This window comes from Pelophylax lessonae (genome assembly GCF_965119305.1).
Source record: "Pelophylax lessonae genome assembly, chromosome: 5".
Taxonomy (NCBI): Eukaryota; Metazoa; Chordata; class Amphibia; order Anura; family Ranidae; genus Pelophylax; species Pelophylax lessonae.
In genome coordinates, this window is record NC_138772.1 from 59,857,419 (window position 1) to 59,929,507 (window position 72,089).

The window sequence follows — 72,089 nt, forward strand, 5'->3', positions numbered from 1 at the left end:
TCGACCATCAATCCAAAGTTAGTTCCCCTGCTGTCCTACTGTGTGTTCTGACAGGGGTACTGCCCCCTACCCCCCGCCAGGACATTCTGGACAGCGCTCTCAGCCAATTGCTGAAAGCACTGATTATGAGCCGGTTAGCAGACCTTTTTCGGTCATGAGCCATACACATGGGCCAAATGTTGGCCAGTTTCTATTAAACCGGCCAATGCCAGATGACACATTTGGTCCATGCGTACTAGGCTTTAATGAGTCCTTATACTCTGGGGGGACCACTTGGGAAGAGGAGACAAAGGAAACCTTAAATCAACCTGCAGCAAATTGAGGACCCTCTCCCAAGATCACCTCTCAGCTTAGACAAAGCCATTGGCCAAGAGTGCAAAGACTTTTTTTTAATGATAAAAGGTGGTGTATTGTGACATGTCAGGAATTTTGTTAATGCAAAAAAAGTTAAATTACTGATAAGTCCACTTTAAGAATGAAAATGGTAGTCTAGCCGGAGAACTGTAGACTTTTACATTGTTGTCTTTTCTAGCAGCTGCTGTGAGGGTAGGCTTAACTTGAAGCTACAGAATAATGTAAAGCCTTTCAAGAGAAGCCTACCTCACAAGCCCGATGCTGCTAATTACACCTACGTGAATGTCTGCCTGCCTCCCTTAGGAACTCAGGCAAGTTTCAAATACTGCAGAGACCAAAGTCACAAGTTTGTGTGCAAAATTACTTGTTTCAGATACGGATTCCTTGTTCTTCTCCAAAGTTCCCACATTTCTAAATACAGTCTAAAAGATCAGAGACAAAAATACAAAGAGAAAAGGGAATGGACAGCACAGTGGTACCTATACCAGCAGAACCAGAGCTCATCAAAATGAAGAGAAAATATTCATTACCCTGGTGCTTCTGCTATATATATATATATATATATATATATATATACATATATCATGTTTTGTACAATTTTCTTAATTTTCTGTGCTATCTTGCTTTGTATTTCTTCTCTTTTTACAACAAATATTGCAATGATTAATATCAAACAGAGTCTGAAATTTCCAAGGCGGCAGAAGGTGCCCAAATGTGGGAGGACTCATTGGCAAAGAGCCTATTTGCTTTGATCTCTGTTAGCCATGTGTAAAGTTTCCAGTCTCTGGCAGCAGAGAAACAATAAGATGCCACCAGAACTTCTTTGCAAATATGTACTTTTATTAGGGCAATGTCACCTCAATGGGGGTAAGTCAATGTTTCAGGGCCACCGCGGGTCCATTTCTCAAGGCCAAATAGTGACCAAACCCAGTCTCTCACTGTCTCCTGCAGCGAGTATGCAGTTTCTGACAGCCCCCTGTATTTCACTGTGAGTATTGTGTGAGGCCCTTTAATTACATAGTTAGGCAGGTTAAAAAAAGACCTAAGTTCATCTAGTTAAACCAATAGAATATCAGTGTCTACTAGGGCTGGGGAATATAATCGAAAGATCGATGCATCGCGATTCGACCCTTCGCGATTCTACATCGATGCGGGCTGCCGGCATAATCGATTATACGAAATGACGTCATCAGCCGCGGCCACGCCCTATAGCGCAAGGGGAAAAAAAAAATCACAAGATCGCAGGATTGGCAGCTGATTGGTGGGTTAGTGGCGGGAGCTTAATAAAAAGGCTCCGCCCCTCCCCTTCCGCCTCTTTGACCCGGGCCGAGGCGCAGCAAGACATCCCCCGCGTGTATCGGCGTCCCACCTGCGGCTTAGAAGCCAGCCAGCCAGCCATCCAAGCCAGAAGCCGCCAGTCCAGTGAGTCCACACACAGGAGCGAGGAGCTCCAAGTGCGTCCCCATCGCAGCCAGCCAGCGCCGCCAGCCTCACCTCACCGTAGCCGACAGGCCCTGGAGGCCCAGCCGCCACGCCACTGCCAGTGACGCCAGCCGCCCGCCACAGCACCTGTCCTCCTCTGCAATGCAGTGCACAACAACCCACACAGTCACACAGCAGGTATGTCCGAACAAATAATTGTGTAATCATTCATGGGGGTCTCTCGTCTGTATCTCTGGGGGATGTCTGTGATGGGGGGGGCCTGGGACAGGGGACGGTCGGTCGGGGCCCGGGGGTACTGTTCTGCTGTGGCAGTCTGGCAGCCAGGGGGGTCAGTCAGTGTCAGTGGGGGCCTGGGGGTCTCTGTCAGTGTCAGTCAGCTATGGGGGTCTGGGCAAGGGGGGGACTCACTCAGTGTTTGTCAGTGCTGTGGGGGATTGGGGAAGGTGTGGGGGACATCCAGGTCTCTGTCAGTGTGGGGGTCTGGGCAAGGGGGGGGACTCACTCTCACTCAAGTGTTTGTCAGTGCTGTGGGGGATTGGTGAAGGTGTGGGACTTCCAGGTCTCTGTCAGTGTGGGGGTCTGGGCAAGGGGGGGGACTCACTCACTCTCAGTGTTTGTCAGTGCTGTGGGGGATTGGGGAAGGTGTGGGACATCCACCCAGGTCTCTGTCAGTGTGTCAGGCTGTGGGGTAAGGGGGGGCCCCGGGGGTTTTGGCTCAGTGCATGCAAGGAAGGGAGTCTGACAGACAGACAGACAGTCAAATTTTATGAAAGATGTTGCTTGGTGGAAGTTATGCAGCAGTGCACTATTGTCAGGTTCACCCTTGATGTTTGCTACTAGTCAGGAAGTGCTCTGTTTTGTAGAGGACAGGTTATGGCACACCTGGAATTTATTGCAATGCATATTCACATAAAAGGATTTATATATAATGTTTTGTGGGAATTTATGATGACCATTTTCACAAGAATATTAGCTTGGCTGGCTGGCTGGCTGGCTGGTTTCTTCTATCTTGGCCTTAAAGTACAACTATAGGCCAAACTTTATCCAAAATCCAAAAAGTTTGGCCTTTAGTTGTACTTTAAATGGTGGTAGGCCTGGCTTATATTAATATTTTCTTTTATGAAGCAGTAAACTGCACTACTACAGTTTTTTACTAATTTTACTGTTACTTCTAGTAAAATACTAGTGTTGTTGTCTGTCTCTGCTATGCTGTTTGCATTTTCAGACCTTCCTATATGTTTGCAGTGCAAGTGCACTAAAGTATGCAGGGCTTGCAGGCCATGACAGGGTCCAGGAAAGTGTCCTTTGAAGCAAATGAAAATAAAAAGGATTCTTTTATTTGTGACTGCTTGATTGTTTGTTTTTTTTTTTTGATAAAGTTTTGAAAACCATTGGGCAGTGGGCTGGGCATGGGCATTGGGCAGTAATCGTGATGCATCGCGGAATCGAATCGTATCGAATCGCGACCCTAATAATCATAATCGCATCGAATCGTGAGGTAAGTGAAGATGCACAGCCCTAGTGTCTACATTTGAGGTAATGGTGTTTATTTAGTAAAGGCTTTGCATGGAAAAGTTGCAATTTGCAGGGAATTTGCCTTAGAGCTTAGTGAATGAGGTGAAGCTCTCCTGGCATTCATCGTCCAATCATGTGCAAGCAAAAATGCTCTTTTACTTTTTTTTTTTTTTCAATACATTTTATTGGGGTTTTTTGCGAATAACAGGAATACAATGAAGGCGACAGGAAAACACTCGATCCGCCTGTACAGGAAATCAGTGATATTGAGCAATAAATGTATAAACAAAAGAGCAGTGATATAGCAGTAAATCAAATCAGAAACAGATCAGAATGCTCTTTTCCATTTAACCACTTTACCTCTGCAAGATATACCCCCCCCCCCCCCCTCTTCCTGACCAGGCTATTTTTTGCGATACAGCACTGTGTTACTTTAACTGACAATTGCGCCGTCATGCAACACTGTACCAAAATAAAACGTATGTCTTTTTTCCCCCACATATAGAGATTTCTCTTGGTGGTATTTGATCACCTCTGCATTTTTTATTTTTTGCGCTATAAACAAATAAAGACCGACAGTTTTGAAAAAATTACAATATTTTTTACTTTCTGCTATGAAACATATCCAATAAAAAAATAAAAAAAAATCGAATTTCTTTATCAATTTAGAACAATATATATTCTGCTACATATTTTTGGTAAAAAAATCCCAATAAGGGTATATAGATTGGTTTGCGCAAATGTTACAGCTGCTAAAAACTATGGGATATTTATATTTATTTATTTTTTACTAGTACTAGTGGCGATTAGTGACTTATAGCAGAGCTGTGATATTGAGGTGGACAATTTGGACATTAACTGACACTTTTGACCCTTTTTGGGGACCAGTGACACCAATACAGCGATCAGTGCTAAAAAAACATATGCACGGGGGGCGTGACCGGAAGCGGACCGAGGCGGACGTCTTTGTGAGGAGCTCCGCCGCCTCATGTACAATCGACTGCAATCCTCCCTCCCTGCTCAGCCCACCGGCTCATCTGCACCCCCTCACGACTCCCCGGACCCTGGGGGACCTGCCGGACGAAAAATTTTTCGAATCGGACCAGGATTACCGCTCGCGGCCTACTAGGCCTGAAGCCGGGGACTTTCCTACGGACCGGACCCCGAGGCCTGCGCGGCTGCCGCGGCCCGCCATCCGGCGCTTCAGAGGGGAGGTAGGCACTGTTGGAATACCCACTCACCATCCTGCCCTACGGACCTACCCCCCTCTGCCCTAATCTGCCCCGCAGCGCCTCTGGGACCATCTCCACAGCCATTTAGTCAGCACCCGGCCGCCATCTTCCTGGCCCCCTCACGCTTGCTGGGCACCCCTGGGTCTCCATCCCCCGGCCAGGACTCCGGACCCCAGGCCTCACCTTCACCCTGGGAAGGTCCGAATGACCGTTGGCCCCTCTGAGCAGGACATGTCCGCCTAGTGCTCCGCATCTCTGGGGGCATTACAGCCTCTTCACAACGAGTCATCCCGCTGCTAACCTAACCACATACAGACCCACCGGCTGCCAGGGACCTCTGGGGTCAACCCACGATGGTCTACGGCGGACCGAAGAACAAATTTAAAAATAAATCCATCAGGGACGCTCTCCTCAAAACCGCTCCTAAGATGGCGGCGGGGCCATCTACCTGCTCGCCTCACGCAACTCCTCACACCAAGCCTGTGGCGCTGCACCCAGTCGGTGAGACAGACTATGATTTTGGCCTCACACCCCTAACTTTTAGGGGAGACACGCTGCAGCCAGACCTGCTCCAGCAATTTGAACGGATGCTCACTAGAGCCCTCAAAAACACCTCAGATGCCATTACTGACAAGCTCACCAGGGAAATCAGGGAGGTGGGCCACCGCACTACTCTCTTAGAGCAACGCACTAAGGAACTAGAACTCACAGCAGGCAATCATTCTGAGGACTTGGAAGCCCTTCGAGAGGAAAATTCATCCCTACACTCCCGCTTGGAGGACTTTGAAAACAGGGCCAGAAGATCCAATGTCAGGATCAGAGGTATCCCAGAGTCTGTGGAGGACCTCCAATCCACCATCACTGCCTTATTTCAGGAACTATCCCCATCAATTCCTATAGAGCGTTTGGAAATGGACAGGATCCATAGATCACTGGCCCCGCGCTCGGATGACGGTCCCCCTAGGGACATCATAGTGAAACTTCACTTTTTTCGCACTAAAGAACAACTCATGGTAGCTGCCCGTAATAGGGATTCCCTAATTTTCCAGGGCCACCGTTACCAACTCTTCCAGGATTTATCCCAAGCTACCCTGGCTAAACGTAAGGCTATGAAGCCGCATCTCCTTGTTCTTCAACACCACACGATTACCTACAGATGGATCTTCCCCTTTGCTGTCCGCTTCTCCTACAAAGGCTCCTCTTACCAATGTAAATCTCCTGAGGATCTCCATGGTACTATTCGTGAACTCCACCTGACACCCCCAGATAATTCTCCTGAAGGCTCCAAGCGCCGTGCTGCATCATCCTCTCCACAGAAGACCCAAGCTCACCAGGATCATATCTCCTAGCACGGGATCCACAAGAGAGGTCGCTATTCATCACCAGCTCCAGCCCCGGCTCCTGAGGACACCATGGACTGAGGACACCCCGCGGTGTTCACCTGCTCTTTGTTACTAGGACGGTTGTCTAGCTGCCCTGCTGATCCTTTTCTTTGATGCCACCATTTTTGGTATCCTCCTGGAACCGTAACTATAATGTTTTCATATATTTACATTTGTGTTTTTTTTTTTTTTTTTTGGTACCTTCCAGGACGTACCACTTCTGTAGGTGAGACTGGTGGCAGAGTTTCCCTACATTGGACTTTTTCTTCAATTTTCAAAGAGTTTTTTTTTTTTTTTTTTAACTATTATTTTTCTCTCATTGTTGGGTCTATCGTATTGCCCTGATTTGTTTTACTGTTTGTGCTCTGATATGTTATTGACTCGTTACCTCCACTTGAGTTATGCTTGCTACTAGGCTGTCCCTGCCCCAGAGACTGCTCACTGCACCCCACTTGTAGTCCTTCAGTACCAGACCTTTTTGGATTGGTATCTCTTGGACAGGTTGACTCCTCCTGGCGGGAAGTTTACTTCCTTCCAGAGGATCCTCTTTTCTCTTTTTTCCTTCCCTCCCCTTCCATTCTTGAGTTTTTTTCTCTCCCCCATTTCCCTTCCTCCCCCCTTTCCTGCCCTCTTGCTCCTGCTCCTCCTGTCTTCCGTCCCCACCCGGAGATAGTCCCCCGCCCGCTGTTCCTGCCTCCTACCCCTGCCACGCTACATTTGCGCTCCATTATGTCCACCTTAAACGTTCTTACTCTAAATGTACAAGGCCTAAATTCCCCCTCCAAACGTGTGAAGGCATTCCGATCGTTCTCTTCGCTATCGGTTCATGTGGCTTGCCTTCAGGAAACGCACTTTTCCACTCATTCGACTCCCAAACACTTTGGTCACCAATACCCACAGGTCTACACTGCCTCTGCTCCCACGAAGCAACGGGGTGTGCTGATAGCATTTCACAGAACTACCCCATTTACTCTACAGAAGGAAATAAAAGACCCTGAGGGTCGCTACCTCATACTGCTAGGACGGCTCCTTGACTCGGATGTCACTATAGTTTCATACTATGCTCCTAATAAGAAACCCCAGGCCTTCCTTTCCCACCTATTGTCTGTCACGGATACCCACAAACGGGGTACCCTCTTGCTTTGTGGCGACTCCAATCAAGTACTCTATCCTCTGCAGGACAAATCTCCCGCTCCACTATCCGCTCAGCGCCTCTCTTTCCAACAACTCCTAACTCAACATTCCTTAGTGGATACGTGGCGTGAACACAACCCACGCCGACGACAGTACACGCACTATTCCCATCCACATAAGCTGTTTTCGCGAATTGACCACATCTTGATCCACATGGGCACATCTCCTCTCCTTTCCACCTCCACTATCATCCCCTGCGCCTGGTCTGATCATGATGCGGTCATCTCCTCCTTCTCTTCCTTGGTACCTAAACCCAACCTTCGCTCTTGGCAGATCAATGACGGTATGCTGGCTAACCCGACCCACCGTCTTGAATTGGAGCACGCTATTTCTGACTATCTGTCCACCAACACTCATCCGGACACGTCCCCACTCCTGTTGTGGGAAGCCCACAAACCAGTTATACGGGGGGTTTGCATTAGCCGAACCTCTCACCTCCGTAAGGAACGTCGCCTCTTACTACAAAACTTAGAAGCTGCCTTCTATAAGGCCTCCGCAGACTTCCAAGCCACCCCCTCGCCCTCCAGGAAACAAGCCCTCGATAAAGCTCGACTTGAGCTTGATCTTCTCCTTTCAGAATCGGCGGAACAAATACTCCGAAAGTCGAAACACACTTTATATATGAAAGCTAATAAACCTGACACCTTTCTTGCCTTGACGCTTCGCAAAGCCGATTATACTCCCAAACCTATACGCCTTAAGCAGGCTAAGGACACATACACCTGTAATCCCCTTAAAATTCTCCGCACCTTCCGTGATAAACTCTCCACGCTCTATAAGGACACCTCCACATTTGACCGCACTCGCTTAGATGCCCTCCTGTCTTCTGTCCATCTCCCTGCACTGTCCGCTTCCCACAGGGAGAATCTTGATAAACCCATAACTGCTGAGGAACTCTTACAGGCAATTAAGACTTTGAAACCACGTAAGCGTCCGGGCCCTGACGGCTTTTCTGCTACGTACTATAAACGCTTTGCCTCTGTTCTTATCCCCCCATTGGTAGGGGCACTTAACTCCCTGCTGGACGGTCACTCCTTTCACACGGATTCGCTCATGGCTGCTATTTCCATGATTCCTAAACCCAATTCGGATGATACCTCCTGGTCCAATTATAGACCCATCTCTATACTCAACATTGACATCAAACTGCTTGCCAAGGTCCTGTCCTCTCGCCTCAATGTGGTCATAGGCACTTTGGTCCATGCTGACCAGACGGGTTTCATCCCATCCCGCCAGGCTGGCGATAATATTCGTCGGGCCACCCTGCTGGCACACATTGCCAGGAAACGCAGAATTCCCTCTTGCTTTCTCTCCCTAGACATTAGCAAGGCATTCGATTCTCTGTCTTGGCCATACCTCACCTCCATCCTTGATCGCTGGGGTTTTGGCTCCCACTTCCTGCAATGGGTGAATGCCCTCTACAAGAACCCTAGAGCGTACGTCTATTATTCAGGCTATAGGTCAGACCCTTTCCCCATTGAGCGCGGCACGAGACAGGGTTGTCCCCTTTCCCCCCTGCTATTTGCCTTGGCCATTGAGCCCCTTGCGATCCTCATACGATCCAATCCGAATATTCGTGGAATTGAACTGGGGGGTCACCACCATAAACTCTGCCTTTTTGCGGACGATGTCCTGCTTTTTCTTACGGCCCCTCTCACGTCTGCCCCTAATCTCCTTGATACCCTAACTAAATTTGGATCACTTTCGGGCCTTGTTGTTAACCCACGGAAATCTCTAGCCCTCAATGTATCCCTCTCAGCCGAAGACCTTAACCACCTCAAGTCTTCCCTCCCGTTCCCATGGGCCAACTCCTACATCCCCTACTTGGGCGTCAAGTTCACAGCTGACCCTGTTGAGCTCTTTTCTGCTAATTACCCTCCCATGCTATCAACGCTTACATCGTTTATGAACAAATGGTCCTCCCTACCTCTTTCCTGGATGGGGAGAATTACAGTCATCAAAATGTCGATCTTACCCAAGATCTTGTACCTGTTTCGGGTTCTCCCGATTGGGGTACCAGCTTACTACTTACGCATTTTACAGAAACGGGCTTTGGAATACATTTGGGGTAACGCCAAACCCCGCTTACCCTGACCGACGCTGTATCGACCACGTATCCGAGGCGGGCTTGGGGTGCCACAGTTCTCCAAATACTACTATGCTGCACAGTTGGCTCAGCTCCCTAAGTATCATGCAACAAAGGAAGTCCCATTGTGGGTCTCCATAGAAGCAATGGACTGTGATCCTCTCTCTGTGGCTAACCTCCTCTGGCTCCCACCCTCACAACGGAGATGTGTTACCAATCCTATCACTAAGCACAGCCTAACCCTTTGGGATAGACTTAAACGTCGTTTTCACCTTCAGTCCCCCCATAATCCCCTACTTTCTTTTCTCCGCAACCCCTCGTTCTACCCAGCCTGGTCCTCCCGGAATTCTTTCTCCGCGTGGACTAGGGTTGGCTTGATACGTGCTTACCAGTTCTTCACTCCCCGGGCTTTTCAAACCTTCCCAGCCCTGCGTGAGGCCCACAACCTCCCTCCTGGCGAATTGTTTCGCTACTTGCAACTGAAACACTTCTTTAGCCAGAACGCACCGGCGCGCGATAGCTCATATGCGTTCTCCACCTTTGAACGGGCTTGCAAAACAGACCCGCATAGGCGGGGGCTCATTTCTGATCTCTATGCCCAACTCCTGTCGGTTCAAGAGACTACCCCCCCCGGCATATGCTTCCAAATGGGAAAGGGACCTACACCTCTCCTTGGAAGACTCTGACTGGATCCAAATTTGGCAAGCCACTAAATCGGCTTCCCCAAATATTGTAGCCTTGGAGACAAATTACAAAGTCCTTACCAGATGGTACTTGGTTCCAGCCAGAGTCTCCAAGTATGTGCCACAATACTCACCTCGTTGCTTTCGTGGTTGCGAGTCTCTAGGTACCCATGCACACATTTGGTGGGAATGCCCCACGGTCCGTACCTTTTGGTCCGAAGTGTATCGGGTTTTATCTACAATCTTCCACACACCCCTTACCCCCGATCCTGCTTCTGCGCTCCTGAACCGCAAGCCACCTGACCTCACACATCGCCAATTTAAACTTTTCCTGTATGTCACCACAGCTGCCAAACAGACCATAGCGAAGGCCTGGAAAACTTCCTCCCTTTGTTTCCTGACCATGAAAAATAGAGTCACTCAAGCTATGATCCATGCTAAAACTGAAGCTATCCTGCTGGATAAACTTATACCTTACGAAAAGCTCTGGAAACCATGGATTGACAACTGTCTTCCGATAGGCTTTGATGAATCTCTTGTACTAGCTTGACCTGTGGTTACCTACTCCCTGATGGCTTTGTCGATCTGAACCACATCAGTGGCCCGGGACTCCCTCCGGGCACCCTTCCTCTCCCGCATAACCCCCCCCCCCCCCACTGTTTTGCCCTTCCTCTCCCCCCCGTCCTCCTTGCCCCTCTTACTCCCTTCTTTTTCTCCCCCCCCCCCCTGTTGCCTCGAGTTGGCCGCTACCTAATTTGTTTCCCTATTGTGGCTGGACCACAAACTTTTGCTGCACTACGGCTTCCCTTTTTGCCCTACCCCCAGCCGCCCCTGTGCACTGTGTTTATCCCTTGTACCTGTATTCCGGGCGCCCAGCTTGCCCCTTTCCTATTCCTTAACCTGATTGTTATGCTACTACTTGCTGTTCATGATGTCATTTTGACGTGTATTCATCTGTTATGCACCACTGTTACCTATTGGTATTGTTTTGTACTACATTCCTTCTGCCTTAATAAAAACCGTTTGAACAGAAAAAAACATATGCACTATCACTGTACTAATGACACTGGCTGGGAAGGGGTTAACATCAGAGGCAATCAAAGGGTTTAATGTGTTCTTAGTCAGTGCTCGTGTACTGTGTGGGAGCTACGTTTACTAAGGGAAGGCATAGATCTGTGTCCCTGCTTTGCAGGAACACAGGATCAATGCCTTCCCTACTGACAGATCGCCATTCTGTTTTGTGATCTAAACAATCGGCGGGTATTGACGAACATCAAGTCCACAGTACCCACTGTTGGGCTCCAGCTGTGTGTGATCACAGTGGGAGTGAGCTGCCGGAAATACGCCTGCGCTCGCCCTACCTGGAAGAGCCAGATCATATATATATATATATATATAAGTCATGCGGTGCACAGCTGCCACCCTGTATCAGTAAAATTGCAGCAAGTGGTTAAAAATTTACCAGCCCAGAAAATGTAAAAACAAGAGATGCAGATTATTCTACGTCCCTTGCAAGTACTTCCTTTCCACTACTATGTCATTCGTCTTCTGGATTCAATGATGGCAATCTTCATTCAACCCCAAACTAATATAGATTCACCTACTAGGGCAGTGTCATCATGGCAGCCATGTTTAGCGTACTACTTCACTAAAGGGGCCTCCCATTTTGTGAGAGCCATTGAGTGCAGCAGCAAGGGTCACCAACTTGCCACCCAACCCGTAATGTCATTGGACCATCCAGAAGACCTTTAGAAATTAGCAATGTATGTTTTTTTTTTTATGTGATATGTTACATAACTCTTTTATACATTTACATACCCTTTCCCTTGAAGAAGATTTACAATGAGCAAATGGAAACACCATGTGTTGTCCTGGCAGGGAACAATTTGTGAAGCAATTCAAACATTGGATATGTATATATGGTTAACTTTGCCAGTGGGTATATGGGTATTGTGATGAGTTAGTGTCACCTATTTAGAGAATGTACCATTATGCCAGGACAGCTGATTTTTTTCTGTGAATATTGTTTAAGATTGTATAAAAAAAAAAATAAGTAATATTTTTACTAATTGTTTTCTTTTGCCGTAAAAAGTCCCATAGGAGAAATTCAATAGTTTTTTGGTGCTTATCTGTAAAGGTTCAAGCTGGTAAAAAAAAAAAAAGGCCCCTGATAAAGGCGTCTGCAAGAGTCATGCATACACACTACCATGCATGCGCGATTGATGGTCGACCATCTAACTTCCTGGAAGGACTATTACTCGTACTATTATGCTTGATTTTAGCTATATATATGAGTGTTACTCCTTATCAATAAATTGTGTTTACAATATCATCCCATGTGGATTACCCTTCTTTTTCATGTCTGGTGACTCATGAGCATCCTGGCGGGGAGTTACATTCAGAGGGCTTCATTTCCTGGCTTTTATCCATTCATCTCTAGCATATCCAGTGACAGACGAGGATACCTGGGAGGTCCGGATCCTTGGTTTGGTTATCTATATTAATAAAAGCCAAGTGTCCCAGCATCCACATTCCAGATTCCCTGTGTCCGTGGAAATGCGCTACTGCGCATGTGCCACAGGACAGCCGTTGGGACTGGGGGCGGGCACTGACCTGTGTAGGCTGGGGGAGCTCCTCGGTGTCGGAGGCCGGGTGTTGGGGGTCACCCCCAATAATGGTGCAGTGTGAGGGCCGTTGTACTGCCGATAGTTTCAGTAGCCACCGTTCGGAATTAGTATGTGCTGGGGAGGCGGGAGGCAGAGTTCCGATCAGCTGCCTTAGATTTAAAAATGGCGCACCATGCACGCAGCCCCGCATTCCCCTGCACCATGCGCGCAGCCCCGCATTACCCTGCACCATGCGTGCAGCCCCGCATTCTCCTGCACCATGCGCACAGCCCCGCATTCCCCTGCACCATGCACGCAGCGCTGCATTTCCCTGCACCATGCGCGCAGCCCCGCATTCCCCTGCACCATGCGCGCAGCCATTGCAAACTTATATTCTGAGGTTTTAATTACATTATTTTAATATATTCATGAACTAAAGTGGGCCGGTCTAAAGCATGAAACTCCAGGGCTGAAAATGAGTCGCACTCCAGCAATGCCGGAGAGTCTACACTCACCCGCATGCTGGAGCCGGGCAGGAGCACCCCGTCATGGGTCAGGAGAAGAGGCAGGCGCAGGGGGATCTGGATAGAGCCGCTAGAGGAACTTCCCTGAAGAGCACCATTATCGGGGTAACCCCCAACACCCGGGACCCGGCCTCCGACACCGAGGAGCTCCCCATCCTACACAGGTCAGTGTGACTTACTTCTGGGGCCCCTGACATGGTGCCCGCCCCCAGTCCCAAAGGCTGTCCGTGGGGCACATGCGCAGTAGCGCAATCCAACAGACACAGGGACGGACGCCGAGACACTTGCATATTATTAATATAGAATAGATATCCTACATACACCCCATTCGGGCGGCCGGCCAAAACTCTTGAAGCGGCGGGTGTGCGCGGGCACGCGGCAGGTACGCGCTCGCACGCGAGAGCCGCTCGGTCAGCTCTGCGCGTGTCTCTGTTGCTAGGGCAACAGGGACGCTATGTGCAGAGCTAGCTATGTCATGCGGCTCTCGCGTTGTTAGAAAAAAAAAAGAGATAAGCGAGAGCCGCTCAGTCAGCCATATGTTCTAGCGCCCGTTAATTTAACGGGCTTAATATCTAGTGGTGAATAAAGTGCATTAGACCACTCTTATTAGGGGGGTCACACGTCTTCTGGTAAGCGCGGTTGTGTTTTTGGTTGGTGACACTCACCTTATTTTACCTTCATCACTTTCACGGTTAGAAAAGGCCTGAAGGTGGATTGAACAGTAAACGGAAGGCCGGGCATGACTAGGTTAGCAGTGGGCTGGGAGTATTTTAGGGGTTAAATAAAAAAAATTCTGCAGGGGACACAAGGTCAGTTTTGATTGGAGATGGGTAGGGTGGGGCAGGGTGGAGCCCTTGGGGGAAAAAGGGTGGTGCTAAGGGGTCCTGGGAGTCATTCAGAGCAGGACGGCGGAGAAATAACTTTTTCCACCCTCTCTAGTTTTTTGCGGCTGTTGGGGTCCAGGGTTTGGTGTGGTGTTCTTGGCCATATTGGGAAAGTGGGGCCTGGGGCAGGCTTTGGACGGGGTTAGACTGGGTAAAACGTGTGGCCTGGGATGGTGGGCTGGTGTGTTTTGTCATAGCAGAAGGCAGGGGTCTTAGGGTCTTGGAAGGCTGTAACAGATTTAAAAGGTGTAAATGGAAGAGTGGGGCCCATCTCAGGTATGGGTGTACCTACCTTGGTAACACTTTAAGATGGTAATGGCTAAGAGTCATTTGGCTGTATCAAGGGTATCTTAATAGTAGTAGTCTTCGAGCCGGGGCAGTTGCGGCTAAGGGCCTCTGAGTCTATTTTGATGGGAGATACAGCCAGTTGGTCAATAACTTGCCTTCCAAGACCCTAGATGTTGATGAGGTTAGTTGACAAGGTTAGTCACGGTACTGAATTTGGGTCATTACTGTTTAGTTAAATTAAACAATTTATTATGTAACAAAAGTTAATTTGGTTTAATAAATGCCTGCTATAGCCTTTCTAACCCAAGAAGTTGCGGTGTTTGTATTACTGGGTAAATGGGGTTTTGGGTTGGCAGCAGGTACAGCAGCCGTAATATCGGCTATACCTCAGTCATGAGGGGCTCTTCTCATCCTGATTGTTTTGTACGCAATGGCATAGATTGCTCATATACATTTCTATGGGACTACACTTTATGTGACATTTTTAATAATTATGTACATGTTTATCTCATGTTATTTTATTTAGCACTGCACTATTTGTTCATGTATATTATATTTTAAGATTGTATAAATAAAATATGTCATATTTTTACAAATTGTTTTCTTTTGCCGTAAAAAGTCCCATTGGAGAAATTCAATAGTTTGTTGGTGCTTATCTATAAAGGTTCAAGCTGGTCAAAAAAAAAAAAAGCCCCTGATGACGTCACCTATGACAAACGCATCCGAAATAGTCACGCATACACACCACCACGCATGCGCGATTGATGGTCGGCTATCTTGCTCCCTGGAAGGACTATTACTCGTACTATTATGCTTGATTTTAGCTATATATATGAGTGTTACTCCTTATCAATAAATTGTCTTTAAGATATCATCCCATGTGGATTACCCTTCTGTTTCATGTCTGGTGACTCGTGAGCATCCTGGTGGGTGAGTTACATTCAGTGGGCTTCACTTCCTGGCTTTTATCCATTCATCTCTATGGCGCATATCCAATGACAGACGAGGATACCTGGGAGGTCTGAATCCTCGGCATGGTTATGGTAAATAAAGCGCATTAGACCACTCTTATTAGGGGGGTCACACGTCTTCTGTTGTATTTTGTATTTTTGGTTGTGACACTTACCCTATTTTACCTTCATCACTTTCACAGTTTGAGGGGCTCTTCTCATCCTGATTGTTTTGTATGCAATGGCATAGATTGCTCATAGACATTTCTATGGGACTACACTTTATGTGACATTTTTAAAAATTATGTGCATGTTTTTTATTTAGGACTGCACTATTTGTTCATGCATATTATATTTTAAGATTGTATAAATAAAATATGTCATATTTTTACAAATTGTTTTCTTTTGCTGTAAAAAGTCCCATTGGAGAAATTCAATGGTTTTTTGGTGCTTATCTATAAAGGTTCAAGCTGGTCAATTTATCTTTTTCTTCAGTTTTTTTCTTTTCTGTTACATTTCACAATCTGATCTATTTGTAAAAGCTAGCTCAGCAGTTTTGGATTGCTTATTTTTTTTTATCCTTCCAGTATTTGATTTAAATCCAACACAATTATAAAGCAGTACAATTGGCATTTGAGAAAAGAACAGTGGTATAGATAATTACTTAACTACTTAATGTGAATCTGAGATGCCATTAAAAGCACCAAAGCAATGGTGTTCGTCTTCAGATTGATTTCTGTGACGCTGGGGAGCTACATAGAATCTAAACCTAGGTTGTACACAGGGCATTGACTTCTCTTCAAGTCAAGATTATGCACTTCCCATCACTAAGCTCCACCTAGTATTGTTAAGCTGTCTCTACTGCCCACCGACGCTATGGCATTTTGCAGTTTAAATGGCAGAAAGTGGTGCTTAGCATCAGGAGGGATGGGGGAAGTTGATTTCGCCAGTAGATGTTTTTCACAGGGCAAATTTAACATTCACTAACATTTGATCCTAAGAAAAAATAGCATTAAGAACATTCGACCAGAAGAGTTAGAAAACAGTCAAACAATAGAAAAATAGAACATTTGACCAGTAGAAAAAATAATATAAGGTTGTACAAAGTGTATGGAGACTTGTCCATTGTTCAGAACTGAAGTGTGTTTTATGGAGTCAACCTATAGGCTACTATAGTGTTAGACAATCTATATTTTTTCTATTGCTTAATTTGCTCTATTGCTTAAGGGCCCTTTCACATGGGCGCTCCGTATGTCTGCAAATCATCCTATTTTTTTTGCGGATGATTTACGGACATAATGTAAGTCAATGGCATTGCGGATGTCAGCGGATGACCATGCACTGACATCCGATTTTCTTCCTTTCAGTTCTGTTCCGTTTTTTGGAACGGAACAGAACCCTATTTTTCCTCCGTTCAAAAAACGTAAAGGAAGCAAAATCGGATGTCAGCGGTGTCATCCGCTGACATCCGCAATGCCCATAGACTTACATTTTGTCCGTATGTCATCCGCAAACGGATGGGATGATATGCGGACATACGGAGCGGATGACACAAGTGTTATCCGCTCCGTGAAAAAAAAAAAAAAAAAGTCCCACAGCGGAGCAAAAAACCGGAGCGGCCGTGTGAAAGAGGCCTTACTCTTCTGGACGGATGTTCTTAAGCACTTGCTTCCCCGCCCCTGCAGATATACTGCAGCCGTCATCACTGTATAAGCAAAATCTCTGATAACCCCCCCCCCCCCCCAGAGTATTACAGTTTCACTATAGTAACAGCCTAACTACTTTTCTGACAAGATGTACAAAAAAACAAAAGTTAAAAAAATGTAATAAAAAATTATTTACATTTTTGTTAACATACTGTCAACAGTCAGTATCCCCTAATCCCCACTACACCCGTCATAGGATGATGCTGTACTGCACTGGTGACAGTATGTAAAAAAAAAATGTGAAAAAAAATTTAAAAAAATAATTTCCTTATTTTCCAAAAAAAAGTGTGACAAAAAAAACTTTGGGGTGGAGGAACTTGATTGGCCTGCGCAGAGTTCTGACCTCAACCCAAAAGAACACCTTTGGGATGAATTTAAGCGGAGAATGTGAGCCAGACCTTCTCCAACATCAGCGCCTGACCTCACAATTGCGCTTCTGGAAGAATGGTCAAACATTCCCATAGACACACTCCTAAACCTTGTGGACATCCTTCCCAGAAGAGCTGAACCTGTTATAGCTGCAAAGGGTGGGAAAACTCAAAATTGAACCCTACTGACTAAAGCCTCGTACACATGCAACGATTATCAGCCGACCGATCAGACGTCTTTTGTCCAGTGTTGTTGTGTTGGTTGAAATGTGCTCTATGTTCAACTATCGATGCGTGTGTACGAGGCATAAGACTGGGATGCCATTAAATCTCATGTGTGTGTGTGTGTAAACACAGGCGTCCCAATACTTCTGACAATATAGTGTACAGTATGAGCCAATTAAATGTGGGTTTCCCCGCATCCAATTCACATGACATGCCCCTCAATGAGGCTGGTTCCCACAGGTCTGGGGTGCCCCGCAGTCTGCATTTCAAAAGGGTCCAATGCGTGTTTAGGTCCGATTCAAGTGCGACTTCAGGAAAAAATTCAGACCTGATTTACACCGGAACCAGTGAACAGGAACTCACCGACCTCATGCTGGAAACTGCAGCCACACATATATGAACCCAGCCTGAAGGTTCTCCCTCTCTATTTGTACTGGTGACCATTGTCACTGCGACAGAAAGTGCTGGTAATGTTAACAGTTTAGAGTTGTCCCCAGAACAAGAGGTGATTAACCACTTAAGGACCGCCCCACATACATTTACTGCAGCAGGGCGGCCCTTATGTGCCAAATCACGTACCTGTACCTGGCCACCTGCGATCATTCAGGATAATGACAGAGGACAGGAAGCAAGAGATCTTGTGTTCCCACTAACAAGGAACACAGATCTCTCTCTTCCTGCAGTCAGTCCATCCCCCACACAGTTAGAAAGCAATCCCTAGGAGCACACTTAACGCCTTGATCGCCCCTGATGTTAACCCATTCCCTGCCAGTGTCATTTATACAGTACCAGTGCATATTTTTAGCACTGATCACTGTATTGGTGTCACTGGTCCCCAAAAAGTGTCATTTAGTGTCAGCTTTGTCCACCGCAATGTCGCAGTCCTGCTAAAAATTGCTGATTGCCGCCATTACAAATAAAAACAATAAAAAATTAAAAGTCCATAAATCTATCCCATAGATTGTAGATTCTATAACTTTTGTAAAAATCCATCAATATAAAGATTTTTTTTTTTTTTTTACCAAAAATATGTAGCAGAATACAAATTGGCCTAAATTGATATTTTTTTTTTTTTTTATTGGATGTGTTTTATAGCAGAAAGTAAAAAATATTGCTTTTTTTTTAAATCGTGGTGTTTAGTTTATAGCGCAAAAAAAGACATTATATTTATTTTGAGTACAACGCCGCATGACCGGCGATTGGTTGTCATTTAAAGTAATGCAGTGCCGTATAGCAAAAAAAATGGCCTGGTCATTAAGAGGGTAAAACTTTCCGGAGCTGAAGTGGTTAAAATCTTTCAGGGAGAGAAATGTTCCAGTAACCACTCTCTAGAATTAGAATTCACGTTTTGGGGTGATTTCTTCTCATTTCCTGTTGCATTTCCAGCACAGGAAGTGAAGAGAAATTTACCCAGCAAGACACAGACAGCAAAGAAAAATATCCTGATATGGGTTTTACCCCTTCCCTAATCTATCTAAAAAAAAATAAAAAAAATTGCCATACATGCATAATTATAATAATTATTACATGTTTTTTCCTTTGGCAATGTTCATGCATATTTTATGCATTTTTTTGTCAGCTCTGTTTACTAGGTCTTTATTGCATTTTTTTTTTTTTTAATTCAGCACTTATGTTCTCATCTTTCAAATCCCTTTTTAACCATTATTCTAGTTCACTTATTGTTTTTATAAACAACTGAGTAAATTCATGCAAAACAAAAAAAAACCATTAAATCGTAAAGTTGCATACCCTATTCAGTTTGAAAAGCTATTGAGCGCTTAAAAGCTTCTAATTTACCTATTTACTCCAAATTATCTCTTGTATTTGTTACAAAGAAAGTATACAAAAAGTGAAAAAGCTGAAATGTAATCTGCTTATATTTTTCTCTGGTTCTTTTATTTCCCCTCATCAACATTCTGAAGACATTTTTAAATAAAACGTTTCCATTTTCCATTTCTTATTTTAAACCCCAAGACACGATCACTAGGATTTTGTGCTACTCTGTGGGGGTTGGGGGGACAGCAAGGGGCTTTACATAGATCCTTAACCATTTCGATATTGGACACATTTACCCCCTTCCTGCCCAGGTCAGTTTTCAGCTTTCAGCGCTGTCACACTTTGAATGACAATTGCGCGGTCATGCAACACTGTACCTATATGTAATTTTTATCATTTTTTCCACACACATGGAGCTTTCACAGATGTGCAGCACCAAGGATCACCTTCTTTCTCTCCCTCGAGTCAGAGAATGGGCAAACTGAGGCAATGTTCAAAATAGCTGTCATGATACAACTCCATTCCCAGTTGACGCCTTCCAGAGGGGGAAATGCGTCAGACGGAGTAGCCAGCATTTGTCACTTTCACACGGTCCGCACTGCAGGCGGCCGTGTCATCTACAATTTTACTACGCTTCAAATATTTTTTTACATGTAAGTGCACTGCTTTTTAATAAACCCAAGTGTTTAAAAGGGAATGCACTATGTGAGTTTCTCTCCTTCTCCTGCACACCCATTACTTGTCGGAGTCGGTCAGTGTAACAGCTGATCATTCCAGCTGGAAGCGGTGAGAGTGGGAGGATTGGAGGATCGGATCTGCAACTAGAGAAGCTGGCCGGCTTTGTTTCTTTTGTATCAGCTGTCCCAGTTCAGAAGACTCAGACTGGAGAGTAGGAGCATAGAGGCAACGGTCTCCATACATTGAAAACCGGGATTATTATGCCGCTTGCCCACGGTCAGCTGGTAAGCGAGCATTACCTCACATTAACACTGTATTGATGTTTCAACTGTCCATGCCTGTTTATGTTCAGAGGTCCTGTGGGTGATTTCTGCTTCATTTCTGTGGATTTGGAAGCAGGACCATATTAAGAGCATCATGGGCTTGGTGCTAAGGATTTTGAAGGGCCTTAAGGGCCGTGCCTCGGCATGCACCCTGAGGAGAAAGGGTGCAGCCGTGCATGCCTAATACAACATGGGATTCCCTCTCTGAAGCCCATAAACACATCCATGCATCGGTACTGTCCCTCTGTGTCCGGCCTTCGAGCCTTGGAGGTTCTGAGGGAGCTGCCTGGGGAAGCGAGCTGTCACACAGAAGCCAGACTTCTGTGTTTACAAATGACAGAAGAGCAGTAACAGTGAATATGGCCAACCCGGGCCTATATTAATGTAGGGGCCTGGAGCTGCAGCTCCAATAGCCCTTACGTTAATCTGGCCCTTTTTGGAAGGACTATCTCTCTCTATTTTTCATGCATATGCATATATAGGACTTCACTGCCCACTAACCCTTTATATGTGGAGGGATTTTTTTCAGAACCGGAAACTGAGCGCACAGGACTTGCATTTTGTAGTATTCATAAAGTTGTTTATGGACATTCCAATACAAGAGACTATTGTGTGTTTAAGAGCCCATTCAGACTAGCGCGACTTGTCAGGCGACTTGTCAGCCTGACAAATCGCGCTCGGTCGCGGTCCATTGAGTAGTACAGGACCTGTTCTAATAGTAGTGACACAAGTCGCTCCGACTTAGAAAAAGGGTCCTGTACTACTTTGGGGCGACCTCGGAGCGACTTGCATAGACTTCCATTATGTGAAGTCCCTGCAAGTCGCTCCGAAGTCGTGGTGCACGGGACTGACAAGTCGCCTCCCCAAGTCGTGCAGAGTCGTGTCGCCCCAGTGTGAACCGACTCTTACAGGTCTTTATTGTGATTTTTCATCTAATCAGTGATTTATGGTCACACTCTCTACAGGATAGCGCACTTCACTTTTTATTTATGCAATTATTAAACATAAATTTTATATTTATAACTCTTGCCAAGTCTATCAAAAGATCACGGCCAACATTTGAATGAGAAAAGTGTTTGTTAGAAGTGAGAACACTTAGGCCCCTTTCACACGCAAAGTCCGTCAGGCGGACTCCGTTTTTCTCAGTGGGGGATCAGGCGGATGACAGCTGTGTCTTCGCGCTGTGTGCGGAGACAGAGCTGTCAGGTCCTTCTGTTCTCTATGAGGGAATCGGATGGGAACAGACCGTCTATCCGTTCTCATCCGATCCGATCCGCTGGACAGATGGAAAATTGGGTTTCAATCCGTCCAGGTTTCATGGATCAGATCGGATTGGATGTCAGTGGACATGTCTCCGCTGACATCCGATGCCCCATAGAGATGCATGGGGCGTCCGTTCAGATCCGCCAAAAAAACTGACAGGCGGATCTGTGTGAAAGGGGCCGTAAACTAAAAAAAAGCTTTGGCTGTCCATATCTAACACCTTTTGGATGTAAAGAATACATATCTCCTTTTACTCCACAACTCCAATTAGGAATTGGCTTAACTTTTCCTATTCTAGATGGTTTCCAGTCTGTATTATTATGTGATCCTGTAAAAGGATTACAAAACTTAGATGTAGCGACTATTAGGCAAATTGAACTAGTATCATTACTAGCTGTTGCTGTGATATCAATCTTCCAAGGATCTACTAAACTAACAGAGATTGTGCAGGAGAAACTACCAGATTTTAATGTTAACATGGAGTCATTCATTTTTCCTTCTTTCTCGTCACTACCAGCAAGATTAATACAGCAGGATTTTACACCTCATGTTCCTGTAACTGTATAATCCATTCTATTTGAAAAAGCAAAGCAGTGTGTTTTGCCCTGTAAATCATTAGCAATAAAATAATTTTCAGTCTCTAAACGCTCATATTCTCCTATATCAAACAATTCATGTGTAATAAATGTAACCCCATGTTTAAATGTCAAATAGGAAAAAAACATAAAAATAAAAAATTCTTATATGAGAATTGCATCCCAACTCCCCCTTTCATAATGATCAAACGATCAGAGTGTTTCTTATGATTCAAGTCCATATGAGTAAATCATCAAAGTCCATCCAAAAACGATAGTCCTTGGTAACACAAACGGGAGGGAGTAAGGATGAAAGCAAAAACAAGAGGTAGTTACAAATAAAGGTTTGGTTGTGGTTGTCTCATGGTCATAGTAGAATTTAAAAGTCCAGAAACGATAAAAGAATATTCTTTAAACTTAGAAACGAAAAAGACATATCTAGGAGAGAAAATAAAAACAAGCATCGCATAATTTACATTGATCAATATGGACCATTCTGGGCTTAGAGTCCTTTCTGCGTTGTTTTACCAATTCTCTGAACAAGAAGAACTGTAGTCCCAATTACTTAAAGAATAAGAAAGGGACCTTCCCAAATGGCATCCCAGGTACCTGCAGATCTAAACTTCTTAACCATAACCTGAGCTCCTGGAATACATTTCTGGACATACTCATCAGAAGTAGAAGTCTTATCCAAGACATCATTTCTATTTAAATCTGGCAAGGGTCTAGCCATATTTTGAGCAGCAAACTTCTGACGTTCCTGTACCTGTTGTTGCAATGTTTTCAACCACACTTCTTTCTGTACAACAGGTTGTAAATACCTAGGTATGCTAATCTCAAAAGGTAGAAGAATAGACATTCTTCATCCTGTCATCAACTCAAAAGGTTACAAACCTGTACTAGAAGATACTGAAACTCTTAAGGCCAAAAGTATAGCAGGTAAATGAGTCACCCATGGTATAATTTGTACGTTCAACAATTCCTGTAGGCTGAGGATGATAAGGAAAATGAAAACATTGCTGAATGCCTAAAATTGCAGACATGGCCTTCATTACCTGTCCTACAAAATGGGGGCCATTATCTGATACCATGGTTTGGAACCAGCCCCAATGGGATATTACATAAGTCCACAACAGCTTAGCTTTTGTTAAAGCAGTATTATTTTTTGCTGGAATTACCTTGATCAATTTAGAGAAAGTATCAACTACAATAAGAGCATACTTTTATCCCCCTTTAGCAGGTGGAAAAGGACCAATGTAATCAATCTGTATAGATTGCCAAAGTTCATCAGCGATAGGTACTCTTTGTAATTTTGGTTTACCTTTTCCTTTTGGATTTTTCTGTAAACAAATAAGACAAGACTCAGAAGTTTGATGACAAAGGGCTCTAAGATGAGGATTACAAAACTTTACTTTTATTAGCTCATACAAAGAATCAGGTTCTGGATGTGCAAAGAGGGAATGATTACATTTCAAAAGTAGTATATAGGGAACAAATTGACCGTCAATATTTTTACAATAAACATTATCTCCACTATCAGTCTGCACTGATTCTAACTGAGACAAAATTTCAGGGTACCCCTATTTATCCTGTGACCGAATTAAATCTTGCAAAGGAGTAGCCTTATCAGATTCTTGTTCTTTGACTACTAACCTCAAAATTTCTTCTTCCATGTCAGGATATCTATTTATGCCTGTCAAAGCAGCTTCTTTTGCAGCTTTGTCAATATAGACATTTCCTATTACATGGTCATCAGTAGACAACTTTTGATGTGCTTTAACTTTGCAAAAGAACCACTCATTTGATTTGGTCTTTCCTATATGTTCTATTTCCTGAAAGAACCTGAACATGTTGAAGTGGTTTATTTTGAGAATCAACCATGCCTCTCATGGACCAAATAAAAAGATACAGTGTGAGTACATGAGCCACATTGTAACGCTCCTGCGTTTTTATATGGTGTGGATTTTCAGCTGCAGAAATAGTTCCACGTCAGCAGTCATGTAAGAGATATGCCGAGATACCATTCCCAACCTCAATGACTCATCATGTGTGGAAGGTCTTATTTCAGCCAGTAAATACACAAAATTAGCAAGCTGGTTCTTAGAGTGACTTTATGCATGTGGTAACACAATGATGAAGGTTGAGGGATAGGTTGAGTGGAGGTGGTAGGTGATAGACACTTGAAGGTGAGACAGTAGCAGATGGATGCAGGAAGGTTTAGCAATGTTGTATGATAGCAGATGATAGAATAGCAGGTGGACATACAAAAGAGATCAACCCAGTGCAGAAAAGTAGCAGTAGTCTCAAGAGCTAGCAATCTAGTTTATGCAGATGTGATAAACAGTCTCTACTATGCAGAGCTAGATAGTGTAAGCTTAGTATAAGTTCCGTCAGCGAAGTAAGCTTGCAAGCATGGAAGCTTCAAGCAAGGTTAGCATCCAGATAAGGGTGTTTGAACGAACACATGTGAGTGAGAACCGACGCCTTAAATAGCCATCTAGTCTAGCGCTGAGTGATGACAGCTCCAGTCTTAAAGGTGTATGCGCACCTTTCCAAAAGTAAATGGTAGGGCGCATACACTTGTGGAAAGTGTAATTTAGGGTACCAAAGGTACCGGAACATTACAATACCCCCCCTTAAGGCCTGCTCCTGAAGGCCTCTGGAGCTGGTTTGTCTGGGTATCTCGCATGAAAATTGCGGATTAATCTAGGGGCATGTATGTCAGAGGTGTTTAGCCAGGTGTCGTCTTGGGGCCCATAGTTCTTCCATCTAACCAAGTACTGAAGTCTTCTTCTGTAGAAACGAGAATCCAGAATCTCTTTTATCTCGTATTCTTCTCCACCTTCAACTTGTACAGGAGGGGGAGGTGGAATATTAGGCCTTATTCCTTGGTCCGGAACATGGGGTTTTAGTAGCGACACATGGAAAATGGGATGGATTTTTAGGTCCATTGGCAATGTAAGCTGCACTGCAGCTTTTCCAATAAGTTTCTTGATTGGGAAAGGTCCCAAGAACAGAGGTCGAAGCTTTTTGCTAGGGATCTTCAGTCTCAAGTTTTTTGTTGAGAGCCAAACGAGGTCCCCGATAGTATACTGTGGAGAAGGTCTTCTACGAAGATCATAGTACTTCTTTTGTTGACTGTGAGCGTGTGCAATGGTAGTATTTAGTAAACCCAGAGAATCCTTTATTTGGGAAAGATAGTCTGAGGCTACTGGGTTATTTGAAGGAAGGATGCGTGGAGGGAGAATAGAGGGATGGAACCCATAGTTCAAGTAGAACGGACTCTGCTTGGTTGTACTGTGAGTTGCGTTGTTGTAGGCAAATTCTGCCAGGGGGAGAAGATCCAACCAATCATCCTGTTGGTAAGAAGTGTAACAACGTAAATACTGCTCGATGCATTGGTTGACTCTTTCAGTCTGTCCGTTGGTCTGCGGATGGTAAGGAGAAGTGAGCTTCCGCTCAATCCGTAGTATGTGACATAGTTCTTGCCAGAATTTAGAAATAAATTGGGATCCACGGTCAGACAAAAGAGTTTTTGGGATACCATGTAATCTGAAGACATGTTTCATCAGGAGTTCTGCCGTTTGTTTGGACGAAGGTAGTCTGCGAATAGCAATGAAATGTGCCATCTTTGTCAGATGGTCCACTGACACCAAGATGGTATTAAATCCTTTGGAAGGAGGCAATTCTACGATGAAGTCCAATGACAGAACCTCCCATGGAGTTTGGGGTATTGGTAGACTGCATAGTAGACCGGATGGTCTTGTAGTGTCAATTTTGGACCTGGCACAGACATTGCATGAAGAGACGAATTTTTGTATAGATGTTTTCATGTCAGGCCACCAGAATTGCCGAGAAATCAAATTGAAAGTCTTTGTCATACCCATATGTCCTGCCATAGGCACATCATGCGATAATTCCAAGATCTTGGTGCGTAGGGTAGGTGGTATGTAAAGTTTGTCGTTGTAGTAGAGGAAGCCTTCTGCATCGGTAGTTAGTTGTGATGGGGGTGAATCCAACCTTATACCATGCAGAACCTCTTCCTTCAAGGAACGGACAACTCCAATAATGCGTTTGTGAGGTATTATAGGAACGGAAGGAATTTCAAAGTAGTTTTCTTCAGTTAGTCGTGATAGTGCATCCGCCTTTTTGTTCTTATCTGCAGGTGTGTAGGTCACTAGGAAGTTAAACCTTAGAAAGAATAGTGACCATCGTACCTGTCGATGCGAGAGAGTTTTGCTAGTCTGAAGATATTGGAGGTTTTTATGGTCCGTGTATATAATTATTGGTAATTGGGTGCCTTCGAGTAAATGTCGCCAATTCTCCAGAGCCAATTTTATAGCAAGCAGTTCCTTCTCACCCACGGGGTAATTTATCTCGGGACTGCTCAGGGATTTAGAAAAAAAAGCGACTGGATGAAGTGGTGAAGTGGGGGTAGGTCGTTGGGAGAGTATTGCTCCTACTGCCAGGTTTGACGCATCTACCTCCAGAATGTATTGGAGGGATGGGTCTGGATGGCGTAATATGGGAGCGGAAGTAAACCTTGTCTTTAACAAGTGGAAAGCCTTATTTGCTTCTTCTGACCATTTAAATGGTATTTTTATGCTAGTGAGCTGTGTGAGGGGTCTCACAATAGCAGAAAAGTTTTTTATGAACTTCCTGTAGAAATTTGAAAATCCCAGGAATCGCTGTAGCGCCTTGCGTGTAGTTGGTGTAGGCCAATCCTGAATGCAGGATATTTTACTCATGTCCATCTCGATTCCTGTTTTGGATATGATGTAGCCTAGAAAGAGTACCTCATCTTTATGGAACAAGCATTTCTTCAGCTTCACATAAAGATTATGTGCAAGCAATCTCGATAATACAAGTCTTACATGTCTTATGTGTTCAGACAGGGTCCGTGAATATATAAGTATATCGTCCAGATATACCACAACACAGACATCTAGTAAGTCTTTAAAAATATCGTTTATAAATCGTTGGAAAACTGCAGGGGCATTGCATAGGCCGAATGGCATCACAAGATATTCGAACAATCCGTATCTAGTTCTGAACGCAGTCTTCCACTCGTGTCCATCACGGATTCGAATGAGATTGTATGCTCCTTTCAGGTCTAATTTTGAAAAATAGGTAGCTCCACGCACCTGCTCAATGAGCTCAGGGATAAGCGGTAGAGGATAGCGATCTTTTATTGTGATAGCATTCAATTTCATGTAGTCGATGATAGGTCTGAGACTTGAATCTTTATTGCGAACAAAAAAGAGTCCTGCTGCTGTGGAAGAAGTGGAAGGTCTAATAAAACCTTTTTCCAAGTTCTCATCCAAATAGGTTTTGAGATGGGCAAGTTCATCCTGTGAAAGAGGATAAACATGACCGAACGGCAATTTGCTATTTGGGAGTAGATCAATGCTACAATCATAGTCTCGATGAGGAGGTAATGCTTGAGCATTTTTCTCAAGAAAAACCTCAGAAAGATCCTGATAACATAGTGGTGCAATCTCATCTGTCACCACAGACAGAATCTTCCCGGAAAACGGGAGGTTACACGTTTCCTCGCAATAACAAGAAGGGAAGGTCAAGGACCGTTTCTTCCAATCTATGGTTGGTTGGTGTGTGTGCAACCAGGGAAGTCCCAACACAATGGGAAAGTGGGGTGATGGTATTAAATCGAAGGTAGAAGTCTCCCTATGGGACTCGTTAATAGTGACTAGAAGTGCTTGTGTCTGATCGGTGATCGGACCAGAGGATAACGGAACACCGGTAATAAGACTTACTGAGACAGGTTTGAGTTTAGAAATAATAGGAATTTTATTTAAAGCAGCAAAACATATATCAATATAATTTCCACAAGATCCTGTGTCAATCATGGCCTTAGTAGTAATCCTGTTCTGGTCCCACTGTAATGTCAAAAAAACAGAAATGTAGGGGTTAGTGAATGAAGTTGTCAATCCTCCTAGAGAGACATGTGAACACTCACCCTTCTTTTTGTTGACTAGGGGACAGACGTTTATCTTGTGATCCGGGGATGCACAGTACAAGCAGAGATTTTCATTTCGTCTTTTGGCTTTTTCCATAGTTGATAGCGGTGGGCGTATGGTTCCTACCTCCATAGGAACGGCCAGACTCCGAGAGGAAACGGATAATGGCATTCCCATCTTTTCAGCCTTTCTTTCTCGTAGTCTTCTATCTATGGTAATACTGAGTTGTATTAATGCATCCAGGGTTTTTGGCAGATCCGCTCGGGCGAGCTCGTCCTTAACGGCTTCAGATAGGCCAAGCCTAAATTGGGTTTTCAGAGATGCATCATTCCATTCTGAATCAAGGGTCCATCTCTTGAACTCTGCGACAAAGTCTTCCACAGGCCTCCTTCCTTGTTTCAAGGATCTTAACTGAAGATCAGCAGTACTCTGCCTATTGGGGTCATCATATAGGCTAGTGAGCTCTGCCAGGAACAAGGCATAGGAGTTGAGAAGCTGGTCGTTTTTCTCAAAAAGAGAATCTGCCCAGGCTCGAGGATCGCTTGATAGGTAAGAAATAATAGTACAAACCTTAATGTGATCAGTAAGGTAGGTACGAGGTTTTAGCAAAAAAAGTAACTCACATGCGTTTTTAATTTTGCGATCGCCTGTAAATACCAAAGGGGGATTTATCTTGGGTTCAGGGGACTGAGCAGAGGTAAGTTGTGTCAGTCTAATTACCTGCTGCGACAGAGCCTGATTGTCTTCTTTTAATTCAGCAAGTGCATGTATTAACGCAGATACTTGCTGTTTTAATTGTGTCACCTGAGTGGTTATTTCTGGAACTATTTCTGCTGAATCCATTTTTAGGTTCGTTCAATCTGTAACGCTCCTGCGTTTTTATATGGTGTGGATTTTCAGCTGCAGAAATAGTTCCACGTCAGCAGTCATGTAAGAGATATGCCGAGATACCATTCCCAACCTCAATGACTCATCATGTGTGGAAGGTCTTATTTCAGCCAGTAAATACACAAAATTAGCAAGCTGGTTCTTAGAGTGACTTTATGCATGTGGTAACACAATGATGAAGGTTGAGGGATAGGTTGAGTGGAGGTGGTAGGTGATAGACACTTGAAGGTGAGACAGTAGCAGATGGATGCAGGAAGGTTTAGCAATGTTGTATGATAGCAGATGATAGAATAGCAGGTGGACATACAAAAGAGATCAACCCAGTGCAGAAAAGTAGCAGTAGTCTCAAGAGCTAGCAATCTAGTTTATGCAGATGTGATAAACAGTCTCTACTATGCAGAGCTAGATAGTGTAAGCTTAGTATAAGTTTATAGAGAATTCCCCTGCGGGGTACTTAACACTATTAGCGATACAGCCGAAGGGTGGTTCAGGAGAGGCGGATGATCCAGTAGCGGGATACAGGGATCAGCGCAGCGAGGTTCCGTCAGCGAAGTAAGCTTGCAAGCATGGAAGCTTCAAGCAAGGTTAGCATCCAGATAAGGGTGTTTGAACGAACACATGTGAGTGAGAACCGACGCCTTAAATAGCCATCTAGTCCGGCGCTGAGTGATGACAGCTCCAGTCTTAAAGGTGTATGCGCACCTTTCCAAAAGTAAATGGTAGGGCGCATACACTTGTGGAAAGTGTAATTTAGGGTACCAAAGGTACCGGAACATTACACACATATGCACTGTCACTAAAAACATTCAGTGCTATGTCTTCTGACTGTAAAACACACAAGGCAGCCTCACGTTCAGCCCTTTGTTCAGACATATATCCAGGAAGCTTATATTTTAACAAAAGTTGCTGATCGGGAATCCAAACAGCAAATCCTGTTACATATGCTCCATTGTGCCAATATCTGGTGCCATCTATATAGGCAAAAGGAATCCCCCCCCCCTCCTGTAATGTCCACTGAAAGGTGAAGGAGTGACTTTTTTATGTTCAATTACACAATCGTGGCTTTGTCCTTCATATTGCATCATTTGAGCCAAGAAATATTTATCTCCCACTTCAACTGACAAGCTTTTCTCTTCAAAATCTAATTGCCACTGTGTGAATCTTTGTGAATTAACACCCCTTGTTTTTCCTTGTAATAACACCTTTAGTGTAACATGAGGTGTTTGCAAAACAAGTGGTGCAAAACCCACAATGTGTCTGACCTGTAGCATTGTCCAATGTACTCCCAACACATTTTTCATATAAGATGAATAACCTTTCTCAACTGATGTCAATAACCGAGAATAGAATTCGATAGGATTTAATTTAGTATCCAAGCCTGGATACGGTTTTGGCCGTTTTTGTAAAAGTGCTGATAAAATTGTCTCATCAGCCACATACACTTGAATGTAAAATGATTGAGAGGGATCTATATTGATCAAAAACACTGAATTTATAAGGGCTCTCTTTAGGTCTTCAAATGATTGCAGAGCTTCTCCTTTTATTAAAAATGACTGCCCTGTGTTTTCAGTAAACCTTGATATTTCATAAAGTGATTTTTCCCTTTCTGCAAAGTTCTCTGTGAATTCTAAGAAAAGTTGACAAGGCCCAAAAACCTTCTAAGAGCAGTTACAGTAGTAGGCAATGGTACCTCTTGAATAGCTTTTTTTCTCTCTTTCATAGGTTTTCTTCCTCTGCCAGATATTGTAACCCCCAAAAACTTAACTTCGGATTGCATGATTTGAACTTTGTGCAAATCCATTTTTAATCACACCTCCTCTAATGCTCTACAATCATTAAAGAGTATGTCTTGATGTTCCTTTTTTTTCTGAAGTCTGGATAAGAATGTTATCAACATATTGGAGCACCTTATCACCATATTGTAATGGATCCAAAACTTGAGCTAGAGCTTAGTGAAAACAGACAGGCGAACTATGAAACCCTTGACAAAATCGTGCAAACATTTATGATTTGTTGTCAAATGTGAAATCAAATCTCAGAGCAGATTTAGGAGTTATTGGTATACTACAAAAATCCATTTGAAATATCAAGGCAAGTGAACACTGAACAGTCACTTCGCAACTGAGCCATGATCTCAGAGGCACTAGCAACCAAATGAGCTGCTTGAGGCGTATACTTATTAAACATTTGCAGATCTAAAACCAAACACCATGCCCCTGATTTTTTTTCTTACTACCCACACAAGGGAGGAACAAGGAAAATTACCTTCCTTGCTCTAATAATTCACTGATTGCCTCTCTAATATGAGGTATTGCCTCTGGTGGTAATTTATATTGTCTCCGGTATGGAGGCAATTCATCACCAATAATGTGGACAGTAATGTTCATTTTTACACAATCAGTGTTTTTCTTTATCCAAAGCTTTGGAAACATCAGTTGCAACAGACTCCTAAACTCACTGACATTGACAGTTGACACAGCAAAGATGTCACCCCTGGGCTCTGAAAAAGGAATCACTTCACAAACACTTCTTTGTGAATCTCTCCAAATCTGAATCTAAGTCAACAATGCAACCAAGGGAACTTAGCGCATCCATGCCAAAAAGGGTTTCACCTAGCCAGCTTGTGACAGGTAATACAAAAAAGGAACACAAGACTTCTTTGTCTGGGACTGGTACTGTTTTTAAATGTCAGTTTTACTGAAAACTTTGATACTCAGCTGCACCTTCTCCAGGAAAACCAGTTAACCTAATTTTCATATGAGAAATAGGTTTCAGTTTGTGGCTGCAATAGGAGACTGCAGCCCCTGAATCAATTAAAATATTTTTCCATTCCATACCCTCCACTCTTCCTTCAACAAAGGGTCCTCCATCCTTACCCACAAATAAGGAAGGAAAATTAGAGGATGGGGGGGGGGTGACACAACTTAATTTTTGTACATTAGATTCTAAGTCCCTGGAAGGGTTAACAGAGAAATAATCTCTTGTGCTGCTTTATCCTACAACACAGATGGGAGCTGTCATGGGGTGACTAGCTAAGGTCTGTAACTGAATCTGTGCTTCTCTGTAGGGGTTAGTGGTACATTCCTTAAATGTCACATACTTTTCAGAGAGCGCAGAAGGTGATTTATTACTGTCAGTCAAAACTGACACCCTTTGAAGCCCACTATACTGTTGGAAGCTTTCTTTTTATCGGTTCTGACAGATTTTGATTGCACATCTGCCAAAAAGTGAGTACGAAAGGAGAGAGCGGCGCCAGCTTAGTATAGTACAAGTTTATTTAACACTGTTAAAATTGGTGACTCACTGTCCGAGGTTGGGTGAGACCGGTACACAAAGACTGTTAGGGTCATCCATCTTCCTCTTCCAGTATAGTGGTCATAGGAGAAGGTGGTGAGGTTCCAGAGGTATAGCCGAGCCGCTGTGGGGCTGCTAGTTGTCACTGGCCGCGGCGGAGCATGCACAACAGGGCTCCGGCTGCCGACTTCTGATCCCTGATGACATCACTTCCTGGCAGGAGAAAAATAGGGGTTGCACGCGTTCAGAGCATCCGTGCTCCTTCGTCAGGCGATGGGAGTGTCTCAGGTGGGGCAGGGAATTTATACTCTGTTGCCGGACTAATTGCAAAGACATCTGTCTGTGGGGGGGCGGAGCCAAAAGACTCTAAGAAAGTCATCTCAGTAAAAACACAATTGGGGATACATGTCTCTAGGAAATCCATAAAAGTACATAAAAATACATAAAAATACATGATGGTATTACATAAAAGAGGACTTATAAGAATAAATCCCATAAAAACAATACTGACATGGCCATGGGGAAAATAGATTGGTAATGTGTGTATACATCTACATGAAAAAACGGTATTGGAGGGAAAAAATAAAAATAGAAATAAATGTAAAGATAAAAATATATATATATATGTAGCACCACCCCCGCAGGAGCTGCTGATTATATTATTGGGTCTACACCCTGCCTAACAACCCAATCAAATTGGCTCGATCCCTCCTCAGGCACAACTGACCCAGAATAGGACTGGACTATCAAATAGATACACAGGTTGGAATACAATACTTCACTATGCAACAATACCTTGTTACCTTCTTGAATAGTAGTCCTTCTGGGTGACACAATGGAACAACGCACAAGATTGTAATTAACCAAACTTGTTTACTATGTATCAAATTGAATAGGGGAGATACAATACAATACAATACAAGTCCATAAAAGGTTATTTAAAACAGCTTTAAAAAGGTAAAAGAATACCCCCACACTCCTCCTGCATTAAGGCTAGACACAGTACCAGGTAGGTGGGCCTATCTGAGTCCCTCCCCCAGAGTTCTCTTCTTTCTTGTTGATCTTCGCTAGCAAGGTTATTGAATAGAGCTCATTTGTAATCCAGATTAGGAATAAAGATCAAGAGAGAAAAAACAACGAGCTGTTAGTTGTCACCGCAGGGTGTCTGCGTAACTGAGCAATAACTTCTGCGAGAGAGATAAGCCTCTGGCGACTCCTTTACAGACCTTATTGTTTGTCTATGAGTCTCCTGAGAGAGTATGGTGATAAACCCCGGGGTTTTATCACCTCCTGCTGCGCTACCGCTATCTGTAGATAAAACTGTCTCTTCAGCAGATAAAGTCAGTTATTGGGCATGTGCCCTCTCACCAACAGAAGTTTCTCCTTCGCGCGCTTCCACTGCGGTCTCAGTCCTTTGGCTATATGCCAGCCGCGCGGGGTCCTTCTGGCGGATGACTTCCGGTCTCGGCAAACAGCAGTATGACCTCCAGGAATGTGCCTCGTGCTTGAGATGGGACGGTTCCACGTCGTCCCTCCAGGCTAAAAGGCTCTGGCCCAATATCCAGTGTCAGTCCTTCACTCTTGCTCGCTGGTTCCTCAGAGTCCAGCGCAGACAGGCCCCCCCCCTTCGCGCGCTTCTCTCTTCCTTTAAATAACCTCCCCCATAGTGCCGTGCGGTGCAGCCGTGCACCCTGGATCTTGCAAAGCAGCCTGGGAGATGTAGTTTCTTCATCTTGTGAAAAGGAAGTCACAGCCCGGGAAATTCCATGCAGCTACCACTAGAGGGAGCCTAGTTCCTGGATCTTGCAAAGCAGCCTGGGAGATGTAGTTTCTTCATCTTGTGAAAAGGAAGTCACAGCCCGGGAAATTCCATGCAGCTACCACTAGAGGGAGCCTAGTTCCTTCCCACATATCAAACAGTGTCTTTAGGCATGTTTAACCCCGCTACACACTCCCCCCACTTGAGAAACTTTGGTCCCCAAAGAGGTCAACAGTATGTACCCTAGTGCATAGGTTGGCATTATACAACAAAAACATTAACATTTTGCTGAAATAAGTCAATCTGAATACATCCAATTTTGTATTCTAATAGCAGTGCAACAGTAAAACGATAAAGTGCAATTAGTAAACAAATAAGTGATTTCTACAGTGTTAATATAGTGCTGATTTCTAGTGCTTTTATATAGTGCTCCTTTAAAAAGCACATGTGCCTTTGCAATTTCTTAAACACTTACATCTTAAAGTTTGTGTTGAAAAAAAACATCAAAAGGTGAGAAAGAGAAAAAAAACATATAGTGAGGTCAGAGCAACAAAATGTGCGCAAACATTAACTCACAAAGTAAACCAAATTGTGAACATCAAAAACTGTGCTTATTATAATGGCCAAACCCAATATCCTTATGTACAAACTTAAATGCAAACGTTTTCTACTTCAATACTTTGTTCTCATGATCTCTCACAGACCCCCCAAAACTTGGGTGGCTTGTACAGTTGTGCCTGGGGGTGAGCTAGGGTTGTCCCCCACCAAATCTACAGTGGAGGAACTAGGCTGGTCAGGAGATCTTTTGGAGGTAAAAACAGCTTCTTCCGAACATTCACCCAATTGATCATAGGTCAGTCTCTTAGGTGGGTGAATGACTCTCCTTTCCCTCTGTTCCCGTGGAGGCATGCTCTCAGAGGTGCTAGGATCAGGCACTTCTGAGGATTCTTCAATGTCCCCCTCCTCATGTTCCAACACAGAGGAACCTGATGGTTCAAGAGAGGTCAGTTCTTCTTCAGAGAAGGGTGCAACCTCCTCCTCAGAATCTTCATCCTCAGCTGCTTCTTCTGGAAGCATATGAAAGGGTATGAATTCAGGGGCTTCTGCCCGAAGGGCTCCTCTATCAGCCAAGTCAGATGAAGACAGGGAGGCAGGTGTGGGTTCTGGCAACTGAGATGACCACAACCAGTCGGGTACCTCCTCTTCATCTTCCAAATCTTCAGATGGAGAACTTCCCTCTCCCTCATCTGGGAGCGTCGTCTGAGATCTGGTAACTGGTCTGGACCGGCGAGAAGTCGAAGGGGCCTCTGACACGTCTTCCACAGGGGGCATACGAACCGCTTCAGAGAGAGGCAGCAAATGGTTCCGATGCCAAGCCTTCAATGGACCCACACTTCCTTCAGGCCGAATTTGGTACACAGGAAGGTTTGGCAGTTGCTTGCAGATAACATAAGGTTGGGACTTCCAGCGGTCTGCCAACTTGTGTTTTCCCGGGACACCCAAGTTTCTCAACAAAACCCTGTCCCCTGGTTGCAGGTCATGGATCCGAACTTTTAGGTCGAAATTTTTTTTATTCCGCAGTCCACGTTGATCAGATGTGGCCTGAGCCTTGTCATAGGCCGCTTTCAGACTCTTCCGCAGTCGGTCCACATATCCTCTATGCGATGCTGAAGAGGTATGATCAGGCGAAATGCCAAAGGCCAAATCCACTGGCAACCGAGCCTCCCTTCCAAACATCAGCCGATAAGGGGAATATCCAGTAGCATCACTGACAGTGCTGTTGTAGGCATGCACAATGGCAGCTACGTGCTTGCCCCAATGCTGTTTCTTCTCTGAGCTCAAAGTCCCCAACATATCCAAAAGAGTCCTGTTAAATCGTTCAGGCTGGGCATCCCCCTGTGGATGGTAGGGAGTGGTTCTAGTCTTTTGAATGCCTAACATATCTAACAGTCTCTTGATCAGTCTGCTTTCAAAGTCCCTTCCCTGATCAGAATGGAGGCGTTGTGGTAACCCATAATGTACAAAGAACTTCTCTACAAGAACTTTGGCTACCGTTGAGGCCTTCTGATCCCTTGTTGGGAATGCTTGAGCATATCTGGTAAAATGGTCTGTTACCACAAGGACATTCCCCTGGCCACTCAGATCAGGCTCTAAGCAAAGGAAATCAATGCACACCAGCTCCATGGGTCCCTGACTTTGTAGATGGCCCATTGGGGCTGCTTGACGTGGCAGAGTCTTCCTCTGTATACACCGGACACAAGAATGACAGTATCCTTCAACTTCGGCCCTCATACAAGGCCAGTAGAACCTGTCCCTGACAAGCTGAAAGGTTCTTTCGGGCCCCAGATGGCCATGATTATCATGAAGAGCGGCCAGAACTCCCTCTCTGTATTTAGCTGGTAAGAACAGTTGCCACTTCTCCTCCAGATCTTCAGATGGACCTCTCCGGTAGGCCACTCCTTCTCTGATCTGTAACCGGGTCCACTCTCTATGCAACAGACGGGCCCCCTGAGGGGAGTCAGTTAGAAGCAACTCAGGGCTCTGGATCTCCAGGGCTTCCAAGAGAAGTTTTCCCAAAGGGTCTTCCAACTGCTCCTTCCGCAAGTCCCTTTTGGACAGCCGGGGCAAACCCTCCCCTTCAACTTGGGTCACCTGGCAGTAGCATTTGGGTACTCCGATAGCCGAAACCCCAATCTCTTCTGCTCTTGACCCTCCTCGGGATCGAAATTCAGTTCCCTGATATAGGGCACGCACCCCTTCTGGAGCCAAATGAGTCCATTCTTCCGCAGGTTCCTGTGGAACATGCAACCTTCTGGATAGGGCATCTGCATCCCTATTTCCGATTCCTGGCCGATACTTCAGGCTAAAATTGAAGCTAGAGAGGGCAGCCAACCATCGATGTCCTGTTGCATCCAGCTTGGCCGTAGTCAACAGATAGGTGAGGGGATTATTATCTGTCTTGACAATGAATTCAGCTCCGTACAGGTAGTCTTTCAATTTGTCAACCACTGCCCACTTCAAGGCCAAGAATTCAAGTTTGTGAGTAGGATAATTCCTTTCAGCAGGCAGTAGGCTTCTGCTCACATAGGCAACAGGTCGCAGATGACCCTCATGCTCCTGATAAAGTACCCCCCCCAGCCCATCTCGGCTGGCATCAACATGCAGTTCATATGGTTTTGTGGGGTCCGCATAGGCCAACACAGGGGCAGTGGTTAGGGTTTCCTTCAGCTGGACAAAGGCCCCTTCGCATTCCTGGGTCCACTGATCCTGGATGGATTCCTTAGCCTTCCGGGGGCCTATGGTGGACTTCGCCGGCTTTACCAACTCAGGGACATCATCTTCTTCATTCTTCAGGAGCTCATTTAGGGGTCGGGCAATCTGGGCGAACCCCTCCACAAACCTCCTGTAATAGGAGCAAAAGCCCAAGAATGACCGGAGTTCGGTCACATTTGTGGGTCTCGGCCAGGAAGCAACAGCATCCAGCTTGTCCGGGTCAGTGGCCACCCCTTCTTCAGACACGATATGGCCCAGGTAATGGACCGAGGACTGATAGAATTGGCACTTCTCAGGAGAAAGTTTCAGACCTTCTTCATGTAGCCTCTTCAAGACCTTTTCCAACCTCTCCTCATGTTCTTCTAAAGTTCTGCCAAACACGATAACATCATCCAAGTATACCAGTACCTCTATCAAATTCATATCTCCAACGGTCCTCTCCATCAGCCTTTGGAAGGTAGCAGGGGCCCCGGACAACCCCTGAGGCATGCGATTGAACTCAAAGAACCCCACAGGGGTGATGAAGGCTGTTTTCTCCCGATCTTCAGGGTGCATGGGGATCTGATAATACCCACTCTTTAAGTCCATCACACTGAACCACTTCGCCCCTGACAGACTCTGTAGGGCATCTTCGATTCGAGGAGTGGTATACTGGTCTGGGATGGTTCTTCTGTTCAGCGTTCGGTAGTCGATACAAAGCCTCAAAGATCCATTTTTCTTCCGGACTACCACTATCGGGGAAGCATACGGGCTCCTGGATTCTCGGATAATCCCGATCTTTTTGAGCTCTGCCAGCTGTTGACGTAGATCTTCTAAGTCACCTAAGGGGACTCGCCGGACTCTCTCCCTGAAAGGCTTGTCCTCACTCAGGCGGATCTTATGAGTGGCGCTCCTGGCACATCCCACGTCAAACTCGTCCTTAGAGAATATTTCCCTACATCGAGCAAGTTGTGCCTTGGCCCTCTTCACCCATTCCGGCGGGAGGGCAGCGTTTCCAGAGCAAAGCTCCTCTATAACCGCTTCACCCTGTTCCTTTTCTTTGAAATCAATGGGGGCAACTGGGGTAGCCGGGTTGACTTGGCCCAGGAGCACTCTAGCCGGTACCTTCACTGGTGTAATAGAGGTGTTTCTGACACTCACTAAAACCCTTCCACGGTTTTCCTGTAACACCTTCAAAGGGATCACCTCAGGGATCACTTCTATCCCTCTCTGTCTCTCCTTTTGACCTGATTCAAAGATAATGAAGGGACCCGGCTGTTGCCATGTGAGTTTAACAGAAGCCTTAAAACAGGCCACCTCTCCTGGCTGTAAGACCTTTTCTGCTCTATCCAGCTTCCAGAGTCGTCCAACTCCTTCTGCGGGGGTCTCTTGCTCCAACACTAATCGTTGGTAGGCCTGCCGTAGCATGGGATGGATCCTTGGCGCCTGAGCATCTTGTCCCTGGACCAGTTGTATCAGAAGGCGCCTTACCAGGTCAGTGTTTGTTCCTACGATGAGAGAGCTTTTGTTGGCCCCTGGTGGACGAGGACAGACCACCGCTAAGGTGTCGAAGGTTTCCGCTTCACCAGCCACTGATGGATCAAAGGTCAACTTGATTGGCAGATACCCGTCATAGGGAAAACTTTGGGTCCCAATACCCCATATCTCCAGATCTTCCAACTTCTGCAAAGGTAGATGGGTAAGATATTTATCATAGAAGTCTCTATACAAAAGAGTCACCTGGGCCCCTGTGTCAAGGAGGGCTCTTGTGTAAATTCCTTCCACCTGAACCGAGACCACTGGGGAGGGCCCGACCAAGTTAGTTGGGAATTCTCTTGATGTAGCCTTGTTATCTGATTCAGTTCTCTGTACCCTGGCCCTCTTCTCCTTTTTCTTCCTTGATCTAGGCCCCCGCCGAATCCGGTGTGCATTGACTTTCCTTCCCTCAGTAACCCGGAGTCTAGAACTGGGGGTGTTATATTTGGGTCTGACCCCCTGACTCAGTTTCCCTGATCCTGCACCACTTCTGGAGTCCCTTAAGACTGGCGGACACCCGGTTGACTCCTTCACCGGTGTCCTCTGAAGTTTCCCGCTGGCTCGCGAGGTTTCGCGGCAGCATTTCCTGAGCTGGGACATACCCTTCTAACATGCCCAACTCCCCCGCAGTTGAAACAAGTTAACAATCTTGCAGGCCGTGGCTCTGGATCTGTGCTGAGACTAACAGGTTCATCTGGCCTCTCCGATATACTCCCCCTGGGTAGAGTGGATACCTGACCAGTCAGGATGGACACCATTTCTATCAACTGAGACACTTGGGTCTTTAGGAGTTCAACTTGAGAGTCACCCTCTTCCACACTTATCACTCCAACCCGGGCAGTTGAGTCAAACTGCCGACTTTTCTTCTTGTTGTCCAACATAACCTCTTCCTCTCTGACCATTCGAATCAGATCGGGGTATTCTAGAATGCCGCCATCTCGACGAGTTCGTAACAGTATGGCAATGGGATCTAAAGGTTGAGCCCCTTTCAGAACCTGTCGTGCACGAGTCTCATCTATTTTCCGGTGGTCTATTCCTTTCTTTAACAGAATCTGGTGGATAATCCTATCCAGACGTTTAATGAATTCGGACAACTTCTCCCCCTCTTCTTGATAACAGTGGTCCAACTGGTAGAGAAGTTCAGCCGCGTTCTCCGTCCGACCAAACACATCTTGCAGAATGTCCAAATAATCCTGTGCAGTGCAGTTCTTCTTGCTAAGCTTTAGATTACGTACAGCCTCTAATGCAGGTCCCCTTAAACTCTCTGTGATCCTCTGCTTCTTGTGCTGTTCTGGTACCTCCCATTCCTCCAAAGCCTGAGTGGCGGTATCTAGCCACTCTTCGAACCCATCTTCTGCTGAAGGCACAGGCTGTTTCCCAGAGAATGTCCGGAGCTTCCTATATCCAGTCATCAGATAGCTCGAGGAGTCCCTGCTACATTTTGCCACAATCTCCCCAAGAACAGCACACAGTTCTGAGCTAAAAGTCGACAAAGGTGATGACTCAGGATGCCCTTCTTGGACACCTTTTTCTTGGCTGGATACCCCAGGGGTGGTGGATGAGGGACCCGCAATAGGAACTCCTGGATGTATCAGGAAAAGTTCTGTTTGGTCAGTAGTTTTTACACTGTTTCCGTTGAAATAATCAGGGACCCCCTTCCTCCACTCACACAGTGCATACGTGTGTGGGACAGTGGTGTCAGTTTTCATGTCAATCACCCAGAATTTCCTGTCTGTGGATAGTGCCCTCAAAACAGGGAGGAGCTTTTCTTCAGTCCAGGCTTCTCCCTTGATTTCAACCACCAGGCCATTTTCCACTATGACATTCTCTTCCTTGCACCACTCAGCAGCAGCGACAGGATCCATTTCTGCGTGGGAGGGGATTCTATGGCTGAGAGGGTTGTATTGCAGGACTGTAGAAATCCCGGACGAGCCCCCACGTGTAGCACCACCCCCGCAGGAGCTGCTGATTATATTATTGGGTCTACACCCTGCCTAACAACCCAATCAAATTGGCTCGATCCCTCCTCAGGCACAACTGACCCAGAATAGGACTGGACTATCAAATAGATACACAGGTTGGAATACAATACTTCACTATGCAACAATACCTTGTTACCTTCTTGAATAGTAGTCCTTCTGGGTGACACAATGGAACAACGCACAAGATTGTAATTAACCAAACTTGTTTACTATGTATCAAATTGAATAGGGGAGATACAATACAATACAATACAAGTCCATAAAAGGTTATTTAAAACAGCTTTAAAAAGGTAAAAGAATACCCCCACACTCCTCCTGCATTAAGGCTAGACACAGTACCAGGTAGGTGGGCCTATCTGAGTCCCTCCCCCAGAGTTCTCTTCTTTCTTGTTGATCTTCGCTAGCAAGGTTATTGAATAGAGCTCATTTGTAATCCAGATTAGGAATAAAGATCAAGAGAGAAAAAACAACGAGCTGTTAGTTGTCACCGCAGGGTGTCTGCGTAACTGAGCAATAACTTCTGCGAGAGAGATAAGCCTCTGGCGACTCCTTTACAGACCTTATTGTTTGTCTATGGGTCTCCTGAGAGAGTATGGTGATAAACCCCGGGGTTTTATCACCTCCTGCTGCGCTACCGCTATCTGTAGATAAAACTGTCTCTTCAGCAGATAAAGTCAGTTATTGGGCATGTGCCCTCTCACCAACAGAAGTTTCTCCTTCGCGCGCTTCCACTGCGGTCTCAGTCCTTTGGCTATATGCCAGCCGCGCGGGGTCCTTCTGGCGGATGACTTCCGGTCTCGGCAAACAGCAGTATGACCTCCAGGAATGTGCCTCGTGCTTGAGATGGGACGGTTCCACGTCGTCCCTCCAGGCTAAAAGGCTCTGGCCCAATATCCAGTGTCAGTCCTTCACTCTTGCTCGCTGGTTCCTCAGAGTCCAGCGCAGACAGGCCCCCCCCCTTCGCGCGCTTCTCTCTTCCTTTAAATAACCTCCCCCATAGTGCCGTGCGGTGCAGCCGTGCACCCTGGATCTTGCAAAGCAGCCTGGGAGATGTAGTTTCTTCATCTTGTGAAAAGGAAGTCACAGCCCGGGAAATTCCATGCAGCTACCACTAGAGGGAGCCTAGTTCCTGGATCTTGCAAAGCAGCCTGGGAGATGTAGTTTCTTCATCTTGTGAAAAGGAAGTCACAGCCCGGGAAATTCCATGCAGCTACCACTAGAGGGAGCCTAGTTCCTTCCCACATATCAAACAGTGTCTTTAGGCATGTTTAACCCCGCTACATATATATATATAAAGATAAAAAAAATAAATAAATAAATAAAATAAACATAAAAATAAAAATATATACAATAACAAAATATTGATGGAAAAAAAAAATATATATATATATGTCACTGATAGGGAATGATGTGTGAATGTATGAGGTGTCACAAGTATATGTGCAATATTTTAGAGTGTGATATTGATTTCTAATCCCTCGTTTAGGCCTCCTGGCGCTAAAGTGTCCAGGGTATAAATCCAGTAGTTTTCTCTGGTACACAGTCGCTTGAACCGTTCAGCAGGGGGAAAGTGTGCAGGGATGGCTTCCAATACCCACACTTTGAGTCCATCGGAGCACTTGGGATGATACTCAGTAAAGTGTCGGGGGACGCTATGTTTATCGGAACCTGTTTCAACAAGGTTCCGATGCTCTCCAAAGCGTTTGCGTAAGGTCCGTATAGTACGGCCTACATAAAGTAGGTTGCAGGGGCACACGAGGCAATAGATGACATATTCCGTCGAACAAGTGTAGAAGTCAGTGAGGTGATGGGTTTTTCCATTGTTTGTGAATTCCTTTAGACCGTGTCTCACATGTTTGCATGTTAAACACCTGGTCTTACAACATTTGTACATTCCCTTGATTTGGAGAAAGGAGGTGAGTGATGAGTTAGTTTTTGGTCTAATGGAGCGGACCTGGCTTGATGCTATTAGAGTTTTGAGGTTTTTTGCCCGCCTGTATGAAAAACGGGGGCGCTCGGTGAGGTCTGCACGTAGGTAAGTGTCTTCCTTTAGGATTGCCCAATGTTTATGGAAAATGCGTTCCATGTGCTTGAATTTACTGTGAAACTGGGTAGTGAATCGTGCAGAGGTGGGATGATTGTTTATTTTCCTTGTATACTCCGCTCTACTTTTCTTTAAATCTTCATGCAGGTAGTGGTCAGAGGCTTTTGTTATGAGTTCTTCAGGATAACCCTTTTCAAGAAATTTCTGTTTGAGTAGTGTTCCATGGTGGAGATATGTTTGGGACTGAGTGCAATTGTGTTTAAGGCGGCAATATTGGCTCTTTGGTATGTTCTGAATCCATCTGGGGTGGTGACAGCTATTGTAGTGCAGGTATGAATTTCCAGCGGTGGGTTTGACGTAATTCTGAGCACTGATTGTATTATCATGATGGTATAACTCGAGGTCCAAGAAAGTGAGTTTTTCGGCATCTGAGACTGATGTGAAGGAAAGCCCCATCTGGTTATTATTGCAGTGTTCGGCCCAAATCAGTTTTTTACCCCACATTTGCTAAAGGTCCGTACATCCAAAGCTTCTACCAAGTGGTCCACGCTGATATACGCCGCATGTGCCAATCATCCCATGACCAAACACACCCTGCCTCCAATCTAACACCTATGGAAAAATCGGCTTTAAAGGAACTCATGAAAAACCCAAATATCATCATAAAATCAGCCTCTGACCACTACCTGCATGAAGATTTAAAGAAAAGTAGAGCGGAGTATACAAGGAAAATAAACAATCATCCCACCTCTGCACGATTCACTACCCAGTTTCACAGTAAATTCAAGCACATGGAACGCATTTTCCATAAACATTGGGCAATCCTAAAGGAAGACACTTACCTACGTGCAGACCTCACCGAGCGCCCCCGTTTTTCATACAGGCGCGCAAAAAACCTCAAAACTCTAATAGCACCAAGCCAGGTCCGCTCCATTAGACCAAAAACAAACTCATCACTCACCTCCTTTTTCCAAATCAAGGGAATGTACAAATGTTGTAAGACCAGGTGTTTAACATGCAAACATGTGAGACACAGTCTAAAGGAATTCACAAACAATGGAAAAACCCATCACCTCACTGACTTCTACACTTGTTCGATGGAATATGTCATCTATTGCCTCGTGTGCCCCTGCAACCTACTTTATGTAGGCCGTACTATACGGACCTTACGCAAACGCTTTGGAGAGCATCGGAACCTTGTTGAAACAGGTTCCGATAAACATAGCGTCCCCCGACACTTTACTGAGTATCATCCTAAGTGCTCCGATGGACTCAAAGTGTGGGTATTGGAAGCCATCCCTGCACACTTTCCCCCTGCTGAACGGTTCAAGCGACTGTGTACCAGAGAAAACTACTGGATTTATACCCTGGACACTCTAGCGCCAGGAGGCCTAAACGAGGGATTAGAAATCAATATCACACTCTAAAATATTGCACATATACTTGTGACACCTCATACATTCACACATCATTCCCTATCAGTGACATATATATATATTTTTTTTTTCCATCAATATTTTGTTATATATATATATATATATATATATATATATATATATATATGTATATATATATATATTTTTTTTATGTGTGTATGTGTGTATATATATATGTATATATGTATGTGTGTATTCTATTCTCATTTTCATTTTTATTTTTATTTTTATATTTATTTTTATTTTTATTTTTATTTTATTTTTACTTTTATTTTCATGTTTATTTTTATTTTTATTTATATATTTTTATTTTTATGTTTATTTTATTTATTTATTTATTTTTTTTATCTTTATATATATATATATTTTTTTATCTTTACATTTATTTCTATTTTTATTTTTTCCCTCCAATACCGTTTTTTCATGTAGATGTATACACACATTACCAATCTATTTTCCCCATGGCCATGTCAGTATTGTTTTTATGGGATTTATTCTTATAAGTCCTCTTTTATGTAATACCATCATGTATTTTTATGTATTTTTATGTACTTTTATGGATTTCCTAGAGACATGTATCCCCAATTGTGTTTTTACTGAGATGACTTTCTTAGAGTCTTTTGGCTCCGCCCCCCCACAGACAGATGTCTTTGCAATTAGTCCGGCAACAGGGTATAAATTCCCTGCCCCACCTGAGACACTCCCATCGCCTGACGAAGGAGCACGGATGCTCTGAACGCGTGCAACCCCTATTTTTCTCTTGCCAGGAAGTGATGTCATCAGGGATCAGAAGTCGGCAGCCGGAGCCCTGTTGTGCATGCTCCGCCGCGGCCAGTGACAACTAGCAGCCCCACAGCGGCTCGGCTATACCTCTGGAACCTCACCACCTTCTCCTATGACCACTATCCTGGAAGAGGAAGATGGATGACCCTAACAGTCTTTGTGTACCGGTCTCACCCAACCTCGGACAGTGAGTCACCAATTTTAACAGTGTTAAATAAACTTGTACTATACTAAGCTGGCGCCGCTCTCTCCTTTCTTGCATCTCTCAGGGCTTCTCCACGCTTCAGCCGGCTGCCGCGGACTATAGCTTCCCTACAGTACCAAACTTTGTTCCCCCCACGCAGCCCCATAACCCCCCCCCCCCTCCCATCCACCCACATTCCTTGTACCACCTTGGGATATTAGAAGAGCGCCATGACACCCCCCACTTTCAAAAAGTGAGTACATTGGTTTTTAAAATGACTTTCCTGGTTACAGTAAAAGCAAAGAAGCGGTTTCCTCCTCTCAGAACTGGCAAAATGGGGCCTGCCCATGTACCGCGGTTGGCCAATTCCCTGAGAAAGACTCCTTCCTCGACAAGAGCCCCCACTGTTACCAGAAATTCCTATTACAAAAACTTTTTTTTTCACAAAAAGGTGCTTTATTAAGAAATTAAAACAGGTTACAGGTAAATACAACATTGTAAAGTTTACCAAGCTTTAAGAATGAAATAACAAATCAAAACAGAGTGGTGTCCTGGAATACAGTGACCGTAATATGATCATGGAAAAATAAAGTGAGATGAGAGACGTATCCGAGGACAAGGCAAATATTTATGGACATAGTTCTAGATACCATCCTATAAATTGTAATCAAATATATCCATATATGGGAAATTAGTGGTCTACTTAAATTCGACCAGATATAAGTATAGAAATTTATGCATGGAACAATGAAAATTCTACCTCTCCCCTTCGGGAACAGCACCCGGCAGAGGAGGGAAGAAGATCGTTAATAAAAAAAAGAGATAGAAGGAAAAAGAAGAAACAGAGATATGGACAAACACAGAACAAGAAGAGACATGAGGATGGGAAGAAAGGGGAAGGGATAGGGGATGGGGGGGGAACATTACACTTCTCCAGAAGGACTTCTCCATGTAGGCGGCAAGCGGTTATTGCCCGAGTACCGGGAATATATTTCATAGATTGCTTAAGTGATCAGTGATTGGTATTCAGTGGATACTGTAAAGAGTGACCACAAGGACCACATTTTATGGAGCTGATCATATTTATCAGGTTTATCTTAATTAACCAATCTCTGATTCGCGGAGGGTTGGTTGAATTCCAGAAAAGCGGGATTAGGCTCTTCGCCGCATTTAGCAGGTGTCTAGCTAGTGAGAGTTTATATTTATGATACGAAAAGGAATTTATGTGGAGGAGAAAAGTTGGAGCGTCAAAAACTAGGCCTAGCCCGGGTATATGCTTAATCCAAAAGTCGATCGATTTCCAGAAGGATTCAATCTTAGTACAGGCAAAAACTTTTAACAGTTGGCTATTAGAAATGTCAGGCTGAGCAAAACTTTTATTTTTTAATATTTGCTGAGTAGCTGCAAGTAAACTAGGATAATCTGCTGCCTTTAATTTAATAGACAAGTCTAAATTTCGAATCTTTTGTAAAAAATTTCCAATCATTAATTTATGATTTTTAGTGACGAGTTCTGTAGGGTTTTTATTAAACACTAAACATCAGGCTCTTTTCCATTTATCAGCTTCTATCAGCAGATTGTCGTCTTTAGAAATCCCTAAAGAGTCCAGTAATTTTATGGTAAGTCTATCTAAACCTGTTGCTGCCCATACAGCTGCTTTTAACCTGCCAGTCTGTGTTCCTAAATCCAACACATCAAATCCCTCATCATTATGAATTTGTACATGGTAGTGCGAAGGAAGATATGAGAAGAAATACTGTTCTATTTCAGCCTCATCTTGTATTTGCAGTTTAGACTTTAGAAGTTTTTAAAGGTAAAAATATTTTGAAAAATACCCTTTTTTTCATCATATGATGGGATGTTTTTAAGTAATCTTAATCTATTGAAAACCCCACTAGAATGTTCCACTTTTTTAGATTTAGAAGTTGAAAACAATTGGCAATGCTCAGAATCTTTTCCATCATGTTTCAACTCAAATTGTAAACTTTGTAAGATTCTCTTAATTCCTGTGTCCTTATCCCTCCAATCTTTTAAAGCTAGTTGTAAAGCATTTTGTAATGTTTTAAAACCATCCTCTTGTAAAGCTTCAGATTCACTAGTTTTTTCCATCTGTTCATCTAATTTGCATACAGTTCTTTCCACCTTATCAATCAATGGAATCTCCTGAAAGCTTTGCTCTGCCTCCTGTAATTTTTTGGAATGACCACATGTAACAACACATATTTTCTTTTGGCTTTTAAGGCTTAAATATTCATGAAAAGGTAACAACAATTTACATGCCGCTTTAAACCTAGTTGATTCTTTGCTAAACATTTTGTTGTCAACACTCTTTCACTGATCATTAAACCACTGCATGCCTGTATTCCATATATGGAATGATAGTACAGGATTCTGTTTATACTTTTGAGCTTGAGATGTTAACCATTCCATTTTATCTGCTTATATGAACAAACACATTCACCCCTGTTAAGAATGACAGTCCTGTTCGCACTTAAAGAAAAACAAGAGATGAGTAGTGTCTTTTTCCTTTTGCCATTTTGTTCTTCCTTTGTCCTTGGACTTCCATCTTCAATAATCAGAATCCGACTTCCAAACTTGCCTCATCCAAAGGGAACATCTGCCCAGTTACCTGCAATGGCGGGCTTTAAAAAATAACGTGAAGCCTTTGTCCCATTACAACCCAATATCCTGTGAGAACGTCTCATGTGTCCTGGCTACCAGCTTCCTGTGGCAGGGACTATAACCTTGGCAGAAATCTTCACATAAGTATTGTCACGCTTTCACTTGACTGGAAATTCTCCTGGATCCAACAAAAAACTTGGAGAACACTGTCCAGATGGTAAATGTCAATCAACCTCATACAAGCTGGGTCTTTTGTTTTTGTTTTTTTTTCTACTCACTCCTGGTAGTAGGATCGTTAACTGGAGTCAAAGAGTAATATACTTCATCCAGGTCCGCATTCTCCACCAAAATGTTTGAAATAGCCTTCTCACCTGTCATGATACTTCAGGAAAATTGTTTATTTTCTTAAAGTAAAGCAAAACAGAACAAAACAAAGGTTTCACGGTTCAAAAGGAGAGAGAGAGAGAGAGAGGTGCTACGTGTCTTCAGAGTGTAGGATGTCCTTTTCTCATCTCTGCTTGATTTCTAGATATAGTAGTCTTTTATACTATATGTAAAGACGATGTCAGCAAAAAGTGTATCCCAAGAAGGTAGTAATTCTAAATATAAAAGTAACACCCACTCTTGCATATATGTCTATAGTAAGACACATAACTTCACCTAACATACTGACATAAGGTTCAAAAATAAATATACTGTACATACATAGCAAAACAGCTTCTCTGTCCTTGAAAGAGACATATTGAAGTAATCTTCAAAACTAACATCATTACATTATAACATTTATAAATATTTCAGAGACTTTTATCATTTAAACTCTAAATCCCTAACAGGCAACAGTAACTTAAATAACCATTAGTTAGAATCAAGGTATGCAGAATATCATTAATGCACAACACATTGAACCTTAGGCAGATGTGCTTTCACAGCAGAGAACCACACCAGGTGCCACACCTACAAAAGCAATAACAACAACAAAAAAAAGAACCTTCACAGATTCTCAAATCTGCGTGGTGAGGATATTGGGCAATGCAATTGCATCATTCATTCCTGTGGCTGGGGAATTAGAAGGAGCAGGAAAAGAGGATGTAGTCGGTGGGCAAGGAAAATATTCAGGGAGGAATGGATGATGACTTTTGGAAATTATGCCTGTGAGTTGAAGGTTTGGAATGGATGCCTTGATGTAGATGATTGAGAGGGATGCGTGGAAGTAGATGAATGCACGGTTGAATGGAATGCATGGCAGAGTGTTGGAATTAATGAATGGGACTTGAAAGGTGGGAGGTATCCTGGGAACCTGAGGGAACTGTATTGGTGGAATAATGATCATGTTGATATAAGGATGGAGGAGGGGGATAAAAGCTGGGTGGGTAATGTGGGAAATATGTGTAGGGAGCAGGTGAATGTGTATGATGATGATGGAGCATGAGGACTAGTACTGTCATGACTTGTTGATGGGATCAGTGGGAGTTGAGAGGGTGTGATTTTGGGAATGAACAATGAAACGGTGGTCCGCATTACTCTACGCATTTCTACCTGGCTAGATTGGGGGATTTGCAGTACAAATTCATTTAAGCTTTTTAAAAATGAAATACTTGGACTGTCCTCAATTCTTTTGGATAAGTCATCCATTAAGTCAACCAGCATGTTAAATCTGTCCTGCCCCCTGCCTCAAGCGGGCCCTGCCAACGAACGATGCACCACTTCAGCCAGAGGGATGACCATTTCAGCCAGAGGGATGACCACTTCAGCCAGAGGGATGACCACTTCAGCCAGAGGGATGATCACTTCAGCCGGAGGGATAACCACTTCAGCCAGAGGGGTGACTACTTAAGCCCGAGGGGGTCACCTTTTTGCCAGAAAATGCCATTGATGTGTTGTCAAAACTCTCTGGCGACATGTGAGGCATTTAAAGGAGCATGACTTACCAGCTCATTTCTACAACTGGCCTCAAAAATCCAATTCCTTTGTGTGGATGTAGTGAGCAGGTTTATTGGCAGCTTGTCCACTTTTAAACTCCCTCAATTGTCTCCTATATCTTGTATAGGCATCTTTGAGGCTTTTGCATTTTTTTTTCATGATGATTACTGTAAAACAAATCAAAACATACTTATTTCATTTTTCTTTCTTCCACAGGTACTTAGCTCCTGGACAATAATTGGCCTGTTTGCACTTTTCTTTCATGGTTGGAAAATCAACTGTGAGCTACATAATACGTGCAGTACAGTTTGGGATGTGATGCACAATATAGTGATGGCAAAGCCTATGAAGGAGGAATGGCTTTCTATAGCAAATTTGTTTTGTGAGCAGTGAAATTTTCTGAACTGCATTGGAGAGGTAGACGGAAAACATATTCGCATTGTTCAACCAATTTCAAGTGGAAGCAAATACTTCAATTATAAAAATATTTCTCTTTTTTCCTACTGCCGGTTGTGGATGCCAACTACTGCTTCCGATATGTTGACATTGGCTCCTATAGAAGTAGTTCGGACTCCAGCATCTTTGCCCATTCCACCTTTGGCCAGATGCTGCGTTTCAATGATCTGGACCTGCCTGCAAACTCTCTTCTACCAGAAACCAATCATCCACCTGCACCCTTCTTGGGGAGGAAGCATTTGTGTTAGGAGAGCGCCTTCTAAAGACCCTACTGCAGTAGAAATCTAAACGTTGAGAAAAGGGTATTCAATTACAGACTGACCATAGCAAGAAGAGTGGTGGAATGTGCCTTTGGCTTACTTTCAAACAAGGGGCACTTTTTGCACAGCGCCATCAATCTTAATATGCAGAATGCCAAACGTGCAGTGAAGGCAGGGTGCATCTTGCACAATTTTGTAAGGCAGCAGGATGGCGTTTGCTTTGAAGATGCCTTGATGCACCCTATGCAGAGGGCTCAATGGAGCGGGAGCCGTGGGTGTACAAGTGGCGCCCATATTCGAGCTGAGTTTGCCACTTTTTTCATGACAACTGGACAGTTTCCATGGCAACTAGAAGCCATTGAAAACTGATAAAATGCCAATTTCAAATATATTTGACAAAAAGGACTTCCCATACTATTTTCCTGTATTTCTGTGTATAATAAATATTTTTCATAGAGTTATGTGTTTTTTTTTTTTTTAATGTCAGCTTAGTTCTTAGTTTTCAGATCAGTCTTTTTGACCATGCGATTTCCCTGCAGATTGCACACCCGCCTTGCGATTTCACATGTGTGGGGGTGCCACGCATTCTGAATGGCACCTACATGCATGTAAAATTGCAGGTCTAGACCCCCAGTGAAATTGCATGATCTTTTTAACCATGCAATTTCCCTACAGGTTGCACACCTTGCACTGCGATTAAACATGTGTGAGGGTGTCACGCATTCTCAATGAAACCACCACACATGTAAAATCGCAGGTCTGGACCCACGTGAAATTGCATGGTCTTTTTGACCATGCAATTTTTCTGCAGGTCGCAAACCCGCAATGCAATTTCACATGCGTGGGGGTGCCATGCATTCTGAATGGCATTCCCACACATGTAAAATGGCAGTGCGGGACTCATGCACAGCGACACCAATTTTGAAGTGTTGCAGTGCATTTATATCCCCCAACAGGTTCCACTACATGGCTACATTGTGGGCATATGTCTGCAAAAAGTTCAGCTTCAAAACAGTACAACACAGGCAGCAGAACAACAAGAAATACATAACATGTGAGCCGGTGTTCCGTGAAAAAACCATACCCGTGAGAAAACCATACCCTCGTCACTTCCGGTTCCGCTACGGAGGGTATGGATTTCTCACGGTAGTTAAACTTGCGGCGGGTACATTAAAACACTTCGGGTGCAACATAAATCATGTCCTCTCCTATCGCTGTAACATCCCTCATCTCCGGTAATAAATATAAAAGCGGATCACGGAGCCGCGATCGCCGTCACATTTACGTCTCATACACCCGCCGCCGCTTTTATATTTATTACCGGAGATGTGGGAAGTTACAGCGATAGGAGAGGACATGATTTATGTTGCACCCGAAGTGTTTTAATGTACCCGCCGCAAGTATAACATTAGAGACAGTGCCGTGATAATTTCATGCCCACCGAGCATGCGCACTTCTCAAATTCTTTCTTCTTCAATCACGTATCCGGGGCTCTGAGCATGCGCACTACTGCGCTGCTCAGCTGTTTCAGACCGGAAGTGACGAGGGTATGGTTTCTTCACGGGGTATGGTTTTTTAACGTTACACCGGCAGCAAGGTAAAACATGGCTGCAGAACACCTAGCAAAGGAAAAGAACAGGGTATTAGAAAAAAAATTAGCATTAGAGAAGGAAATAGTATTAGAGGATGACGAGGATCTAGAGAAAGACAGGGTATCAGAGAAAGAAGAGGTACTAGAAAAGGAATGGGTCATTATAGAAGGAAGGGGCAGGGTTGCAAACCATCCATAAATTTGCAGACAGTCTGTAAACTTTAACCATTTACGAGCTGTCCATTACTGTCCTTTTACAGACAGAGGCTGCCCGTAAAAAAAAAAAAAAATGCCCTTCGGCTGACTTTGCAATTGCGTACAGTTCTGAAGCCAGCCAGGAAGTTGGTAAGCTTGACTGAGTTTGGCTGGGTTTGGGCGGGGCGGACACACGGCTGGTGATGTCATTAGCGCCTTTTAATGAATCATCTACCCAACAGCCGGCACTGGATGGGGAGGTGGGAAAGACATCGGGAGTCTCTTGGTCTCGGGGCAGGGGACTGTCTGTCAGTGGCAGTGGCAGTGGCAGTGCCAGCCCAGGCAGGAGGAACTACAGAACATGCTGCTGCAGAGGCGAGGAGGCATGGGCACAGCAGCCAGGCACAGATAGTGGTGAGATTTTAACTGTATCATGCCCACAGCCTCTAAATATCTCCTGTACCATGCCCATAGCCTCTATCAATCTCCTATACCATGCCTACAGCCTATAACCCTCTCCTGTATCATGTCCACAGTCTCTAACCATCTTCTGTACCATGCCGGCAGCCTCTAACCACCTCCTGTACCATGCCCGCAGCCTCTAACTATCTCCTGTACCATGTTTGCAGCCTCTAACCATCTCCTATGCCACACACACACAACCTCTATCTCCGGTACCGTGCCTGAAGCCTCTAACCATCTCCTGTACCATGCCCGTAGCCTCTAACCCTCTCCTGTACCATGTCCGCAGCCTCTAACCATCTCCTGTACCATGTTAGTAGCTTCTAAGCATCTCCTGTACCATGTCCCCAGCCTCTATCCATCTCCTGTATCATGTCCACAGCCTGTAACCATCTCCTGTATCATGACTGTAGCCTCTAATCATCTTTTGTAACATGTCAGCAGGCTCTAATCATCTCCTGTACTATGTCAGCAGCCTCTCATCATCTCCTTTACCATGTCAGCAGACTCTAATCATCTCCTGTACCATGTCAGCAGCAGAGATGTATAGTAACTAAGTAGAACTACTTCACTACTGTACTTAAGTACCGAAAGGCGGTATCTGTACTTTCCTGGAGTAGAATTTTTTTCTTCTACTTCCACTTTTACTTCACTACATTTTTTCGTTGATTTCAATACTTCTACTCCGATATTTTTTTTTTGTGCTGCATAGTTACTCGTTACAATTATAAAAATGACCACTGCCAGAACAGTAGATGGCAGGTTTCATGAAGTTCAAAAAAATGTGTATAATGTCATGTGTAAATCAGCGCATACGAAAATAAATGCTACTGTATGTATAAATAAAATGGTCTACATATCTGCTGTTAAGGGGAAAGAGAACCTCCCCCAACCAAGGAGAGTCACAAGCGTGCATAGACCTTTTTTCTAAGAGGCTGATTTTGCTTTTTTCACTGGAAGTTGAGAGCACAGGTTTTGCAGTTTTGTTTCACTGGAAGAGTCTATTTGGATATTATTTTGCAATTACCATCATCCGCCGGGTAAGGGGGAAATCCACAAGGTGGTGGGAGTCTGCACCTATTATTTAGAATAGCACCTGTTTGATTCCTGCACCTTTGAAAATATATTCATCTTGTTTTGTCACATATATATGGTATTATGGCTTTATGGCATTATATATATGGACTTTTTATTGACTTTGATTTCATACACTCTTCCTTTATTTCATTATTGGAATATATTGTTGTATATCACATTGGTTTATATATGATTTTGCGCACCAATAAGCTGTGGAGAAAAAAAAAACATGCAGGGAAGAGAAAGAGGGATGTTTTAAAGGGAAAAGGGAGGGACATACTTTATCTGTTTTTGTTTACAAAAAGTTACAGCCAAAGGAATTGTGATTGTCCTTTAGGTTAATCATTTGAAATAATAAAAAACAATATGATGTTCAAACTTTTGACTTATTTCTTTAATAACTACATAACACAGTACTTGTACTTTTACTTTCAGTACTTGAGTAGCAATTTAAAAAAAAAAACTACTGGGACTTTTACTTTCAGTACTTGAGTAGCAAAATTAAAAAAAAAACTACTTGCAATACTTAAGTACAAAAGATGTTGAATACTTTAGTACTTCTACTCAAGTCACTTTTTGATTGAGCACTTCCACTTCTACTCAAGTCACTTTTTGATTGAGCACTTCCACTTCTACTCAAGTATGGGTCTTGAGTACTTTATACAAGTGTGGTCAGCAGCCACTAATCATCGCCTGTATCATGTCAGCAGCCTCTAACCATCTCCTGTACCATGTCAACGGCCTATAATCATCTCCTGTATCATGTCCACAGCCTCTAACCATCTCCTGTGCCATGTCCACAGCCTCTAACCATCTCCTGTATCCTGTCCGCAGCCTCTGACCGTCTTTTGTATCATGTCCACAATCTATAACTATCTCTTGTATCATGTCTGCCCTGCCGTCTCTAAACATCTCTTGTATCATGTCTGCAGTCTCTAAGGAAGAGTCTGGAGAGGGGTCAAGAGCATGAGCGCCATTAGGATGGGGGTCACGGGAGGAGTCAGACATTTGTGGACTGTGGAGAGGAGAATATAGGATGAAACCAAAGCTGATATTGCTGAGGCTATCTTGCTTCATACCAAAGAAAATTGCTCACAGTCCCAAAAGATATGTTTAAAGGAACCTAAGAGTAGACAACCACGAAAACATAAGCCTGAGGTTCCAGGAAAGATATCTTGAAGTTTGGAGGGGGAATAATACCATCTGGTCAGTAATTTACGGGCAGTCTCCCAAATCGCAAGTGATATAGTACGGTACATTTGTGTAAATTATGCAACACATAATATCCCAGTCCTCAGGAATAAACTGCGTACCGCAATCAGCCTCCTCTTTGCTCATATAAGGGAGCACATTAGCAAAATTGGAAATGACAGCTGATCAGTAGAGGTCCGAAAAAAGGCCCTTACCTCTAGGAGCATAACGGCAAAGCCTTTCAAAAAATGTTTTCGGGGAGATTGGAGAGGGGCCATAGTGAGTGGTATAGAAATGTCTAATCTGCAGTTAATGGTAAAATTCTCAGTTTGCAGTTTGTTTCTGTGTGCGGAAAAAAAACTCAAAAGTAGCAAATGTTCCTCCTATTTGAAAGTCAGCCCGAGTGATAAAGGAGGTAAATCTCTGGGGAGGTAAATGTAGGATTAAAAGTGGGGTCCCATAGAAAGAATGAACCTGGGGGAACAGAAGACACCAGGCTAAGTTTAGATTTGTAACAGGTCCAAAAGGATAGTGATTGAGTAACTTGCTGAGAATTCTATTCTATTCTATTCTATTGTATTCCCTTATTTGTATATTCAATTCAATTCTTTTATTTTCTTTTCTATTCTAATCTATTCAATTCAAATTTTAGTTTATTTTATTTGAATTTTGGGAAATGGTTATATTCTTTCTATACTATTGTATTGGTTGTTTTATTCTTTTCTATTCTATTCTTTTTTTTTCTATTATATTCTATTCATTTCTATTCAAATTCAAATGTATTCTATTTGAAATTCAAATTTCAGAAGATGGTTATATTTTTTCTTTTTTATGTTATTCAATTCTATTCTACTATTTTATTTTCTATTCTATTTTGTTCTGCTTTACTCTAGACATTTATTTTCTATTCTATCACTTTCTTTTCTATTCTATTTTTTTCTATTATTTTATTTTGTATTCTGTGTGGTTTTACTCTATTATATTTTATTCTTTTATTTTATATTCTATTCTATTTCTTTATTTTCTATTCTATTTTATTATCTTCGGAAATTTGAATTAGATTCGAAAATGATTTAAATTCGATTAGAAAATTATTCAAAAACGAGTCTAGAAACTATCATGACACATTTCTTTTAGCAACAGAAATTTATTTTATATTACATTTTTTTTTATATTACATTTTTTTTTATCTTCGGAAATTTGAATTAGATTAGAAAACAATTCAAGTTTGTTTTGAAAATGATTCAAAAACTATTCAAATTCGATTAGAAAACTATTCAAATTCAAATTCTGTCTGACATTTTCTTTTGTTTTTTCAGATTTATTTCAATTTTTTACTATTGTAAATCAGAAATTTGGAATGAAACGAACCGCACAGGTCTAGAAACTATCATGACACATTTCTTTTAGCAACAGAGATTCATTTTATATTACATTTTTTTTATATTACATTTTTTAACTTCGGAAATTTGAATTAAATTAGAAAACATTTCAAGTTTGATTCAAAAATTATTAAAAAACTATTCAAATTCGATTAGAGAACTATTCGAATTTGAAAATTCAAAAAGTTCCAGGAACATAGGAAATAAAAATTGGGACTCTTTCTGGAAATTGGGACATTGGATGATGATAACAGCCCTCTACAAAAGTGCCCCTCCTTGCTCAGTTTGAATGTGACAGGAGCAATCCTGACAAATTTCTTTTAGAAACAGATATTTAATTTTTATTGCTACATTTTGTATTGCTGATTCCACTTCTAGAGGCAAAGGTTCCCAGGAAAATGAAAATAAAATGTGGGGCTCATACCTGAAATTAGGGACATATGGGTTATGATAACAGCCCTCTCCGAGAAACCCTCATTCTTGTATGATTTGAATGCAGCAGGTAGAAGCTATCATGACAGCTTTCATTTATATACAGAGGTTATTTTACAGTATATTACATTTAGTATTTCGTAATCCAATTCCAAAGGTAAAAGCTTCCAAGAACACAAAAAAAACAAAACAAAAAAAACGTAAGACTTTTCCTAGAAATTGGGGGCATTTGACAATGATAAAAGCCCTCCCTGAGAACCCCCTATCCTTGTTTGATTTGTGATGAGGACATACCCTAACCATTTTCCATCTATTCTTCCACATTTTTTCTTTTCTTTTCAGCAGTGATACGCCATAGTGTGAAATCGCACTGTCTGCTTTCTGTTTAGAAGTGCATAGATTGTCTTCCTGCCGGGAAGATGAAGACGAGGGAATGAAAGATGTGAAAGAAGTTTCTTTCTCCTCTCCTCTATGGCATTTCAGTCTTGTGCTGACAACGCGTTTCGTTCTTTCGCGGGAGGCTCCAGCTGCTCAACTTATCTCCGTCCAACAGCAGGGAAGGAAAACACAGTGTAAAATCATCTGATAGAAAGCAGATTTTCCTCAGAGTTTCTATGGCTACATCCCCAGCAACAACACATGTCTCGGGAAGGCAAGAAATTACGTTGGCTTCTTAGCAGGCTTCCAGAGAAATGCCATGAAATAAAGATCTGAATATTTACGATTCGGTGAGGGAGCCGAACGTCACGCCTTTTGTATATCATATACATTTTTTATCTTTAAAGATTATTTCTTTGCTATGAAAAAAAAAAAAAGTGAAAGTAAATTTGCCCGTTTATTAAAAAGCCCAGAATACTGTGACAGCTGACTGTCATGGATGCTCGCTGTGTTAAAGGAAATAGATAGCCGTATTCTACCTATTTTTTTCTTATGGCCACAACTAAAATAAATAAATAAAATCAGGCTGTTCCTGGCACTTTTTGTTTAAGTTTAAATCAGCATTTTTTGGTAGAAAATTACAAATAACCCCCAAACATTATACATTTTTTATTTTTTAGCAGAGACCCTAGGGAATAAAATGGCGATTGTTGCAATTATTTATGTCATGCGGTATTTTCGCAGCGGTTTTGCAAATGCAATTTTTTGGGAAAAAATACAGTTTAATTAATTCAAAAACAACAAAACACAACATTTATCCCAATTTTTTTTGTATAATGTAAAAGATGATGTTACGCCAAGTAAATAGATATCAACATGTTTAAAATTGCACACGCTCGTGGATGGCTATAAACTACGGTATTTTCATAGGTGACGCTTTAAACACCTTTACATGTTACCTGTTTAGAGCTACAGAGAAGGTCTAGTGCTAGAATTATTGCTCCCACTCTAACGTTCGCGCCGATACCTGTGTGTTGGGAATACCGTTTATGTATGCTTGCGCGACTAACGGATGCATTCACTTCTGTGCGTGAGCACAGAGGGATGGGGGCACTTTTTTTTCTTATTTATTTTTAATTTTTACACTGTCTCTTTGAGGTTTTTTTTTTTTTTGTTAATCACTTTTATTCCTATTACAAGCAATGTAATGTAAATATTCCTTGTAATAGAAATAGGGATGACAGCTCCTCTTTATGGAGAGATTTGGGGTCAAAAAGACCCCAAATCTCTTCTTTAGCTTTAAAATTAAAAGATAAAAAAAAAAACGTATTTTTATCTTTTCTTAAAAAAAATAAATATATATATATATATATATATATATACTTCTAGCCAGGAAAAATTTGTTAAACCATTGCTGATTTATTAAAATAGATCACTGTTTTTATTGTTTTCATTTTTTGTTGCATCTCCGTGCTGCTGACCTCCTGCAGCCTCTTTAACCACTTCACGACCATCTGCCGCCTTTTTACTGCGGCAGGGTGGTTCTCCTGCGCAAACCGACGTAGACTTATGTCGGTAGCGCGTGGGAAGCTAGGGGGCAGCTCGGCATCGGGGAAGCCGATGCACGGGTCAGGCGGCTCCGATTGCCGTCTGACACCCGCATTTGTTCCCCACTGAGAGAGAAGGACGGTCGGCTGTGGTAAACACAGCTGACCGTTCTTCTCCCGGCAATGATCACAGAGAGCCTGTGATCCTTCTATATAGGATCACAGGTCTCGATGGATATTTAAGAAGCCACACCCCCCACACTTAGAATCACTCCCCTGGGCTCACATTCAAAGTGGAGTTCCAGCCTCAAAACGAAAATTTGACATCCGCTTGCTCTCAGACAGTAACATGAAAAAGAATTGGATAATCACATTTTTTTTTGCTTTACTTACATTGTTTTTTAAGAAAGTATACTTACCTTCCTTCCTCTTGCTCCCTCTGCAGCCATGGCCCGCACCGTCACTTCCTGCTTGCATTGACTCCTGGGAGCTGAGCGTCATCGCTCCCAGGAGTCAATGCGCCTGCACCGGCCCCGCTCATCACTTCCGGTGCAGGCGCATCATTCCCTGCTTAACAGCTTCTGGGCATGCCCAGAAGCTGTGCAGGGATGACGTGCCTGCCCCAGAAGTGACGAGCAGGGTCAGTGCAGGGCATTCTGGGACTCCGACGTCACCGAAGAGGACACCGAAGAGGATGCTCTGGCTTCAGCTGCCCACACCTGAGATGGCAGCGCTGGACAAGACATTTTCTTCTAAAAGGTAAGTGAACCCAGGGACAGTTCAGAGGCTTTTCTTGCTGAAATGCACTAGCCCTGACTGTTCCGGGGGTATTTCTATCGAAAAAATTTTTTTGAGGCCAGAACTCCGCTTTAAGCCTTTGATCACCCACAGGGTTAGCCCTTTCCGTGCCAGTGTCATTATTACAGTAACAGTGCATATTTATAGTACTGATTACTGTAGTGATGTCACTGGTACCCCCAAAAGTGTCAAAAATGTCAGTTAGGGGTCAGATTTGTCGCAATCCCGCAAAAAATTGCAGATCACCGCCATTACTAATAAAAACAAAAAAAACAATAAAAATGACATAAATCTTTCCCGTACTCAGTAGACGCAATAACTTTTGTGCAAACCAATCAAAATACGCTTATTATGATTTTTTTTTGTACCAAAAATATGTAGCAGAAAACAAATGTTAAAAAATTTTGATTTTTACATTTTTTTGGGGAATGTCATATAGCAGAAAGTGAAAAATATTGTTATTTTTTTTTTTTTCAAAATTGTCGCCCTTTTTTTGTTTATAGCGCAAAAAATAAAAATCGAACAGGTGATCAAATACCAGCAAAAGAAAGCTCTATTTGTGGGAACAAAAAATACATCAATTTTATTTGGGTACAACGTGGCACGACCACGCATTTGTTCGTTAAATTAACACAGTGCCGAATCGCAAAATAGGGCCTGGTCAGGAAGGAGGTAAAATCTTCCGGTCTGAAGTGGCTAAAGGTGGCCCAGAGTAAGAGATAGCCAAACAGATTGAGGTGGAGAGTTCCAGAGGATGGGAGAGGCTCTGGAGAAGTCCTGGAAATGAGCACGGGAGAAAACAGGAGAGCTAGAGAGCAGGAAGTCTTGGGATAAGCGGAGAGCTCGGTTTGGATGATGTTTGGAGACAAGCTTAGTAATTTAGTTGTGATTGTCTTTGTATGTTGTTGTTAGTATTTTGAACTTAATTCGCTGGGCAATCAGAAGACAGTTTAGGGATTGGCAGAGAGGGGTGGTAAAAAGTGGGTTGCTGTAAGTTGATGAGTCTGGCAACAACATTTATGATTAACTGAAGGGGGGAGAGACTATGGAAAGGTAGGCCTATGAGAAGGGAATTGCAAAAAACGATATTAGATCCAAAAATGTAGGGTTTTTTCAGAACAAAAGCTTAAGCACTTTGTATTGCCGACTGCACCCAGGTGCACACATGCAGTGCTTGGCCACTGAGCAGTCTATCCCCAGGCCAATCGCATGGTGCAGGGGAGTGTCAAGTATGGTGCAAGAACTGGTCATTGGGTATAGTTGACATTTGCATGGGTAGCAGCCAAGATTGGGGCAGGGCCTGCAGTGCTAATAGTACGTTGAGGAACCATTTGCTTAGTATGGTGGGAATGGAGGGAAATACTCACTGAAATTTATGAGGGGTAAATCTTGTCATTCAATTTTGTCAATTTGTGGGGCTAATTAGCAAGCTAGAGTGAAACAAAAGGCATAGGAAGTCAAACACTCTGACGAAGGACAATTACCAATGTCAAAACTAAAAAAAACAAAAGTATCACCGCCTACACAAAGATGTTGGCTCTCTTGAATAGCTCCAATGCTCCCGACAATATGGTTGTTGTGAGCGCACCCTTTTGATAGAAAGGGGCTTGGTTTTCCATTCCATCCAGTTATTTGCTGTTGTGACTCAGCTGACCAGGCAAAAGGCTATGCACTGCATTATAGGTTGTTCCTTATTTCTGGTAATGAATTGGAAATCTGCCAAAAGTTTGTGATCCACAAAATTTTGAAATGCTGGGATTCTGCAGCAAGCACATGGTAGTGAGCAACAGGAGCCTCATCCCTTAACTCCACATCCCCCACCACTTTGCATCTCTCTCCACACACAAAATCAGATTTCTTTCCTAACAAAGGTGGTTCTGGCCAGCTCAGTAGATTGCTTTTAAAAAAGGCCTGGATTCTTTCCTAGGTGTAGATAATATAACTGGGTACTAATATGTATAGGTCAAGTTGATCCAGGGAATATCCAATTGTCTCTTAGGGGATCGGGAAGGAATTTTTTCCCCTGCTGAAGCAAATTGGATCATGCTTTGCTGGGGTTTTTCGCCTTCCTCTGGATCAACTGCAGGTATAGGATTGTGCATATGGGATTGTATGGTTGGGTTTTCTTTACTGTTTTTTGTTTTTATTAGTTGAGCCAGAGGGACTTGTGTCTTTTTTTCAACCTAACTATGTAACTATGTAAGGAATGCTTTGACTCTCAAGTGCATGACCATACTTATACATATGTAGGAAAAGGGTTCTTCTGAGATGTGGATGTCCAGACCTTCTCTACGTCTCACCCTCTGCCACACTGCTGCAGCCAAAAAGAAAGGGCTCTGATATGAAGAGGGAACTGTGTGATTGGGGGTTCTGCATTTTGGGGGCCTGAGAAACTGTGGGGGAAATTAGGTATAGAGGGCCTCTGATGTAAAGGGGTAATTATGATATGATGGGAACCTCTGACTTGAAGAGGGGCCTCTGGTGTAAAGGAAGGCATTTGAAGTGAAGGGGGGCTTCCAATGTGATGGGGGAACTTCTGATGTGAAGGGGGGCTTCTGATGTGATGGGGGAACTTCTGATGTGAAGAGGAGCTTCTGATGTGATGAGGGAACTTCTGATGTGAAGGGGGGCTTCTGATGTGATGGGGGAACCTCTGATGTGAAGGGGTGCTTCTGATGTGATGCGGGCATCTGACGTGATGGGGAAGACTCTGATGTGAAGGAAGACCTCTAATGGATATGGGGGCTTCTGATGTTAATGGGGGGGGGGGGGGCTCTAAACTGAAGGAGGGCTTCTGATGTGAAGGTAATTTCACCAGTGCAGTTGTATGCATTGTCCCAGGCTCAAGTTTTTCAATGTTAAAGTGGAGCTCCACCCAAAAGGGGAAGCTCCCCTTGTCTACTCCCCCTCTCCACTGCCACATTTGTCTCCTTTTGGGGGGGGTACCTGGTTTTGACAGGTACCCGCTCATGCTTCCAGCTCAGTTTGCCATGGCCCCCTCCTTCCCCCTGCAGCCGCCCATATACAGAGCGCATCGTGATTTGCGCATGCGCAGTACAAAGCCAGCTGTGAAGACGCAGAGCTTCACTGCCAGTTTCTCTTAGCCAAGATGGCGATGCCAGCACCCGAAAGCCAATTCGGCTAGGCTGAGGACAAAGCTGGATGCCTGGAGAGGTAAGTGCCCTAATAGTAAAAGGCAGCAGCTACAGTATTTGTAGCTGCTGACTTTTATTTTTTTTTGGGGGGGAGGGGGGGGTGAAACTCCTCTTTAGGTTACATTTACATTTATTACATTGTAAACTGGATTGCCTTGAGAGTTTGCAAACTTTAAAAGGGTAGTGATACTGACAAAGGTTGAGAAAATATGCAGTAACCAATTTAGAATCCATCTTGTACTGCATTGGCTATCAAATGATGAATTCTGATTGGTTCCTATGGGGTTCTGCACACATAAATTTACACTACTATCAATACTCTGTTTTTTTAAATATTAAAAGAATGATATATATTGCTTTTTCTAAGCCTGTAGCTTGAATATAAATATTACTTAGCATAATTCTTCCCTTAAGAAAGTGTGGGAAAAACAGAAATACATTAAGAAGAAGAATGTCTTACTGTAAAATAATTGCTGTGTAGATATATGTATATTAAATGCTGTTAAAACAACAGGACACAGCTAAGAACAATAGATAAAGCAATTTACTTTGTTTTGTTTATGCTTCGTGAACATCAAGATATTAAAAGAGCCAGGGAGTTTGCAAAAAATGTAATTTCAATCATAAATAAAACATGGCGTATTTGAATTCAAGCAGCAATCAAGCAGCAATGTATGTATGAATGTTAAGCAAACAGTGACAGCGGGTCCCTACTTGACCTTTCCCTAACTTAACAAAACGGCTAAGAAGTGTCTCAAGTGCCATAAAAGAGAGTCGTTATTACAGTCATCAGGACTTGTTGAGTTATAAGGACATGCACCAGTTTTCCCATCTTCACACAATTATTACAAGCTTTTTCTCAGATGTAAATATATGAAATGCACATATGTACTTTTCTTTGTTAGGGAATAAAATGCTCACTTATAAATACATGAAGGAAAGGTAATAGGACGTGTTTCCATGGGGACAGAATCCGAGAATGTATCCAAGACATGAATTGGCTTGATTGAAGCATAAATACGACTATTTACAAAATCAGAGAGATGGGGAAATTTGAAAAAAAATTATAGTTTTGCAGTAGTGTGGAATCCTTCAACTTTATTTTTTTGCTATTGTTAATAAAATTATTTTTATTACTGTTCCTTTTTTATTTTGTAGCCATATTTATTGAATGTGATTAAAATGAATGTTGTATTAGAATCTGGAAGTAGAGTGGTCTCTTTAAGTGGAGACCAATAAAGTTACCCTAGAACAGTGATGGCAAACCTATGGCATGCATGCCACAGCTGGCAGGCAGAGCCCTCTCTGTGGGCACGCGAGCAGGTAGAGGGAGATCCATGGAGGGTCCAGGTTAGTGGGGGCGGGAGCGTGGCAGCAAACAGGGGCGAGGATGAGGTGTGGGAATCTATCTGCACAAGGTAAGTGAGTGGTCGGCCTCAAAGCCTCCATGGGGTAGGTGTAGAAATAGGTCTGAAAGCCCGGGAGGGAGAAAAGAGCTTCACTACCTACTACTACTGGGGGCCTGGAATACGAGAATTGGTGGGAAGCGCTACAAGGGAGCACGAGGAACAGAGCAGAGAGCACACAGAGACTGGCATGGAAGGTACTGGACATGATCATACACAGGCCTACCTGCAGACAGAGAATGGTACAGGGAGGGGGGCAGAGCTAAAGCCCCGTACACACGCTTCGAAAATTGGCAGGGAATTTTTCGGCCAACGTCCGATCTGCCGATTTTTGGCTTTGTTATTATGATGCTTCCGACAACCGACTCCGACTTTTTGGCCGAAACAAATCTGGTGTGCAGACTATAAAATTTTTGTTGGCCGTCAAAAAATGGCCGATTTTCGTGCAGTCAGTACAGATTTCGACAGGGGAAAATCTGATGAGCAAGTCTGGGCATGCTCAGAGAAGAAAGAACACAAAGAAATCAAACCAACACATGATATAACTTCTGAAGTAGATTTTTGTTGGGCGAGAAAATTCGTGTGCAGTCTAGGCACATTCCAACCAACAAAAAACCACTCTGGACAAAAGTCGGATGATCGGTCGGCCGATAATCGTTGCGTGTGTACGGGGCTTAAGGGTCTCTCACTCTCATCTCCCTCCTCAATCTCCTCTCTGTCTCTCAGCCCCTCCTGTATCTCTCAGCCCCCCATCTCTCTCACACCCCCTTCTCTCTCTCTTATCCCCCCAACTCTCAGTTCCCTTCTCTCTCTCAGTTTCCATCTCTCCTACACGCCTCTCTCTCAGTTCCCCCTCTGTCTTACACTCCTCTCTTGCACCTGTTGTAGTTTGGGCACGCGGGCTCAAAAAGATTCACCATCACTGCCCTAGAAGGTAGCACAGTGGCTTAGTGGTTAGCACTTCTACCCTGCAGTGTGAGGGCCCTTGGTTTGATTCAGGATCAGGACAGTATTTGAATTGAGTTTACTCCCAAAATATGTTGGTAGGTTAACTGACTTCTTTCCAAACTGGACCTTATGTGTGTTGGTATGCATGTGAGTCAGGGACCAGTGTGGGTTAAAAGCTCTGAAATGTATTGGTGTTATAAATATATCTAATATTAAATAAATTGAAGGCGACAAAAAAAAAAAAAAAAAACATGGCACTTTTCAGTAATCAAAGATGTATCACCTCTCTAGCACTTTCTACCTCTTTCAATTTCACTTGATTATATGCCATTTGACACTTTTGAAAATGTCAGATGGTTGTGTCCTCCATTGCACTCTGTGGTTCAATCCTCCAAAACCCAATGTCATTTCAAGATACAGCAGTAACATAGGAGCTGCTAGATAGAACCACTATGCAGGGTGGGGCAGAGTAGCATTTCACACTCCCAGAATTAGCTAATTGCTGAAGTGTCCTACAGAGGTTGCAGTCTTGGAACAGAGGCAAAGTTAGAAGGTGGCATGGGCCTGTGGGTGGTGGGGCTAACTGGGAGGTGAGATAATGCCCTCAGTGACACTGAATAGGAGGTGATGTGATTGCACACTAGGCACTGAGTACAGTCTGAAGAAGCTGCATAAGTGTAGCCATACTAGAACAAGTTTAAAATGTGCTGCTATTACCAGTTGGGGCAACTTCTTCCCCATAGGAGCTGCTAGATAGGATGGGTCCTCCTTTCTTTGCCTCAACCTTCTCAAGAACCTCAGCCCCTCTGACAAACCAGGTTGAGTGTACAAACATACAATATCACGGGAAATCACTGAAAGTAATACTTGGCACCCAATAGTAGTGCTTTATCTAAGAAAACAAGCACCAAACCAGGTAGTAAAGGCAAATACTGTATATTGTCACCCAATATGATTGGGAACTAGGCAAACATAAAATGAATTAACAATGGTAATAACACAATTTAGCATACAAAGTGGTAAAAGTAAGGACTAGGCATTGGATGACATTTGGCATCCAAATCAACATAAACAGTAGCAAGGCCACCTCAAGTGCAGCAGTGAGCAATAGTAAAGTTTAATCTACCAATTGATGGAACTATACTGCCAGAGCACATTTATGGCAGCGATGTTAGCCCTAGAATGATTGGGTATGCACTGTCCAAAAGAAAAGGAACAAAGAGGTTTGCAGAATAATTATTACAAGAGGGGCGGTCCTTTGAGATGTTCTTTTGACAGCTATTGGGGCTATTGGTGCGTTGGTGCACTTAATGACAGTCCCAGCTAACCTGCATGCAGTATAGGCACAGTACAGGTACCATGAAGTTGCAGCAAAGGTGCAGGGTAGATGTGGTTCAGATGCAGTAAAGGTTTGGTATAATGTGGTAAAGGTTGGCATGTGTGCAGTCTAAGCATTGAAATAACTGCAGTATAGAGTAAAGTATGGTTGCGGTATAGATTGAGTACACTTGTCCTGCTCTGATTGGCTCAGTGCCATTCAGAGTACTAGGCCCTGGGATGCTGTGATGACCTCTCATGGGTAGAAGTGGTGGTTGCCTCAGTCTCTCTTTGAAAGTCTCCGATGATCACCAGTGGGAAGCATAGGGTGAGTGGAAACTCCAGTCTCCCTGTGGCAGTGGTGAAGGTGCTATGATGTGCGCAGTGCTGCGCTGCCCCTAGGTGTTCTCACTCAGGCTTGGATCTTCCAGGCTTGGATTTTCCCAGGCAGTTTATTAGAAAACCATCTCTCCCATCCTCCTACTGCACTGTGCTTATTGTGATCTGTAATGAAACCATAATTGTCAGGGCTCGAGTCCTGTAGGCATGCATTGGAATGGCGTTCCTGTGCTTTTTTCACAACAGGAACATCGTTCCCGTCTTGCAGGACTGACCTTTGAAGTATGCAAGCCTTGTGGCAGCAGTGGCCTCACAAGGGGGTCCCAGAGGGGGGCACGACCCCCCAACATTATATTGTGCCCCCCAACAGGGTCCGGACACCACCTCCTGCACTGGGATGGCAGATCGGTAAGCCCAGATTGTGGGTTTCCGACCCGCCATCTGCCAGCATCAGTATAAAGGACGGAGCCAGCACTAGAGAAAGCGGAGCTGTTGCTTCCTGTATAGCGCCGGCTCCTGTCACAGACGGAGGGATACCAAATGTACTCCACATGTGAGAGGAGTGATACAGAAAGCATCAGTTCTACTCTCTATTTCAGCTGCATGCTTCCTCTAGCACTGGGTTCTGTCCCACTGATGCTAAGGAATGGTGAGTCAGGAACCAGCCAGCAGTACCCACCAACAGTACCCAACAACAGTACCCACCAGCAGTACCCATAAGAAATACCCACCAGCAGTACCAGCCAGCAGTACCCACCAGCAGTACCAGCCAGCACTACCCACTAACAATACCCACCAGCAGTACCAGCCAGCAGTACCCACTAGCAGTACCAGCCAGCAGTACCCACCAACAGTACCAGCCAGCAGTACCCACCAGCAGTACCAGCCAGCAGTACCCACCAACAGTACCTGCCAGCAGTCCAGCCAGCAGTACCAACCAACAGTACCTGCCAGCAGTACACACCAACAGTACCAACCAGCAGTACCAGTCAGTAGTACCCACCAGCAGTTCCAACCAGCAGTACAAGCCGGCAGTACCCACCAACCATACCAGCCAGCAGTACCCACCAGCAGTACCAGCCAGCAGCACCCACCAACAGTACCCACCAGCAGTACCAGCCAGCAGTACCCGCCAGCAGAACCTGCAAGCAGTACCCACCAGCAATACCAGTCAGCACTCAGCACTACCAGCCAGCAGTTCCCGTCAGCAGTATCAGCCAGCAGTACCCACCAACAGTACCCACCAGCAGTACCCATCAACAGTACCCGCCAGCAGTACCAGCCTGCAGTACCCACCAACAGTACCATCCAGCAGTACCAACCAGCAGCACCCACCAGCAGTATCAGCCAGCAGTACCAACCAGCAGTACCAGCCAGAAGTACCAGCCAGAAGTATCCACCAGCAGTACCTACCAGCAGTACCAGCCAGCAGTACCACAAGCAAGACCAGTGATTAGTACCCACCAGAAGTACCAGCCCTGGAGGACAGCCAGCAGCAGCCACCAGTGACACCTGCCTGGGGGACAGCAGCAGCCAGCGATACTTGCAGGAATCCTGAGGAAGAATTGAAGATTGAGGTCAGTTTAAGCGCAGGTAAACCTCCGTGCATCCGTGTGAAAGCAGCCTAATGCCCCTTGTACATGATCAGTGTGATCGGGTCCACCTGTCTGTTTTTTCAGGTGGACTCAATCGGACCCTTCATTTACCTTTATAGATTGGCAGATGTAAATGGACTTGTGTCCGTTTACACCCGCCTATCTCCAATCTGATCCACTTAAAAAAAAAGGGGTATCTGTCCCCTTCTGTTTGGGCAGATCAGATCCGAGGGCCCATATAGTAGAGCAGGCTGTATCTGCTCTGCATATGCTGTGTGGACATGGTCCTGTCATCTAACCGCTCCGCTCATTGTGGCCCACGACTGGTTACCAAGTTGCTAAAGCGGCCCATGCTCCTCAAAAGGTTGGGCACCCCTGCTGTAGGGGCATAAGTCCCAGATGGAGAGGTGCGCTGTAGCAACCTTCTCCCTTAGTTTCGCCACGGTGTGTGGTGGAGGGAAGGAGTCCCGGATGGAGAGGTGTGCTGTACTGTAGCGTATCAGGAGACCTGTGGGAAGATTACAAAGATCTCCAGTGAAGTTGATAAAAGTGTTATGGCCGCCGTCACTGTCGCGGCTGGCCTTTACACTTTCATCAATGTGGTTGACAGGTCTCACTATTCTTCCCTACCTCCTCTGCGCTGGGAGCATGGCATCAGTACTAGGCTTTATTACTGCGTATACTGGCACCAATACTTGGGTTTATTACTGTGTAAACTGGCACCAATACTAGGCTTTATCACTGCATAAACTGGCATCAATATTAGGCTTTTTTACTGCGTAAACTGGCACAAATACTAGGGGCTATTACTGCGTAACCTGGCAACAATACTAGGGGCTATTACTGAGTAATTTTACTATTACTGAACACAGGTTATTTTGTAATACTTGTGATTGTTGTTACAAATATTAGTACTTGACAGGCTATGCGATTTGCACACTGTTTTGAGGCTTTGCCGCCTTACTGCAATTTATGTATATTGTATGTTGGTCTTTTTATATAGTTTTTCTTTTGTGTCTTTGTTATTAATGTGTTTTTGTGAATTTTCAATAAAGAATATACAATTTTAATACTGGTGCCTATAAAGTCCAATCCCTTCCTTCCATTCTCTCTACGCTATTACTGAGTAACCTGGCACCAAGGTGTACGTATTATATATATATACTGTATATATATACATATACACACACACACTTTTTTTTAAAAAAGGTGTACGCATTATATATATATACTGTATATATATATACGTATAAACACACACACTTTTTTATTTTTGAGGTGGGGGGAATCTTGGGTATGTTCCCACACTTTTTTTTGCCAAGACTTGTCCCATGATTATAGTGTAGCAATTATATGGCTGCCATCTCAAACTACAACTCCCAGGATTCTTGGCACTCTGCATAGAAGTGTATGGGCCTGCTTAGCTCTCTCCTTGCCAGCCAGAGGATGATGGTGCAGCATAACATCTAGAATCTCAGTAGAGGGAGAGAAGAATAAAGGGCAATGCCTCTGTCTCCATATTGCTGTTGACCAGCACCTGGCTACACAAGGATACCAGGAGGAGGCCAAGTGATTTCACTCTCAACTAGATGAGCTCACTGGAAGTTGCGATGTAAGATGAGTATTTTTTTTCTTCCAGTGTTTCATTGTGTCATTGCTTTCACTACGTTTTTTTTTTTTTTTTATAGTTTAAGGGGTAGGAGGCTGCAAGAGTACCGGACTACTCTTTTTCAAGGAAGCCTTCAATAATAGCTGTTATCACCTTTCATTGCTAGAGATGGGGAATATTCTAAGAAGTTTGATCACTTGTGCTTGGGCCGAACGTTTTAAAAATTGACTAACTTGAGAATTTAGAAGTGATACTAAGAAATATGGGTGGGACCTGGTGGCAATGGTAGTCAAGCTAAGGATTTCCAGGCAAAAACAGAAGCAGATATACAATAAGGCAGAATCTGAACCCAAAAAAAAAAATAACACTGAAATTGCAATTCAGATTTGGCCATCCGAATCTGTGAATGTCAGACTGATTTTAACGTTATCTGAAATTCAGGACCAACACCTAATCACTACCTATGGTCATACCCCAGCAAGTGAAGGCAGGGGGGGGGGTAACCTTGTAGTGCTTCCTAGGCATCCTTGTACATGACAAGTCCACTTTAGGACAACCAATTTATAAAATTGGTACAAAACTCCTTTTTTGACATGTAAGGTTTTTTTGTTATCTTTATCAAAATGTTAATTGTTATCACAAAACAGAGCTTTAACATAATTTAGCACTACATTTTTATTACTGTTGCTATGTTTTTTTTTTTTTTTTTTCGTTATGGCTGTAATATCATTAATCTCCGATTTATTGTAATTAGCACTTCACCACAGGTAGATCTTTATTTTTTTTTTTTATAAACCTGCACTAAGCTCTAACGGCAAGTAATGATATTATTATAATGGTAATTGGGTTTTCTAAAACTCTTCTTGATAAACCCTCGGTGAGGGGTAATTTGATAATATGCTTTCTTAATTCTGTCACTCTGAATCAAAGAGGTGTAACTTAATTCGCAAACACAATATAAAGAACAGCATGAGATGGCTCCTCATGGGAAATTGGATTACCTCAATCTTTTGGCTGTTACACGAAAAGAAAGACGCCCCCTTATGTTCATTTTTCTTGGTGCTGCAATATATTTCATTCAATCATACATTTGTTGATTTATTTTTAGAAGCACTAAATGCTCTTTTTAAATGGTATTTATAAAGGGTTTTTCTTATTATTTTTGTTTGAAGCTTTTCAAAAATGTTTTCAAGTTGATCTTATTATCACTTTTTTCGGTTATTGTGTCAAACTTATAGATTTGTAGACCAAAACTCATAGGGGTGTAATTATTGATAACTCAACAAGAAATTCACCAAACATTTGCCTGAAATGCACCCATTTTTCAATCAATCTTAAGTTTTTTTACTTTTTTTTTTCATTCATCACAGTTTTTTTTAACTTATTTTCAAATGAGATTGGCCCATTGAAAACGGCATTAAACAGTAGTCGCCCATATAAAAATTAAAAAAAAAAATGGAATGTTTGTCCAACATCTTATATATAGAAAAATCCGCGCTTAGGATATTTTAGATTCACTACTGGTAATGGCTGCAACCCACCTTTAAACTATATTCCGAAGATATATAGTAGAATTAGAGAATGAAAGAAGGTGTGTGGCGCTGCCAATATACTCTTAATATTCCATACACATCTCCAAAGTTGTCAAAGTGCAAAACGTGTAATAAAACTTTTTAAAACAGTGTATGTCTATTTAATTGGTATTGAAATAAGGTAATAAATAAGTGACAGGTGACTAAATAATGAACACTTGTAAAGTGCCTAGTGCAGCAATGGTGTGTTAAAATAATTGATAAAATTGGTGATTGAATAAAACCAATAAATCTGTGAATTCAATAAATATGTGTAATCAATAATGAGTGACCAAGTGCAACAAACATGTGCACTGGAATGTGCAAAAAAGGATATAACCTTAGACTAGTGATCACAATGGCAGGTATGCGGTGATACCACAACCTGTCCTAAAGGAGTGATGAAAAAAATATATAATAAATAAGTCAAATCAGTGGTGACATATTAAGTAAAAAGGTGAACAATTGTGTCTATCCTTGGGTGTGCTGAATAAAAACCACTAGCAATATGGTATGTCAGCAGGGAACTGTATACAAATCCTTACAGCAGGTATATGGAAATACATAAATAAATGAGGCAACCGTGAATAAATATAGCAGCAATATTCAGAACTTCAGAGAAATAAATAGTCCATAGATAGCCTTAA